The sequence below is a fragment of the Beta vulgaris genome, chromosome 1 (genome assembly GCF_026745355.1).
Source record: "Beta vulgaris subsp. vulgaris cultivar EL10 chromosome 1, EL10.2, whole genome shotgun sequence".
NCBI lineage: Eukaryota > Viridiplantae > Streptophyta > Magnoliopsida > Caryophyllales > Amaranthaceae > Beta > Beta vulgaris.
In genome coordinates this window covers 24,426,567-24,498,655 of record NC_079202.1, presented here as the reverse complement: position 1 = coordinate 24,498,655, position 72,089 = coordinate 24,426,567, and the positions used below count along the sequence as shown (strand labels likewise).

Here is a 72,089-nt window from a genome sequence, read left to right as displayed (position 1 = left end):
TGAGATTACAAAACATAAATGATATAAATTACATAAATGAAAAAAATAAAGTGATTAACCAAATTTAAAATTACAAAGCATAAACTAATTAACAGAAAAAAACAAGAAACAAAAAACGAGAATTAAAAGAAATTAAACCTAAGTCTAGAATAATATGAAATTACATGATAATAATCACCACAAAAATTAACAAAATCAACTAAAAAAAGAAAAAAAAAACCACTTATTGCATGTGTGGGTGGTGGTCAGCTTTTTGTCGGGGATGTCGCTTCGCGTTGGCGTTGGTGTTCGAGAACGACAAAGAGAGGAGGACGTGTGGTAGTGGTGTTTGAGCAACGAGTGAACAAGAGAACGAGGCGGTGGCGTTGGTGTTTGAAAACGACAGAGAGAGGAGGATGTCAAGTGGTTAGAGGTGGGCATGGGCCGAGCCAGGACTGTTCACGGGCTTGGGTAAATGGCGGGTCGGGCCGAGCCCAGGCCCATGAGTGGCGGGCGGGCTTGAAATTTCAAAATTTGTCCACGGCCCGGGCCGGGCTCATGCTTCCTGCAGGCCTGGCCCATGTTTTATGTTGTTTTTTTTGTATTCTTAACAATTTTAAGCTAAAAAACAAAGGAAAGGAGCATTTGGCCCGCAGGCCGGCCCACGCGTGCTCGTGCCGGTGCGGGCCTAAAATAAAATTTCTTGACCATGACAGGCCCGCGGCCCAAGTGGAGGACAACGGGCCGGGCGGAGCCTCAAGCGGGCTCGTGCTGGAACGGCCCGGCCCATGCCCACCTCAAGTGGTGGTGGTGTTTGAGTAATGAGAGAACAAGAGAGTAAGTGGAATGGGCGCCACGGTGGGAGGACGGAGGAGGGAGGAGGGAGGAGAGAGAAGGATCAGAGAGAGGGGGAGGGCGGCGCAAAATAAGAGAGAGAGAGAGAGGGATTATTAGGGTTGAGTGAAATGGACCACGAGTTGGCTGGGGTTTGTAAGGGAAATGGGCCACGCGGGTTTTTTTGGGGGTCTTACTAACTTGAAAATCTGATGCGGTCCAAAAACCGCATGAGATTAATAAAAAACCGCAGCGATTTATTAATCTGATGCGGTTTTTTGAGGACCGCATCAGATTTTGTTTGCCAAATTTCCCTCCCATTTTTTTGTTGATTTTCGGATGTGGTTTTACAAAAACCGCACCAGATAATAAGTGACATATAAGGTTTTTTCCACTAGTGATCATACCAAAATCTATGCATTATTGAATATCACGGAGTTTCAAGTTAAAGTCAAGATTAATGCAACAACTGAGGAACTAATCACACATGAAAAAAAATAACTGACACAGATACGTCAGTTTTATCAGGCACAAAAGCTCACTTAGGTTAGGTGTTTGTACAATAACGTTAAATCGAGCCAGAGATATATCAATCAATCTTACCACAAATAATCAGTTGCGAAACAATCATGCTATGAAGTATCGTGAACAAGATGAGTGACACTTAACAAATGTAGTAAAATATCAACAAAGTTTTCAAAGAGTGCTAGCTAGGGGCAATAATGAGCCTGACAAGCTAGCGAGCAGCTCGGGCTCGGCTCAGTCAAAGCTCAGCTCCTAAGCTCGTGAACAGCTCGATTATTATTTTATACTCAAAAAAATATTTTATATTAAAAAAAATATTAAAATAAAAAAATTATATTAAATTTTTTTATATATTAAAAAATTATTTACATATATTAAAAAATATATTAAGTATTTTAAGATATTAACTAAGGTATATAATAGAAGAAAGATAAAAAGAAAACGAGCTCACGAGCCGAGCCAAAATGAGCTCACGAGCCGAGCCTAAACTAGCTCATGAGCCGAGCTTGAGCCGCAAATTATAATCACGAGCTTGAGCCGAGCTCGGCTCCCCCAAACTCGACGAGCTCACGAACCGAGACAAGCCCATGAAAAGTTAAACGAGCTCGAGCCTAGCCTAGTGTTATTCGGGCTCGGCTCGCTCGATAAGCACACCTAGTGCCAGCAATAGTCCCATAGATGTAACTAAAATGAGATGAAGTTTAATATAGAATGAATTATGCTAATACAACTAAGAAAGAAGTACAATTTTTTTTTTGCTTACACGTAAACCCTCACTCCTAGTGAGCGGTACAAACCATGCAATATCCTATGAAAGCACTAAAATCTATACTAGAAAGCAAGAAAGGATAGAATGTTCCTCCCCTAAGGTAGAATTTGCAGTGTCCTCGTTGCAAGAAACCAAAATAGAGAGGGAACAAAGTCGAACCCCAACAATCATCCAACACCAAAGTCTCCCACCAAAAGCCAGAACACACCACGAAAACCATACACAAACTCCAACAATCTAAAAACTCAATAAATGTGTTCAAAAGATTCTCAACAAGATGGCATCAAAACAAAAATATAAGTAAAAACTTGAAAGTCATATCAAGAGTATGAACAATATAAAATAGAAAGGCTTACAACCCAAAGAAGAGTCGGATAAGCTCTACAATCACATAGCACCACTCTTTGAAGACCAACTTGAATTATTTTGTTGTCAACTTGCACAATCCTATAATAACGATCAATCAAAATGTAAAGAAGTGTTAAGAGAATGAGAAAATCAATAAGAAAAATAAAAAGAAAGAAAGAGAAAATTAGAAAAAAATAAATTTAAAAAGAAGAGAGAGTGAAGAAAGCAAAACAAAAAAGGAGGAGAGACTAGAGGAAATAGGGGGGTTTAGATTTCGCGTGCGGCGGCTGGACACCGCAGTAAGGTGGTGGTGCGTAGGTGAAAGTGGTCGGTGGCAGCAAGGTAGAAGAATACGGTGGCGCACAGGGGGTGAAAGAAGGAAAGGCACGAAAGGGAGAATGAGATGGGGCGACTGGTGGTTCAGGGACCAGGAAAGGTGGTTTGCGTATTTTAATGGTATCGGAGAAGGTGGTTCCGCGCAGGGGGGTCGTTGGCGCTGGTTTATGTGACGAGAGGGAGATGACAAAGAGGAGTGTGCGCTGGTTTAGAAGAATACGGTAGCATTTCGATTTTGTTGTTTTGATTTTGTTAGGGTTTTTTTTATCACAAAAGAATCTGATTTGTGTCTTTGATTTGCGAATTGCGACAGACAACAATAGCAACAGAGGGCGGCAGGGCGGCAGCAGGCGGCGGCACTGCGGCAGCAGGCGGCGGCACTGCGGCAGCAGGCGGCAAACACTTCAGGTATTCTTCATTTCTTCTTACGTTCTAATTCAACCTTCTTAATTGAATCATTCTTAAAAATTGTTGAATTATTCTTCATGAATCATTGTTGGGTTGTAAGTTGTTAGCCTGTTGCTGAAAATTGATGTTTATTTGTGAATTTTTGTCAATTTGATTTCATTCTTGATTGTGTTGTGATTTGGAAATTAGATTAGGATGCCATTACGATTGTGTTGTGATTTGGAAATTAGATTTGGAAATTGATGTGAATTTGTGATTTATGAAATATGTTACTAAGGTTAGGAATTAGAATGTTTTAGAAATCATTTTTGAATGATGTATTATGTATTATGTGCTTGATTGTATTATGTTGGCTTTTTCAATCGACTTATTTAATCTCATTCAAAACTCGTCGAGAATAATTGTAATATTTTCTAAGTGCTATTTGGTTGTAATAAGTACTATTTTTAGGTACTATTTTATTATAATATGAACTATTATTAGTCATAAATTGATTTTATTTGAAATAGTTTTCTTTAAATTCATGGATTATCCTATATGGATACGCGTATCCGAACCCGTACCCGTAGCCATTTTTGTGCAACCTAGTCGGTAGTGACCAACTATTCATAAATTCCTGGATCCGCCACTGCATGCAGCGTGTAAGACCCATTAAGCAATGGGTGGGTAGCGGGATCTCGACAAGTTTGTTATTACGTCTAATTTGTCCAAACGCGCAACTTCAACCCGTATATGCTTTCAAACCTTAACGACATAACTCGCAAATTTTGTTAGCTCGTTAGTAGACTAAAACAAATTTTTAAAAAAACGAATTTAAGTGAATCCAAAGACAAAGTATAAAGTATGAAAATAAACTAACTCAAATAAGAAAATGAGAATTCAAGTGAAATCACAAAAACAACAAATGAAAAAAATAACTAACGTAAAAATATTGAAGTCAAGTGAATTCAATTAATTAAAAAAAATATTAAGATTAGTAGATCAGTCATAATAATTCCATGCTCTAAAAATCTTATCATATGTTCTTGCAAATATCTCAGAACATATTATATAAGAATGGAAAGGAAAAATGAAAAAAATTTGTCCTAAAAATTATTAAAACTACAAAAAGAAAAATCAGACGAAAATTTATATTTACAAGAAAAAGAAAAATCGTTAGTCTTTTTACATGACTCAAAAGAAGGAAAATAAACTAATTTTACATTATTTACATTGTCATCTCATGAGAGTCAATCAAAAGGGAGAACAAAAGAAAAATGGAGGATATAATATAGGACATGAAGGAATAATGTCAAGTTTTTGAGAGAATGGAACATGAGACTCAAAAATAGTATCAGATGAAACCGATAAAGACTCATGCACTATTTCACTCTCAACTTTAGACTCATATGCAGATGAAAAGTTTATCGAAAAAGTGTCAGACACTTCACTCTCAACCATGAATTCGTCAACATAGAGACACAAACTACTAACTCAACTAGAAGGGTAGATGAGGGTGTGCAAGGAGCCCAACAGCACCCCCCAAAACTATAAAGGCTCTAAAATATACTACCTCCGTTCTTTTTTAGTTGCAACGTTTGACAAATTGCACTATTCATGTTCTCTTATTTGACCACATTTATTGATTTATATGTTAAACAAAATATAGTCATGTGGGGTCTTGTTTGATTCGTTTCGATGTAAGCTTTCATAATATCAAATTTTTATAATTTTTACTTACATACAATTAGAGATAAAACGATTTGACATTGTACATTGGCAAGCATGAAAGTCAAAACGTTGCAACTAAATAAAAACAGAGGTAGTATTATTTTGAAAATTTTACTTCATATTTGAAGAAATCACCCTTGTTTCCCACCCTTAATAAATTTTTCAATGATTTATTTTTAGATTTTCTACTCTCCATCTTTAGAACTCTAACCTTCCATCTTTATTTTCTATAAATTTAGGGGCCCAATTTTCATGTTAGAACCGGACCCCCAAAATCTTCAAGACGGCTCTGAACTCAACCAATTACACCCTTACCTTCTACCAAATTATCATGAGTCAAATCAACACCTTTCTCCTCATAATTCTCAACTCTAATATCAGTATCATCAAGTATCACCTGTTGATTTGTGGACTGCTGCACAAGAAGTAATTCAATAGATTTCACAATGTTGTGGTAATCATGCGCCAATACATTTAATTCTTCATGTTGTTTAACAATATACTCTTTCATGATGTTAAAAAGTTCATGACGCTCTGATGTTTTAGGTTGAAAATAATTATTGACTTCAGGTTGATAACATTGGGAATAATCAGACAGATAAGACTCATTAGGGTAATGGGAATACTCATAGGAATTCAAGCACATATTTTGTAAATTTTGACAATCATATGATGCATCATAAACATAATCATTCGCATTATAATACCAGAATAATCATAATGCCCTTGATAATTAGGAAAATCATCTCTCTGAACTATAATTATATGACTCCATTACTTCACACTATAGAGAGGGGAAAAAAACTATTCATAAAAGGAAGAAAAAAATTATACAGTTTAGTATCACCAACAATAAAAGCTAAATAAAACAATATCGTCTCCCCGACAACGGCGCCAAATTTTGATAGGTTCTCATACACTTGTCAAAAATAATTTATGCAAAACATTCTAACAATAAAGTAGGGTAAATAGGGTCGAATCCACAAGAGACGGTCGCCTTAATCTAATTTCTAAGGTATAGATAAACTAAACAAGATCAGGAATATGTGAATATTAAAGTTCTAAACTATGCAAAACATTCTAACAATAAAGTAGGGTAAATAGGGTCGAATCCACAAGAGACGGTCGCCTTAATCTAATTTCTAAGGTATAGATAAACTAAACAAGATCAGGAATATGTGAATATTAAAGTTCTAAACTAATCAAACTACAAAAATAAAACTAAAAAGGATCTAGGGCAATGGTTCACCATGTTCATATATATAATCTATCAAAATATCGTTAATAGTTCAACTAATTAGATATCTAGAGCATAGGTTAATCCTACGGTCGGGTCTTCATGCTCTCAAATCAACATATGCAGTACGGTCGCTAATATAATAAGATTTGCTAATTGTAGGTAAGCCTCTGAAGAGTACTATCTCTCGATCTATGACTCAATATTAGCAATATTTAATCATATAATTGATCATATTGAAAGATCAACAATGAAAACACTAATCAATTAGACATATAAGTAACTAATCAAACCATCAATAAATATCAATCAATAATCATATCATATAAACATGGATTCCTAGTCACTAGAAAATAAGACTGCTCAGTCATGAAACAAAGAATAAAAACTATATCTACCAAGGAAACATAATTACAGAAATTAATGAAAGAAAAGAGATGAAAATAATAAACTCATGAATTAATGATAAAGGATAACAACTAAGGTTTACTAAAAAAACTAGAGAGGAAAAGGAAGAAGAAAACTAAACTAAAATCTAGAATACAAAAATAACGTGCTAAGAAGGGAGAAGGAGGAGAGAGTAGAGATATCTATATTATTATCTAAAGCAAAATCCTGAATCCTACGTGGCAAGCTCATGTTCACCAAGCAATTCTAGAGCACAATCAATGTAAAACTATCATATAGGTTGTCCACGTAGGATTAGCCTTGGATGAGTCCGAAAATTTATAAGATTTCGGCAATTATATGGCTTAACTATGGGTGATTTGAGATAATTATGGGTGATTTGTGTAAATTGTGAAATAAATAAGGCAAGGTCATTTTATAATCTCCAATTCCATTTAATTTTGGTCGAAATATATTCACTCCCATATTATTATACTTCCGGTTTTCCTTTGTAATTTGTATATGGTCATGAAATTAAAATATCAATCATGCATGATTCATGTTAATTGGCAATCAACTATAATTTCCTAATAAACTAGACCATCCACATGAATATCCGAAAATAATTATATATTTTACAAAGCTCTTTTTAGTATAAATAGTAACGATTTGTCATGCATCATCACTACGTACTCATTTTCGTGTTTTCAATTTGCACTGTCATGCCAACTTCTTCCCCCACCTCAAAAGCAATACCATGCCCTCCACAAAACCTAATACAATCCCATAGTCCAAACAAAAAGTGAGCCCCTAAAATTGAATATTTGAATTTCTTTGATGTTGAATCTGTGATTTTAACACTATCTCGTGGAGGGCATCTTTATTTCCACCATGTGTCCAGTATGTCCACATTTCATATCAATAGAAGCAATGAGGTGTGCGCATATGTTGAAGACAATAAGTGTAACACCACGAAAATTCTCTTTTTCCGAAATCCTTTTCAATATAAAACATAGAGAATTACCAAAGCATTATCGCCCGTGTGATAACGTATCGACTTATTCAGAATTTTGCTGCGGAAAAGATATAACTAAACTTCATACTTTAATATAATAAATAAGTACTTAAAACCAAACACTCTATAAATGTCTACTTCAAAACCAAACTTAATATAATATGTTCCTACTAAAGTAATAGATACAACAATTTTTTACACAAGCTCTACATTTCCAGATCTCAATGATGCAACATCTGCAAACCTATAGACGTCAATGCTCTAAAGAATCTGCTCACCAAAATAGGTCATCACAGAATCAATAAGGCAAAGCCATGATCAACAATCACAAACAAAGCACGTAATCAGCAAATAACAATCATAAACATTCCTAACATAATACTAATAAATAACATGCAGAGATAAATAATAATATAACATTTGAACTAAACTTTAAACATCTTTTTATTGCTTTAATGGAATAGTTATTGGACCGAGTTGTCTTATCTAAACTTGCCTTCACCTAGGAAGACGAAATGGCGCAACTCTGGAATGACATGTGATATCGAGGAACCTTTGAAAAATAGATTTGGTGATCGATCCATTTTCCAGGAAAGTCATGGCACGCTCACCATGTACCCTAACTCCTGTTTTTCCAACTCTAGACGTGCACCAATTTAAAGTTTATTACTATCCAAGTTACACTTTACGTAATTTACAATTTATTACTCGTTATGACACGCACAAGTACCACAGAAATATCAAATCAAACATTCACAACCGAACTTCTTTTTATCTTAGGATTTAATAAGTGATCACACAACTTACGATCCAATATTACTTTTTTTAATTTCAATCTTTCTTATTTGTTGAACCTAGCCAACAATCAATCTTACCTTTCAAAGGCATAACTTATCAACTTACCAAATAAGGCCCACGGTTCTTATAAAGTAGTGAAAATAAATATTGTAAGGGAACACATAGTTCAACATGATTCAATCACAACAATATATTAATTCCCACATGTGAATTAATAGCTAAAGTTTTCATCCACACGCTTGCATCAATAATTCCATACAAACATGATAATCAACTCATAATCAATCTCAAAATCAACATATTTGCACACAGGCATAAAATATGTAAAATCCAATCATACTAGAAATCACATATGAACTTACAAAGTTCCTATACATGATACTACAACTTTTCCTTATGAAATCATGATACTATATCACATAGCACATAGGTATGTATGTATCTTGTGTAAAAAAAACTGATAGGCCACCTCTAATCGCTTAAAAGTCACCTACTGAATAATCTCCGTCTAGAACAATCAATATAAATCAAAGTCAATATTCTAAATAAAATCCAGCAACTTTAAAATTATAAAAGTCCCTTTAAACATACTTGAACATGCTTAAATTCATAATTTAAATCAATCTCATAGTTTATAACATGCTACTATGATTTTTCAATATTTAACACCCTAAAAATCCATGCTTTGATAATTAAAAACTCAATCTAAAAATAATAATTAAATATGAAATTTTATTCTTTTAATACATAATATATATAATAAAAAATTAATCATTAAAACAGTAAATTAAAGTTATTAATCATGATTAGTACCAAAATAAAACATAAAAACATGATCTTTAATTAAAACTTGAGGAGGAAGAAAAGAATTTAACCAACAAATAAATAAGAACTAGGAAGAACAAGGCACCGAAAATACAACAGCAGGCCTGGCTAGGGCTGTTCAGAGTGCGGTCTGGACCGCACCAAACCACAACCCAAACCGTTTTTTTGCGGTTTGGGTTGGTTTGCGGTTTTAAAATTGCGGTTTGGGTTATGATTTCAAGCAAACCGCGGTTTGCGGTTTGGGTTGGGTTTTAATTTTTGTAAACCAAAACCGCACCGCAAACCGCAATTTTAATTTTTTTTTTTAAAAAAATTTAAATACGCTTGACAAGGCGACATAGAAGTGTAAAACTGAAAAAAGAAGTTTGAGGTAAAGAACTTTAACACGTTTGATAAATTATTATTTATGATTAATTATGAAGTCAACTTCATATCTATTTGGACTCTTATTAACAATTTTTTTTAGTCTTAGATTACACAATTAATGTCGCGGAGGAGAAAATGGTTAAACCGCAAACCAAACCGCACCAAACCGTTTTGTGCGGTTCGGTTTGGGTTGGTTTGGGCAAAAGTGCGGTGCGGTTTGGTTGGAAAAATGTCAAACCGTATATTTGCGGTTTGGGTTGGGTTACATCCCAAACCGCACCAACCCAAACCGCGAACACCCCTAGGCCTGGCAGCAGCGGTGCACACGAAGGATGATGATTATGGAGGTGTGGTGACGTTTCTTAGCGAAGAAGAAAGAAAAATTGAGAGGAAAAGAAAAAACAAAAATCACGTGGAAGATAGAGAGAATGAGAGTCGGCTGCTTTGAGGAGGGAGAGTTAATAATTTTTTTGTGTGGTAAAACAATTGGGTCTAAGGTATTTATAAAGAGGCTTTTCCTTTTGGGCTTAGGAAAAGAAGATTGGGTTCAAATAAAGTTTGATGATGAATAGGATTAATGAATTAGAACTCCTAACATCAATAGAAATTATTTTCCTAATCCACTTAGAATTTTGGGTTCTTCAAGGCCATATAAACTTCTTTTCCAAATCAAATTAGTATTTCAAACATTTTTCAAAGCATGCTTAAACAAAATTTTTGAACTTTCTTAAATCCTTAAAAATAATTCTTTTGACTTTCAAAATAGTCAACCTTCTTTAAATAAATAAATCATTTCAAACTAAATTATGTTTATATATAAATATATAAATACTAAAATATATTTATAAAATTCATAAAATTACGGGGGATTACAATAAGACAACAATAGATGGTTATCGTCCATATTTTGATTTTTGGAATATGATATTATATGATCTATAATACATTCCTCTAAGAGCTTACAAAGTTGATGATGACTATTTTGAAGACATTGATTTAAACAATATGGAGTGTTGTCATATTTACAATAAAGTGTTGCCCGATTATCTTTTAGGTGATGCCAAAAATGTAGTTCAAACAAGTATTTTAAATGTTCTTTGTTATTGTTGTTTTTGTTAATTATTAAAATTTCTAATAATGTCCAATTAGGCAATGATATATATTGAACTATAATTTCTCTTTTCACTTTCAATTTTTTTTTAAGTATTCAATGTTGACCAATAATTTACTTCATTAGTTCCAAAGCATTTTATTTTCCATGTGTAGAAACATTGACTATTTTTGACTACTTTATTGTTTGGTCACCATCACATTAGCTTACAATTTACCTAACAAAGTTAATGACATTGTCCCACCAAATATCAATAAATTTGACCTAATGAAGACCGTGGATGTGGACTCTATACAAAGACCAACTTGGTCTATTTGTTCATTTTATCACCTCCAAAAAACGATTGTCTTTGTTACAAAAAATTCCCTTTTTTGAAGCTTCTTATTTTGGATGTTTAACACATCAAAAGTAATCAATTTTTGTAACAGATCTTGAAATTTCCAAGCATGTGAAAGAGGTTAACAAGGTAATGCTCGAATTCTTGGACAATTGGTCCATGGTTGATGAGAAACTTACTACATGTCTTCAAGGTTTAGATAAAATAGAAGAAGAAGAAGGTTTGGAAACTATAGGTTACATTGGTATGTTTATCTCTTTTCGTAATGCTATGGAACTTGCTACAAAAGAAGCAAAGTGTATCATTGATTATTTGGAAACTCTAATTGAGAAGTGAAGTATGAAGATGTATTTGTTAGCTATTACTATAATAGCTAGCAAAAATTAATAATCGTTGTTAGTATTAATTGAAGTTGTTTTAAATATAAGTTTCTTTTTTTTTCAATATACTAAACGATTATGTTGAAGGAGTTTTTTATGTTTTCATGTTAGATGTAGTATTCGGGAATGGTAACATATAATATATTTTGTTGTTGCTTTTAGTGTATGTGTTACAAATCGGTTTGGTATAAACTTTTTTATGATCTATTGGTCATATAATGTTTGAATGACATAATATTTAATTAGTGAATATCGTTTATAATATGCATATCATAAGCGGCTAAAAACGTTTCATATAGATATTCTAATTACTTATTCCCAATAAATGATCAAAATACATTTACTTTTACCTATAAAAGTCCTAATAAAACGCTATCATAATTATATGTTACATGAGTGAGTTTTGGCAAACATGTAATGGCAAAGTATCCCAATAAAGTCCGAATTTGATGTAATTAACAACCTTACTATTACCAAGAATAAAACCTACCGAAATGGTATCATAAATACACGTTAATTGAGTGATTGTTACCTAACATAAATAAATCTAAAATCATGGTCATTATTCGGTATACCTATATTCAATATTCTTGCCAAACTTAATTCATGTAATTGCGCAATATCATGGGTTATGCTTAGCTAATAGGAGTTAGAATCGAAAGATCATACTCATTAGAGGCTTGTTACAATTGGTAGATCTGATTATCTTGAGAGACCGTACTAGCATATGTTAACCAAAGAGTGTTAAGTCCTGACCGTAGGATTAACAAAATACTCTAATGATTCGAACCTCAATCCATGTATTGTTGAATTATATTGTAGTGATTAAATTGGTATAAGCATGGTGGATCGATCGATTGCCATAGGTTTTTAATTATTTGATAAACTTCCATCCATTTGTGTTTAAGTTTATTCTAGTTTAGTTATTAATCTTTCAATCAAATTTCACTCTTGAAGTAGTTAAATAATTGAGCACAAATTTATAGAACTCATTGCCCTGTGGATCGACCCGTATTTCCCAGTTTCTACTAACAACAGACACCGTGCACTTGCAGTATATATTTTAAAACTCATCAATGATAAGACTCTTGGGCATTTCCCTCGATTCTCCAAGTTGGAGTTTAGGGTCTCAGAGAAGGGATTAGAGCTGGTATTTCGCTAAACATTCAAAATATTATTATAGAAGGTGACAATCTTGTTGTTATTAATTCTATTAAGAAAATTTGGAGTATCCTCTAGGAAATTTGTAATAATATTGTTGATGCAGGTACTAACCTTTTGCACTTTTCAAGCTTTCAATTTGATAGGCTAAAGTGATCAGCCGATTTCTATGGACAAGCCGAGATCATCTCACTTAGAAGCTGCTTTTCGGATTCTGCGATCTATCAAAACCTCGTATTTTTACAGGAAAGCTTATAAAGCAACATATTTCATGGCTAAGAGAGGCCACTCTTGTTCCACTCTTAGGGACTCTTTCCCTCCTTATGTTAGATTTCTCTCGTATCATCCACAAGATTTTTTAGGCTACCTTTGGGATTAGTCTCGGTTTTCTTTCCTAAACAAAAAAAAAAAGTTGTAAATTTGATGGAACAATGTCCATACTCCAGCCAGCATGTGTTTCAGTGTGAAAATACATTGTGTAGATTCATAAGCTGCGATATTGAGGTCGAACATCAACTTGATAACTAGCAACGATCGTCAGAAGCAGAACACAACATAATCAGAAAGCATTTGTCAAGCGCTTCAGGATATGATCATCGAATTGTATTCAAGTAGAAATGCAAAACTAACTACAAGAAAACCTTATCCACAAAACGCACCCTCTCGTAAGAAATTAAGGAAAGGGAAAAAATGCTGCTTGAAGATTAAATGCATGAGTTAAAGCCAAGCTCTTGTTGGGTGTTACATTTGTGCCAATTAATCTAAGCTACTAATCATATAGTTATAGTTAATGAGAGAAGAAAGGATCAACAATAACAAAACTATGTAATAGTTAATTATATAATAATTAATATCAAGAGTTCATCAACACACAATAACAAAACTATGTAATAGTTAATTATATAACAATTAATATCAAGAGTATATCGATACACAATAACAAAACTATATAATAATTAATTTTATAATAATTAGATCATATCACTATAGAGACCACGAACAGTGGCGGATCTAGAATGTGACTCACAAGCGTTCGAAGTTATTAAAAAATTGAAATAATTTGATTAAAAATTTAAATACATCCACAATAATATAGTATTTGTTTAAGCATTCAAATATACAGATGTACAAAGAAAATTGAAAAAATTCTCAAAATTTTTGGAAGAAATAAAATCAAAGTAGATATGAATTATTTACAAGCTGAATTTTGGAATGCAAAAGGTTGAAAAGCAATGTGTAGAATGACTATAAGACATAGTTTGGGTTCTAAAAACAACTAATGAATAAAATAAAATTTGCTAGGAATAATTTCAAATTTGAATTATTCATATATGTTCAAGTGTTGGAATGTTTCTCTAAATCAACCAAACGCTTATGTTTTTGCCGTGAATGCATTTTCGGTATAACATAGGAAGATGAGTCTATATTATTTAAATAAAATAGCACTCAAACTAGATAGTTTTACAAAATTAAAAAACTAAAGCTAAAAGAAAGGAAAACAAATACAAAGGAAAGGGAAAGAAAGATCTGTGGAGAACTCGAGGATATTGCCAACAAAATAGAAATTTAAAAAAAAAAAAAAAGGGAAAACTGAAAAGGAAGAAAAATCCGCGTCAAACAAGGGCCAAAGACAGAGAACCCAACAACCACTGAACCAAACACTTGTAGCTGAATAGAATTGATGCAGCATGCTTATAACTTTTGTTTTTCAGTTTTCTGTCGATTATTTTCTTCTTTTTTCGCCATATTATTCGTCAGTTCAGTTGAACCCACGCCGGACCCGCCCCTGGCAACAAATGAGTCATATCCGCCAGCAAAAATGCAATCACATAGGCTGCAGCCGATTAATCAAAGTTATCAATCTTGATTGCATTAATTTCATCAGCAACTTTGAAGTTCCCAATCGTGCGTGCAAAGAAGACAATTTGTTGCTCAACAGTGAACCTGATGTTTTCAGCCTGTGCATAATTCAACAAAAAAAACAAAAATTGATAAATAATTCCCAAAAAGATAGTAGCAAAAAGAACCATTTATTTTGATCAGTTTAAATGTTAAAAAAAGAAAAAACGAGACTACCTTTCGAAATCCATGTTGTTCACCTTCGTACTCTACTAGAGCAACAGGCAAACCCTTCTCCTTCAATGCTTTGTAGATTGCTCGAGCTTGGTCAGGGGGTACAACCTGGAAAGTGAAGATGATATACTCGGTACTCTTCTTTTGTTCTATAAATTTGAAACTTTAGAGACATAAATGTTAACTTCATATTGCACCAGACAGATTTGCAAGCCATGAAATTTTTCATTCTTGACCAGTGTCACATGTAACGCAATTCGATTCAATACAGGATACTGGAACAAGTACAGGGAAGGCTACCCCTAGTGAATCGGGAACGAGAGGGTAAGGCAGAAACTGTGGTCAATTTGATTCCGACCCTCTAGAATATGGAGGGAGTGCCAACACAATGGAGGGATCACTCAAATGGATCATGGATCAGAATGGGCGCAAGAACCTCTGCAACCAGTTTTTGAACAATGAGTTGAGAATAATTTAACTTAATCTTAGTCATCTGATTATGACGTAAAGGCCTGCATTATAAAGTGTGCAGGGTTTCAAGCTTCATCCATTTGCCGTAATATATAGTAAATGGTGATTAGTTTGTAAATAGAGATTTGATTCAATGACAAGATTGTGCCTATGAGTTGACTTCCACTTCAAATTGGGTCTTTTGTAACCCTTCGTTGATAAATCTCAAACTTTGTGGATTCTGCTCATCAACTCTTCGAATTATAGATTTGTGTTCTGGTCTAATTCAATTAATGCACTATACTTTTACTCATCGTGTAAAACCCATCAAAGATATTGTTTTGAGAAAAGTTCTGACAATTTCATAAAATCCTCATTATGAATCACATACCTTATCTTCCAATCCCTGGAAGAGAATAATTGGACAAGAAAATTCATTAGCAAAGTTGATGGGTGACCTCTCAAAATAAGCTTTTTCATTCCCTACAACGGCAAAAAGGATATACTAGCTTTAGTCATTCAGATAGGATAACATGAGAGCATATACAATGGAATGGCAAGCAAGCGCGTCCTTGCAAAATTTTAAAATAAGATAAAGAAACTACTTACCAACCAGATTGTCAATATAATGCGATTCAAATTTGTGTGTTTCAGCTCTAAGTAAGTTTAAGTCTGCAACCTGTTCATCAACAGATGACATAAAACAGGTTAGGAAGCAGAAGCCAGAAGGCAAATCAAAATTTAGCAATATTCAGATGTACTAGGGATGAGTGCACTACTCCGTTTCCCTTATAGGTAAATTAGGCTTTTTTAAGGATTGAGTCACAAACACAATCGTTCACAAATTACGAGCAAATGTTAATTTGTTCTCATGATCAGGTTCTCTTATGAGGCCACCAACAAATATTTTTCCTCTATACTTTGTGAGCTTACGAGAACACTATTCTAAAACACTAAAATTCAGTTAAACACAGTTCCTATATTGTGTTCTTTCTGGGAATAGCTGAACATCGTATTCCTTGTTATTCTGCCATAAATACATACCATTGAAATACAATTCAACACCAAATCAGTGAGATGGTTACTCCAAAAGTAACAAAATCAACTCTACTTGAAAGGTATATTGAAGCTTTCCACAATTTGTCACCCATCAACACAGGCACGGGAAAAGATCTATAGGTGACTATCACCTCGATTAGTTTGTCACCCATCATTTATTTTGAATTATTCTATTTTCTTTTATTTTGTCTATTAATTATATTCCCATTATGAAAATATTTTTCTTTCGAGTCAATTACCCATATTTCGAGTATAGAGTTTCATTTCTATCTCCTTTCTTAGTTATATTTATATAGGTTCTCCATATAACATTAGTTAAACTTAAAAGAAACATAAATTTCATTTCGTTTTTATTATATCTGAAAGAAACTTAAAAAAATTGGACGGAGAAAGTAGTTTTAAATTAGTGTAATAAAATGGCATTTGAAATTATTTTTCAAGATTTATTATATCTAGAAATGAATTAAACTTTGCTAAACGGATGTACATAAAACTAAAAAGGAAACTGGAAAGTAGTTTTTAAGACGATATATAGGTTTACTGGAAAGGATTTCAATTATCGTTCTTATAATTGGGCGTAAACACCAATGTGAAAATCCTTGGTGTAAGGGGAAACAATTTCCAAAATCTCTAGCAATGAGATCAAAAATAGTTACCACCATTAAAGAAGAAACAGAGAGGAACTGGCCGGGGGAAGGGGGGGGGGAGAGAGAGAGAACCGACACACTTACACCATATAAAGAAGCCCCAGCTCTGAAAGTCTCCTTAAAAGCAAGAGCGGCTAAGGTCGTATATCCACCAGCAGAACCTCCAGTTATACAAAGTCGATCACCATCTACCTTTCCATTGTCCACCTGCCAATTTAAGAAATATAATTATCTCAACTCTTAAAACATGTCGCACAATAACAAGTTTAGCATGGCTGAAAGAATATATAAAGTTAACTTGCCAGAAATTTAGCACAACTGCAACAATCATTAACATCAATGATGCCCCAGTTTCCCAACAAACGCTCCCGGTATTCTCTTCCATAACCTAGAGAAAAGGAAAGTTACAATTATTGATCCCGCAAAATGATTACTTTCAGGTACAAAGCATGAGATTGAAACTGACCACTCCCAACAATTTTTTTTGTACAAGGCTAATAGATAGATTTTCATATCTCCATAGGTTTTTCAGGTTAGCATAACAATTAAATGGCCTTCATCAATCGGAAAGATGAAAAGTAAATATATGAAATTTGCAACTACTGGCTTTTCTTACAGATAAGAGTGAGGTGAGTGAGTAAAAAGCAGATTTAACCTGTACTTCCACCATAGTTTACATCTACAAATGCCCAACCACGACTGGTCCAGTACTGTATGCTAAGATTGAGGATCGCACGAGTCTCTGCAGTGGGTCCTCCTGATAAAATTTAGGTAAAATGGACCTTATTAAGAGTCTCAGACCAAATGCATAAGCTTCTAACATCAAAATGGAGGCAAAAGCTAGAATAATCAGAAGTAAGTTGACAAATTGTTTTCAAACAAGTGAGAAAGTAATTTGAAGTGTAACAAAGAGAAATTATCTCTTCTAGAAGAGTCTATGATCAATATGCAGATACTTCCTACCTCATAAAAGAAACAATACAAAGAAAATGGGAAGAACAGAACGATGTAGCATATCATACTCTACAAAAATTAAAGACTAATGTTCCCAGGAATGAAGCAAAGATACACCTATGTGTCATACTTCACCAAATCGGGAACACATTGGAAACTGAGATGCCTAAAGACACATACCAAATGCCTCAAAAAGAAAAAATCAAAACCTAAAAGCTACTAATTTTACGTCTAATGATACTTGAACTCTTCAAACTTTGGCCAAACATTAGTGAACGTCGAATGATACTTGAGCACTTCAACTTGCCCAGAATCTATTCAAAAGATAACACTTCTCTACCCCATTCGATAGTATTTAACACTTTGAATTTGGCCAAAAACTATAAAATAATAAAACTCCACTTATTTATACATAAGAAAGCAAATTTTCTGGTTCACATGATCATATTTAAAATATTAGAAAGAACGCTCACAGTGTCCCGAATCCTGTAACACAAGAACATCAATCATTTGGATCCAAATCTAGTCTGACACTCGTACTCAAGTGCGAGAATCGTAGATAAAAACATCAAAAATAAAATATAAAAAGAAGGAATGCATCAAGTCATACATCAAGTCATATTCTTAAGCGCATTCCATATACGGTCTATTTATCCGATACACACACACAAATGAAATTCATACCATGACTTTTCAGCAGCAGTGGAGGTTTTTCTCCAAGACCACCTTGATGGGCAGGGTTAGTGGGAGGATAGAAGTATGCATAAGCATTTTGTCCTGGTATCTCTGTAGGGAATTCAATGAACTCTGGTAAGCTAAAATATGGATCATACTTTGAACTTTCTGGCGAAGAAGACCACATAATGCTAAAATCCACAACTTTTCGTTTTTTATCATCCAAGGCCACCTGCTCACCAACAAATGTAGATTATTCAGTACCAATTTAGAAGAAATCGGGAAAAACGAAATAGAAGAAAGAGAGAGAGAGATTAGAAAACCAGACAAAGTAAATTAGGAGAGAGAACCAATCAGTAACCAAGCCCCCTGATATAGTAGCGTATCTTTAAATAAAGCCAATAAGAAAAAGAAAACGAATGATATACTCAATGGATGATTAAAGCACCTTTGCCACTGACAATGGATGAAATGCAGATCCTCCCTCAATATACAAGCAATTGTGACCTGATGTCTGCTTAGAAAAGAAGATATTATAAACTGCCACAAGACAGTTCAAAATAAAAATTACCAGTAACTTGAAAGGAGTAAGTGGGGGAATGGGATGGTTACAATGTTGCTTATATCTGTGAAAGGAATGTCAAGAGGAGTTAAAGAGCTCTGGGAATCATCAAGGACTCCAATATATGATCTTCCTTTCAACCTGCAACATAATCAGTCCTCATCATTAAAACAAGGTAGCAACACCCACAATTTATTATTGGAAACAAAAAGACAGTTGAAAAACCTAGGTTTCTTCATAAATGGCTCTTTAGTGTCCCACTATCAGATTAGGATAGATTACTAATAAGATTTCACTAGAAGTCTAGAAATAAATGCACAGGAAAATGAACAATGAAATAAAAACAGGGAAGAAAGAAGATATAGTTGTATTGATAGATGAATACCCACTTTTGACAGGTGGGATTTCTCTAAAGGTGCACTACTATTAAGACCAACTTATTTTTGCAAATTCCCAAAAAGAGCTCTCCTCATTATCTATAGTGAACTTCCTTGTATAATGCCCTCATTGCCCTTTTCCCGTCGTCTTTCATATGTCAGCAGCAGATATGCATCATCTTGATTGCTTGTGTTACCCCCCCCCCCCCCCAAATAGCCACCTTGTCCTCAAGGTAGAATTCAAGAAAGCATTGAGTGATGGCTAAGAAATCTTCACATGTAGCCTCAAATTCTGAAAAAACAACCACTAACACTTCTACAATTGTTTTGAGTCACCAGCCACAACACATTTTCCCACCTAGGTTTCACATTCCACGTCAAGTAGCATGTCCATAGTAAGTTGTGCTAAGCTTCACCAATAGCACCATTAATTTAAATGCTAATCTTCTTGTAAATGATAAGAACAATGCTTTAGAAGTTCAATTTTTGAGTATAATTAGTGCTAAGCTAGATGTTCCGGAATTTGATAGTAACCTTAATCCAGATTCATTTTAGAGTGGACAAGGAGTAATAGGATTTTTTAATTGAAAGGCTATGATGATGAAAAATCTTTTAAGGTGGTTGTAGTAAAACTAAGGGGTTTGCTCCTCTATGGTGGGAGAATGTAGTGCTCCATAGATACCGAAAAAGGAAATAGTAAATTGTGTAGTTAGGACAAAACTGTTAGCCTTTTAGTAGGCTTAGTGCATATGTTGAGCAAAGAATGTAGATATATCTACGTATATATATATGGAGATAGGAGAATATAACCGTCAGTTGATGTGTCAAAATTTGTTGATGTGTATTTATGTGCCATTATCACTTCTTATGGTTTTCAGTAAATAAACACTTTGATTCTTCCATTTGAGGAAAATAGAGAAGACTTGTGACTTTTTTTTCATAATCATTGATAAAATGAATAAAATACTTACTTCCATCCATTGAAAGTGTCTTCATAGGACCATATAAATATGTGTGTACAAGTTCCAATTTCCTAGTTCTCCGTGCTCCATCCTTAGAAAATGGAAACTTGCACAAGCTGGCACGTCCACAAATATGTTTATAGTAATGTAATTCTGGAATATCTTTGACAAACTGGTTTTTTTATAAAATATGGAGGGATTCAGTATTGCTATAACCCAACCTTCAATGCCATAACCAATATATCTCATTGCTTTCAGTTTTGTAAGTATAATATGTTAAATATGACTATTTCACGGGGAAACTCTTGTTTGTCATTGGCACTTTTGTAATCTCCGTAAAGGATCAAGAATCTTGCAAATGTTACCTACAAAGTGAATTGAATATCCATTTTTCATCATCTGAGGCATGCTTAGTAAGTTTTTCTCTGGAACATATAAAACATTATTGATTAGTCTTCTTCCTTTGTTCCTATAGCAATAGTACCTTTACCGCCTGATTGGACAATTGCTCAATTACCCATCCTTATGGGGATTCTTACGGATTTATCCAAAGTGATGAAACAAGATGAATTCTTGGTCATATGATTACTACATCCACTATCGACCAACCATACATCATCTTTGGATATTTGTGAAGCCCGGCATGCATGGAACAAATGATCTTCATCATGACATTCAGAATTTTAGGCTTGAGCTTGTTTTGGCTTCTTTCTTCAATCCTTCTCGATATGCCCAAACATCTTGCAAAAGTTACATTGAGGTTTTCCTTTCCATCTACAGTCTTTCTCTAGATGGTTAGTTCTCTTACAAATCTTACATGGAGGGTATTTTACTTTATTCCCTCCAGAATTGCTAGAACTATATTTTCCCTCAATTTTTTTGCTATTACTTTTTTGGTTTGAAAAGCTTTTTCGGATGAACTATGATCCGTTCTGCTTTTATCCCTTTGTTCTTGTGCTTTAAATAAACCAATCATTTCCAATTCACACAACATTGATAATTTTTTTGTACTTTGGATAATACACAGGAGTGTCATACTTCTTCGTTACGCTAGTGAACATATTGGAAATAATTCTCCTCTTTTATTATCTTCTCCATATATTCTTATTTGATTGACAATGTCTGTGAGACTCGTGAGAAATATTGATTAATATTCTCATCATTAGACATGGTCAGGTTTTCGAATTCTGCTATCAAGGTTTGAAGTTTAATGCCTCTAACTTGGGCATTTCCTTGAAATTCGGTGTTAAGTGTATCACAAGCCTTCTTTGCCGTCTTAGCGGTGACTATTTTTAGAAATATAGCATCTGTCATTGCATTTTGTAGAATATGCAATGCATTTTGGTCCTTGATTATTTCCTCCTTAGAAGGTTCAACAAATCAACACCACTAACGGGAGTTTCTGAGGTTGTGGGAGCACTTTTTGTGGGCCATTTTCTACAATGTCCTAAAGATCTCTTGACTTACGTATTGTTTTTATTTTTACAACCCAAAAGTCATAGTTTTCCCCATTGAAAATACGGACCATTTGATGATTAATACTTTGAGTTGTCATGCGAAAGATAATAGAGAATGTTGCTCAAAAATAAATTAAATTATTTTAGGACACTAGCTCTTGATACCAATTGTTAGCCTTATAGTAGGCTTAGTGCATATGTCATGCAAAGAATGTAGATATATATACGTAAATATATGGAGATAGCTTAATATACTATTGAAGCAACTGCATAAACGGGCCTATAGTTTTAATCCTCAAAAAGCTAAAGAGTTACAAAAGCGAGTGAACTTCTAGCTAACGGGTTTGTGAGAGAATGTTTAAGCCCATGCGTTGTACTAGTTCTTTTAGTGCCAAAAGAAAATGGAACTATGAGGATGTGCGTGGATTGTAGAGCCATTAACAACATCATAGTTAAGTATAGGTATGCTCTTCCTATACTTGACGATTGGTTACACGAGCTACATGGTTCGAAGATATTTTCAAAAATTGATTTAAGAAGTGGTTATCACTAAATCAGAATCAAAGAAAGTGATGAGTAAAAACCATCATTTAAAACCAAAGGGTGGCGTGTTTGAGTGGCGTGTGATGCCCTTTGGTTTCACTAATGCTCCTAGACATTCATGAGGCTCATGCACGAAGTATTGAGACCAATCATTGCACTATTTGTTATAGTGTATTCTTATGATATTCTTGTGCATAGTAAACATGAACAAGAACATTTGCAAATATTGCCAAATGGTTTACCACCTCTGAGGGGGATTGAACACCAAATTAATCTCATTCTAGGAGCTCTAATACCAAACAAACCAGCCTATAAATTTAATCCTCAAGAAGCTAACGAGTTACAAAAGCAAGTGAGTGAACTTTTAGCTAAAGGGTTTGTGAGATAATGTCTAAGCTCATGCGTTGTACTTGTACCGGTTCTTTTGGTGCCAAACGGAGATGGAACTATGAGGATGTGCGTGGATTGTAGAGCCACTAACAACATCACAGTTAAGTATAGGTATGTTATTCCTAAACTTGACGATTGGTTAGATGAGCTACATGGTTCGAAGATATTTCTAGAATTGATTTAAGAAGTGGTTATCACCAAATCAGAATCAAAGAAGGCAATGAGTAAAAAACATCATTTAAAACCAAGGGTGGCTTGTTTGAGTGCATGTGATACCCTTTGGTTTGAATAATGCTCCTAGCACATTCATGAGACTCATGCACGAAGTATTGAGATTCGAGACCATTCATTGCGCTATTTGTTGTAGTGTAATTCTAATGATATTTGCAACATCTGAGGAAGGTTTTTCTCAAATTGAGAGAAAATAAGCTATATGCCAAGATGGAGAAGTGTGAGTTCTTTACTTCGAATGTTTCGTTTTTAGGGTTCATTATCTCCAAAAATGGAATAGCTATCGATGAAGCCAAGGTGGAAGCAATTAAATCATGGCCAACTCCTAACAATGTCACGGAGGTGAGGAGTTTTCATGGTTTAGCTCCATTTTACACGAGATTTATCAAAGATTTTAGCACTTTTTTAGCTCCATTGACCAAGTGCATCAAGAAGGGGTCCTTTACTTGGACACCAGCGGTCCAAGGAGCTTTTGAAGCTCTCAAAAGCAAGCTATGGAAAGCACTATTCTAGCCATACTAGATTTCAGTCAAGTGTTTGAAGTTGAATGTGATGCAAGTTAATTTGGAATTGGAGTTGTTCTTACTCAAGGTTGGCTTCCCATTGCCTACTTTAGCGAGAAATTAAACAACAACCCAAGAAACAACTATAGCACTTATGATAAGGAGTTTTATATCATTGTTTGAGCATTCGAGCATTGGACTCATTATTTAAGGCGAGCGCAACACATGCTAAATGGGTTGAATTTCTCTAATCTTTTAAATTTTTTTCTAAATATAAAATTGGAGTGTCTAACAATGTTGCAATGCATTATCAAGAAGGCATTCCATGCTTTCAATGGAGGCACGAGTTCTTGGATTCTCAAATCTTAAGGAGTTATATTTAGATGATCTAGATTTTTCTCTTATCATTAAAGAGGGTGCATTTTGCGCCTATTCTATCCAAGATGGTTTCTTTTCAAAAACAAGAAGCTAGGCATTCCAAAGTGTTACTTCCTCCGTCCCGGAACTCTTTTCTTTGAGCTATAGCAAAGAAGGAAACTTCATATTAATAGAAGTCAAAATATGCCTAGATACTTTTTCTATGTCTATGGATAAAAAAAGATCTAATTGATAGAGAGGAAGCACCGTAAAGATCAATTAATGAGGTTTTGGGTCAATACATTAAGAAAAGAATAAGAACCGCTTATGTGTCCCGAAATACTATTTACATTTCTATTTTGGGATATGACCCACTATTATTTTAATCATTCTACCTTATAACTATTCGCCCACTCTCTCTCTCCTTCAAATAACATAATATCACTCTTATTACCTACCAACTCTAACCATAGCCCACATTCTCTCTTTTTGAAATAAAATAATACTACTCTTACTAACTACTAACTCCTATCACATCTACTTTTCAATAGAATAATAATTGATAACCAAACAACAACTTATCATCTAAAACTACATGCCTTGATAAGTGTCAAGAGTATTCTGGGACGCAGGGAGTATTTAAGGAGCTCTTGATACGTGAAGTTCATGGAGGAGGCCTAGCCGGTGACTATCAACAAAACAGTATATGTACTCCAAGAGTACTTTTATTGGCCAAAGCTAGCTAGAGATTTTCATGGAGTTCTTACTCCTTATTCTACATGTCAAAAGGCTAATAGCACTTTTCCCCAAGGTCACTATACACCTCTACCAGTCTTAATCAACCACGGGAAGATGTGAGCATGGATTTCATTGTAGCTTTGCCTAGACCTCAAAGAGGCAAGGATGCAATCATGGTGGTGGCAGATAGATTCTCTAGAATAGGTCATTTTATTCCTTATAACAAAACTGATGATGCTATTCATGTTGTTGATTTATTCTTTAAAGATATTATTTGTCTTCATGGTGTTTCTAGGTTCATTGTTTCACACAAGGATGTGAAGTTCTTAAGCTACTTTTGGAAGACTTTGTGGAAGATGCTAGGTACTAAACTCCTTTTTCGTTCAAAAACCTTGTTGAGGACGTTGGTGAACTAGTTCCAAAGGGATTGGGACCGAAAGCTAGCTCATGTTGATAGCTGAGTTTGCTTACAACCCGTCACCAACTTATGCTACAAAGCCTTTTTCTTTTGACGTAAACTATGGGATTAATCCCTTAAGTCGTGTTGATTTACTTCCTTGAGGTACATAGTAGCAAAGAAGCTGAACTGAAGGCCAAAGAAATGAAGAAGCTACATGAACGAATCAAAGCCAAAGTAAGAATTGAGAAGGTGAATGAAGCATACAAGGTTAGAGCCAACAAGAATAAAAAATAAGTCATTTACAAACGACGAGATTTGGTTTCGATAAAAACCTAAGGAAGGAGCATTTCCCATCAAGGAGGAAGAACAAGCTCATACCTAGAAGTGATGGACCTTTCAAGGTGTGGGAGAAGATCAACAACAATCATACAAGATTGAATTACCTAGTGAAATGGGTAATAATTCAGCAACATTCAATGTTGGTGACCTAGATATGTGGATGAAGATTTTGATTCAAAAAAAGATTTATTTCAACCGGGGGAGAATGATGCTGGAGCATCTAGCTCCATTAATTTAAATGCTAATCTTCTTGTAAAAGATAAGAAAAATGCTTTAGAAGTTCAATTTTTGAGTTTAATTAGTGCTAAGTATCATAGGGTGCTAGTTACACAAGCTTAGCTATACTTCGCCAATTTTAGTGTAATGTATGTAAAGTTTTTTGTTGAGCTTTCTTCTGATTTTTTTGTTAAGGTACTTAATCGCCTAGGGAGCTTAAGCAAATAGCTTACAAAGCATGAGCAGTAGATAATCTTTGTCACTACTTGAAGTCTATATCATGTCATCCAGAAACTTAGAGGTGAGTTCCGAAAACTCCTCTCACATGCTCTTCTTCATCTACTCACCAACTTCCTTTGTTGTTTTATCGATTGAGTCAAATCGTTGTACCACTACTAAAGGCGCCATGGATTCTCCAAGGAGATGCTCTAGTACCAAGTTTGCTAAGAAATCAGTAGAAATTTACAAGTAAATGCAAAGGAAAGTATAAAATAAAAAATAAAATAAAAAAACTAGGGAAGAACAAAAGATATGGTTCGATAGATAGATGTTGATTTGCTCAATACAAACTACACACTTTAGAGAGGAGAAAGAAATCTTCTCTAAGGCTCCGTTTGGTAGGGCGTAAAATATTTTCAGTGTAAAATGATTTTCATGGAAAACAATTTACAATGGAAAACACAATTCCAAAATTAGTTTTCCGTTGTTTGGTTGGATGTAAGAAAAATGATGAAATGAAATAAAAATGATGAAATGAAAGAAAAATGAAAGGGAAAGTAAGGAGGTAGTGAGAGGAGTGTACAAGAGAGATAAGGAAAATAGTTTTCCCTTCATTTTGAAAGGAAAATGGTTTTCCATCATTGGAAGAGTAATTTTACCCCAAGGGAAAATGGTTTTACACTCCTTTGCCAACCAAACAATGTAAAACTGAAAATAGAGGAAAACAGTTTTCCAGGAAAACGTTTTACGCCCTACCAAACGGAGCCTAAGTGCGTTTATCACCCAAATTATTTGAATGACCTCCTTTACAAGCTTTCCTTTAACAGCCCAAGCTGCATTAAAATCTACTACACTCCTAACTAATTTATTTTGCAAATCCCATAAGGGCCCTCTCCTCTATGTCTGTAGCCAACTTCCTTGTATAATGGCCTCATATATCTTTTTCCTTCATTTTGCATACGTCAACATGCGAAATGCCTTATGTTAATTCTTGGCAATGTGCTAGAGAGTTGCTCTTTCAAAAAAAAAATTAAGTTTTAGCAATTCAAGTGCTATAATAGACAATAGATACATGAAACATGGAAAGAAGAGATTAGGTTTCATATCCACAAATTTACAGACAAACCTGTAGCTACAAGCAATCAAGTTGTTTTGATCGCGACTGTCTATGATTTCATAAGAACTCATACCAAAAACCCACAAAGGCCTTGCAAACTCTGCTTCCATGGAATACAGAGCTTTAACCTCGTTTGTAGACTCTATCTGTCATCAACAAGTATACACAAAATAGTGAATTCTAGCTGCTATGAACCCTTCAAAATAATGTAGCCCCACATTAATCAAATATTTACCAAAGATACAATCTGCATGCATATTTCAAACTCATTAAAATTAATACAATATTGATTTCTATATAACAAATAAAAGCAAGACAATCGTATTGAGAGAGGAAAAAGGTAAACTTTCTAGCTTTATTATGTTGTCAGATACTAACACAACCTTTTAAAGGTAATTCCTTCGTCCAAGTAAGAGGCCAATTCTAGCTTCAAGGTTTTTTAAGAACCAACCTGACATAAGGCAATGCAATTGCTCGCCCACTTAGAGCCGATGGAGATTCTCGAACACGAAAAGTTGGCACTCGACATCTATTAAACGACACCAAGAACAAAGTCATACTATGTCCTTGAAAGAAACTAGTTATGACTGTGCTAAGTCCCAGGCCCAAGAACGTCCACCACTGCTGCTGACTTACAAAAGAAGGAAGAAAGGAATAATTACATTGCAACAGAAGTGTGGAGGCCTACCTAAGATGTTTAATTCAAGAAAAACCCAAGACATGGGCAACTTGGTAACCTTGGGCAAGGTATAATACTTCCTTCCATGCTTCAACCAGTTGCACTCCTTTTCGAGATGTTTATGGTACAAACTCCCCTTCCATCCTCAAAATTGAAAAATGGGAGCACAACTATGAGTTCCTTGAAAGACCAGCTCCTAGACAGGGACTTCATCCTAGATGAACTGGAATTTTGCCTACTACAAGCACAGTATGAGATTGCAAGAAAATAGGCATAGGAGGATTGTGCAGCTCTCCAAGAGACTTGGTGTAGTTGAAACTACAGCCCTATAGGCAGCAATCCTTAGCCAAAAGGCCATATGAGAAGTTATCACCTAGATTCTATGGCCCTTACAAGTACCTGGCCAATATAGGCTCTGTGGCTTACAAGTTGGAGCTTCCCTCACATGCTAAGATTCAGCGCGTGTTCCATGTATCCCAGTTAAAGCAAGCCATAGGCAACCACCCTGTTTCTCCCACCACAACAACAACAACAACAACTAAGCCTTACCCTGTTTCTCCCACCATTACGCCTAATTTTCTGGATGTCAATCTCGGGGTCTACACATCTGTGATGCTTACCTTGATAAACCTTGAGTTCCACATTGGGGATGCTCCCTATACCCCCTTTAGGGTGACTAGGTACTGATTCAGTGGACAAATCTACCCTTCTGTGATGCTACTTTGAAATGCATTCTGGAGATAAAGAATTTCGGAGGATGCTATCTTGATAAACCTTAGTTCCACATCGGGGACAAGGTAGAATGTTTGGCTTCGGGGGTAATGCTAACTCTTAGGCCAAGACTGTCCACCACTGCTGCTGACTTACAAGAGAAGGAAGAAGGAAGAAGGAAGGAAGAAGGAAGAAAGAAGAAAGAAGAAAGAAGAAAGAAGAAGGAAGAATATCTTGTATATATATCCATGAGATATGAGGTATGAGGGAAAATGTATCCATACAAGTGACTATCTTTCCCTAATTGTTATAATTTCTTCATTTCTCTTTGTTAAATTACTGTCTGGAATTCACAAATGGTGACCTAAAATACTTAATGGATTGAGAGCTTGGAACAAGGCTTAGGGCATGTTCTCTTCGCCATAAAACAACTGAACTGATTGCAACTGAATCGAACTGATTGCAACTGAAATGAACTGAATTGAGCTGAATTGAATTAAATTATAACTAATAGTAGTGATAATAATATAATATAATATTATTATTTAATTAATAATAAAATCATAATAATGACTTATTATTAATAATAAGTTATTAAATAAAATAATAATTAACCGATTATGAAAACTAATTAAAGTTCGATAGTACTATTATTTTGCCTAGTAATTCAACTATCAAAATGTGTATTTTTTTTTCATCTCCACAATGACAAGTATTATTGTTGTTATTATTAATAATATTATTGTTGTCATCTATTAAAAAGTTCGTACTTTGAACAATGACAAATATTATTGCAATGTGTACTTCTTAAGCTTAAATTATCATTTCAATATAATTAGCAAATCATATAGAAAAAAAACTATTAGCAAAATAATAATTAGCAATATTAAAATAATAATAATATATTTTTTTTTAATAATAATAATATTAAAAGCAATAGTAATAGGAGTAATAATAACAATAATAATAATTGTAATCATGATATTAATATTTATTATAGTATTAGTAATAGTATTAGTAATAATACTAATAATAATAATGATAATAATAAAAATTATCATTGTTTGATTATCAGAGAATTAAATGACTGCACTGAAATGAGAACTGAACTGATTGCAACTGAAGTGAATTGAACAGATTGCAACTGAATTGAACTGAACTACTTGCAACTGAATTGAACTGAAAATAAGCTGGGAGAACAGGCCCTTAGTTGGGTCAGTACAAACTCTTGTTGCCCAGATCTCGGAAAGTCTAGACAAGGAGGGGGAGAAGCTTAGTGGAGAGTTTAACACCCTCTCTGAGTGATTAGAAGGGAGGATCTCGAGAGCTTGAACTGACCATGAAACCTTGATAAAAGACCAACCGCATAGACAAGAGAGGTTTCAGAGTAGCACTCGAATCTTTGAAGATGGGGGGCGAGAGAAGTATCGGGCAGTGGGAAGAGGAGAATGAACCTGGACGAAGGGAGAACCCAAAAGGAGGAATGGGGACGATCATGACGAAGGAACGGGGTACGGTGGTGGTTATCATGGTGGAGGGAGGTGGAAAGCTAAGAAGTTGGATCATCCAATTTACGGTGGATCTAACCGAGATGGGTGGACTATAAGGGCGAAGAAATTGATCGAGGAGGAGCACGTGGAGGCGAAGGTAGTGTCCTTAGATGGGGATGCTCTCCTTTGGTACCAGTGGGAGCTAGGCGGCGACCAATTCGGCATTTGGGAGAAGAAAAAGGGCTTTCTCCTGCGAGAATTGTGGTTGAGTGTTGACGGTTCCCTCCATTACCAACGTCCCGACGAGGGGTCATAGAGCTCATCGCTCCTTTGGAGGGGATCTCTAAAGAGTTAGTTAAGAGCCAATTTATTGTTGCGCAAAAAGGAGAGTATCTAGACTAAAATCATGGTAATTAGGCCTCAGGATCTGAACCATGCCATGGAATTGGCCCTAAAAATTCAACAAAGACATGTGGGAAGACACTTTTATCGAAGAGCTTCTGGGCTCTACAACTCCTAAGACCCAACACCATCCAAACACTCTTAAACATCCCTCTTCATAGCCTCAAACATATACTCCACAAATAGCCAAACACAACCAAAATACCCAAGAACCCTTTGCTTAGCTCGACACATAGGAGAACGCCAAACGCAGGAGATTAAGTGAGAAGAAATAACAATCTCAGTTTTAAAAGGCGCAAGGCGCACCGAGGCGCAAAGCGTAAGGCAGAGGGAGGGGCAAGGCGAAGGCGCACGCATCTCGTAAGCAAGGCGCACCTTCGGTGCCAAACTAGGTAGCACTAATACAGATACGAGGACGGATACAGGGACGGGGACGCACATACGGGTACGGCTCGGACTCGAAAAAAAAAAATTAATGAATAATATTACCTAAATTTTTTGATAGATATAATCTCCATTTAATTTCTGAAGAAAAATATCAAATGACATACATGCAAAGATATATAATTTTGAAAAAGTCTTGTAAAAGAAGTCATTAAAAAAGTCTTCTAATATATCCAAGTATCCAACAGCCAAACAAAAGAGTCCTCTTTCTAAATAGAAAATAAGAAAAAATAAACCCAGCTGTCCCCAGCACACCGTCCCGTACTCTCTTTTTGATAAAGGTAAAACATTTGACCAGTGGTACTGTACCCACCCTCCATTTCTCTCTCCTCTTTATAACATTGAGTTATTAACCCCTCTTCTCTCTTTTTTACTTTACATCTGCTTTTTAATTGTGGAGCGCTTCGATAAGTGTCCTGTCAAAATTCACCGGCCACCGCACAGCCACCACATCAGAAACTTCTCGCGAATTCATAGAATAGGTCGCATTTTAACGCTGACACCAAACCCTAACCATTCATCCTACTTCATCTATGTTCAGTGCTTGAATTTTAGATTTAGTATTGCAAACCCTAGATCTGAGAAAAAGAGACAAAAAATAGAGGAAAGGGTACGTTGTAAAGCTTTGAAATCCGTCCCCATCAACCTCCATAGCCGTCCCTTACTGAACCTGACGTCCCAACCATTCAAGAGACGTCCAAGGGACGTTTTTCCGACGTATCTGTCCCGTACCCGTACCGTCCCCGTCCCTGGTACAGGAAACGAACGGCACTCCGAGGAAGTACCCGTGCTTCATAGGTGCCAAAATCCTTAATAATCAATTGAGAATATATAATCATAAAATACATATGCTATCGTAATTTTAAAAAATATAAGGTGTTGTAAATACTATAGATTCGCTAATTTAAATTTTATGATTGTCTATTGATGGTATAAATAATAAAAATAGAATCAAGATACTTGTTAAAAGAAAACACTGGTCATAAGTAGCAGCGATTTCAAAATGAAGAAAGGAGAACTTCCTTTCAAAAAATAAATACTAAAATAAAGCAAAGAAGGAAAGGAAAGGATTAGGAAAAATGAAAAGAAAAAATAAAAAATGAAGTCACATGACTTGACAACCTCAGTCATAAACGGCAAAACAAGAAAAAAAAAAAAAGGTTTAGAGAATGGTTGAAAGCCTCGACAGTTTCACCACCATCAAGAATGAGAAAAGCTTTTAGAGAAGAAGAAAAGAAGAAAGATTGAAGAGCACAAGAACAGAAGAAAAAGAAGATCGAGAAGAGAGAGAGAAGATAGAAGAAGAGAAGAGAAGATTGAAGAACATGAGCTAATGACCAGGACGCTTAGAGGCAATGAACAGTGGGTAGACCAGCCATGACCACTGTCCCACAGCTTTGCAGGTTGTCCTTTCAGAGCATGAAAAAGTATTTCACGTCTAGTGGCTTACCTCCCCTTAGAAACCATGAGCATGCCATTACCTTTAAGAATGGTACCGACCAGTAAATGTCAAGCCTTATAAATATCCACAAACTAAAAAACATGAAACTGACAGTTTAATTTGAGATATATTGTTGGCTGGCATTATTCAACCATCTCAAAGTGCTTACTCTAGCCTTGTGCTATTAGTGAAAAAGAAAGATGGCTGATGGCGCTTTTGTGTAGACTATAGAGCCCTTAATAAGGTCACAGTCCCACATAAATATCCTATTCCTATCATAGATGGACTCCTTGATGAGCTACATGGAGGCATGGAGCTACGGTTCTAAGCTAGATATTAAATCTGGTTACCACCAGATTAGAATATAACTTGAAGACATCCTAAAAACAACATTTTGCACCCATGAAGGATATTCTGAGTTTTTGGTGATGCCCTTTGGTTTGACAGATGCACCTGCAACCTTTCAGACTCTCATGAATGAGGTCTTTATTTGATGATATTTTGATTTACAGTGCTACTATGGAGTTACATGTGAAACATTTAAGGGAGGTGTTTGCTCATCAACTCTATGCTAATAAGAAAAAGTGTGAATTTGACAAGGCTTATTTAGGCCATATCATTTGATCTCGAGGGGTTTCCATGGACTAAACCAAAATCCAAGCAGCCTTGGGCTGGCAAGGGAGAGCTAAGGGAATTCTTGGGTTTGACCAAATACTACAAAAAAAGTATGAAAGGGTATGCCCACATACCCCACCCCTTAACCCAACAACTCAAAGAAGATAACATTGGATGGACCCCCTGCAGCCACTAGGCCCACTACACCCTTTCAACACCTCAAAACAGCCTTCACCACTGCTCCTATTTTAGCCATGCCTAACTTTAACCTTCCATTTATGATTGAAATTGATGCTTGTGGGTATGGCTTGGGGGAAGTTCTATTGCAAAATGGTCATCCCATTGCTTATTTTAGCAAGACTCTAGGCCCAAGGGCCTTGAGCAGATCCATTTATGAGAAGGAGATAACATTGGATGGACCCCCTGCAGCCACTAGGCCCACTACACCCTTTCAACACCTCAAAACAGCCTTCACCACTGCTCCTATTTTAGCCATGCCTAACTTTAACCTTCCATTTATGATTGAAACTGATGCTTGTGGGTATGGCTTGGGGGCAGTTCTATTGCAAAATGGTCATCCCATTGCTTATTTTAGCAAGACTCTAGGCCCAAGGGCCTTGAGCAGATCCATTTATGAGAAGGAGTTGATAGCAGCGGTGCTAGTTGTGCAGAAATGCACGCACTACCTTTTGGGTTTGCATTTCACCATTCACTCAGTTTGAAGCATCTCCTAGAGGGAGATTGGGCCACAGTCTAAAAAATAGTAGGAAAAATTGGTTATGATTTTGCTATACAATACAAACCTCAGAGCACTTTACTCACCTTCCATGGCCCTAACTGGACTGACTTCAAGGCTCAAATTCAGCAAGATCCTTGGATCAAGCAACTCATCCAAGAGGTTCTCACTGGCACAACCACCTTGCCAGGTTTTACTGTGGACCAAGACATGCTCACTGGGGACATTCAAGGGTCTCTATTGTTCCCACTATTCTACATGAATATTATAACTCACTGGGAGTATTCAAGGGTCTACAAGACTCACCAAAGACTCACTTCTAGCTTAAGCCCTCTATACCTGCTCAAATGTGAGAGGATGTCTCAACAGACTTTGTGAAGGGCCTTCCAAAATCTTTGGGAATGGACTCCATCTTGATGGTGGTGGGCAGGTTAACTAAATATGGTCATTTGCTTTGAAACAGCCTTCCCGGATTGTATTTTGGCAACAGCTTTTTTTTAGGCTGCACGACACTAAGCTGTACACGAGCACTTCTTATCATCCACAGAGGTTGTCAACAAAAGCATGGAGGCCTATCTAAGGTAATAAATGGGAATCTGTAATAAATAGGGCAGAAAGTAGAGAGAAGATTTCATTAAGAGCTTTGTAGTAAGAAGTAGCCATTAGGAGAGAACCTCAGAGCTCTTAAAAGATCAAGGATTGTATGTGGTAAAATTACACTGATTTTGTATATATAATACAGCCACTAACATTAGCCCTAATTTCCATGTTTGCTTGAACTACTATTAATTGTTGCTACAGATCCTTCCTAGCATATTCACTATTCCCTAATCATATTGACTGAACTTGAATCTCCCGAACTGAAATGTTTGACATAGTGCTATTGCTAGATATCCAATATGAATTTAGTTTATAGTATCTAGAATTTATCTTTTGGTTCCTCTTGTCTCCCACCTATTCATTTTGTACATCATATTCACTCAAAACCCCACCATGCCTCAACATCATGAGTGTGACAGCCTCAAGACGTGAGCTTGTACATCATGTCACCCAACACCTACTCTGCCTGGTTGTGTTAAAAGCATTAGTTAGTTGTTACCAGACATGCTCTCATTATTTCCCTCAGTTGCATTTTATATCTCCCCACTTAAATGCTTAAGGTACTTTTAACCTCATTCATTTTGGAGGTACTTTTGTTATACCCGAATTTCAGATATCATGTCACTTTGTTCTCCAAGGGTCAATCATTTTATATATTCACATGTACACCGGAAATATCTCACCCTACATCCAGAAAAGCAAAAAAAAATTGGATAGTTCTTTAAGCATAACTTTCGTATAGCAGACTTTTGATACTGACAGAATATAGATACATCTGTACTCACTTTTCTACTCTTTTATCTTCACTACAATTATCCTAGTATCTAGTAAGCACATGGAAGGAGATTATAACAAGCTTCTCAACTTATAATTGCGAGACATCTCTATTACAAACTAATAATCCTTACCCATTTATAGAGATTCCAGAACCCGTTGTTCCTGTCAGTAACGAAAAGTAGATCACCTGTGAGTATCAATAAACAGGATTAACATTTAGGACAAAAAATTACAAGTTTCCAGATAGTTAAATACTTACTCCGATGGCAGCAAGTGAAAAGTAACATGATTATGGCTATAACTGACACAAGCGCAAGCCTTGCCAGGCCTAAGCTTAATAAGTCTCAGCTTGGCTTTTTTCATATTAACATTTCAAGTACTTTCAGTTTATTAGGTAATGATTATTTTAGAAAGAAAATTAATTGGTCTTATCATTATTTAACACAACCAGATCAGAAAAGTAGAAACGGGAAATTTTCCAAGGTAACATAATCATATGATTTGCTGTTATTGTAATTTTATTGTGCCAATCCCGTACATTAACAGCAAGCAAGAATGCGATTTGTTGCAAAACGAAGACGTTATGGAAGGTCTCATTTGGCCTACTATATAGAATATATTATATAGGAGGACCTAGAAATCCAGAGATTAGGGTACATAATTATCACACCTGCTCCCATAGAAAAATATATTTCACCCCCAAAATAATAATGCAAGAACTTGTCCCTTTTTCTCTAAAATCTGAACTCAAAATTTTAATAAACAACTCAGACTATGTGGTGATACATATTATAGCTCAATCCTGCAAAAGTACGAAAAATCGAAATTCATATAAATAGCGCAAGATCGCATACAATGCAACTCAAAAAGGTATGGTAATAATAAGAAAACTGTAATAAATCCAGACCCTCCACCTATGCTCACGTACATACGCCACAAGAAGGGCAAATCAGTCCAGAACCAAGGATGACAGGGGTAATTCAGTAAATCAATCTTGCTTAACAGAAATTCAGTGAATCTAATAATTACTAATAGGCTGTGTAGAGCCAGGATTTTCAATCAGGGGTAGCATAATATAACTAACCAAATAACGGTTTATAATAGTAGAATATAATTCACGTTAACCTATACTTATAACCCTTTTGTACGACACTATATTATTATATTGTTCATAATACTATATTCTTTAGACGTACATTATGAGAGAGTTCTTCCCATAAAAAACTCTACGTACCCTATTACTTTATCGTATCCAACCCTTTTAAAGCCGAAGAATTTTCTCTCCAGTATAATGTAAGTCTGAAGAACTAAAAATAAGAAACTAATCAAAAACTTAAAGTTGATTTAAAAGAGGGGTACAATATAGAATAAAAAAACTCAAAGCTACAATTTGAAATGAAAAAAAAATTCAGAATATAACGTAGGAAATGGAAAAATACATGGGTACTTTATCAAAAAAGATTCTCTTTATAATATGTGATTTATAAAAGGTTGAACATTTTTATTCGAAATTAGAGGAGTGTAATTTGTTTATAATATAATGAAAAGCAACTATAATTATAATAAAGTTTGTTGTTATATGAAGTATTATATTATTTAAAATTACAAGTATAATTGTAGAAGATGGAAAAGATTTGGAGCATAGAAGAAATTAAAGAAAAGGAAAAAAGAAAAAAGAAAGTGGAAAAAAGAAAAAGGAAAAAAGAAAATAAACAAAAGAGAAAACTAAAAACGAAAAAATGTTACACATGTAGTCGAACCTAAGACCTCCTTGTCTTCAGGATAGTACACTTACCACTGCGTCAAGCGCAAAACATCACTATCATCTTGCTAGATTTTGTATATATTCTGTTTCTATTTTTTTTTTCCCAGCCTATTTTTTTTTCAATTTTTTTTGAGGGGTAGCATATGCTACCCCCTGTTACTTAGTAGATCCTCCCCTGGCTGTGTCATAAGTTGTTAGCGAAAAGGGAATATTGGGCAATGGGATAAAAACAGCAGTTCATTTAGTTATTTGTTCTTGGGAGAGTCAGCGCCTCTCAAAAGCTCAGTGGTGACTATAAACCTGGCTTGCTTGTATTTGCTGCGGTGGTTGGTTGCTTGAGCAGGATCATCACACTTGGTATCACAGCAGCACATTCTGGCATGAGTAATGGCACCCCTAACATCAACACAAAGGCTCGGAAACTTAGAAGGGCAGGTGAGTTTGCTGCAAAACTCCATCACTGAGCAGATAACATCATCAATGAGCTCAGCTACGGAAGCTGTCATGCTTCGGGAGGATTGATCGAACCGAGAAATTATTGACCGGACGATCTCGATGATCTGGCTAGATCAGGTTAGATACCAAGAAGAGATGCATGCGACCCTAGAATTTAACCTCATCTCCAATCTCCAATCTCCAATCTCCAACCTCAACGCAACCCCAGCGTTGAACAATTGGAGATTGGTGTTAATCATAGTGTAGGAAACAAGTGGGTGAAAACTTAGGAGGAAGATAAGGAGTTAGATCGGATCATGTATCGAGGAATCATAACTTCATTTATATTGTCGTCTGGTGGTGGGCCTGGCAGAGGTTCGGTGGAGGAAGGTACAATGGAAGTTAGGGAAATTGGTGGTATAGAAAACAAGAGATGCTGATTTCCAAAGCGAATAACCCTGATGGATGTATCTTCGGGCGGAGCGCTATTTAACTTTTTATGGGTTGAGTGAGAATGAGAAATTGGAGAAGGTGGTGGTGTCCATCGATGGTGACAATGGGAGCACAAACAATATCCTATTTGTTTGTGGGTTGACTTGAAGCTTTTTCCGCCAATTCCGGCCCACCAACACCAGACCACTCTACGGACAGTGGTTAGCAATAACAACCGACCACACAGCGTCCGTGGCGAAGTATTGCCGGAAATTTATCAAGCTGGAAGCTCCTCCTGATGAGATCCCTGAAAAGATACACATGGGGAAATTTGTTAATGGGTTGAATGAGGATCTATAGGCAAAATTAAGGATAATCAACAAACAGGCCATCGAGAGATGGTGGGTTGGTTGGAGGAATGTAGAAGAGTTTGTGGATCCAAAAGACCTAATGCAACTTATACGTATAATAAAGGCTTAAATATGACTACTAACAGCTATGGGGTCCATCACAAACCGGAATTCCACTCCCAGCGAGTCACGGGGATCGGTTTCTTCACCCAGATTCGTCGGTGGCACCACCAAAAATTTCGGGGAGGTTCACTGGTTATCGGAGAGAGAATTGCAGTAGCCACGAGCAAAAGGTTTATGTTTCAAACGAGACCAAAAGTGGGCGGCGGTGCACCATTGCTAGAGAAAAGAGTTAAGCGTTCTTTTAATGGATAGAGAAGAAGAATAGAGTTTTATGGCAGCGAGCCTACGATCTCACCCACCAAAGAGACTTGTATTACCTTATCCCTAGATTCTATTACCGGTTTATCTAGCCCTCAAGCTATGAAACTTGCGGGTCAAATTGGAGAACGTAAAGTGGTGGTGATGATTGACATAGCGCCCACTCATAATTTTGTGTCTGTAGAAGCGTTACGGGAATTAGTGATACAGGACTGGGTCAAGTGTATTCGAGGTTTCCTTGGGTAATGGTGAAGCTGTGAAGGGTACGAGTGTTTGTGAGCAGGTCGTGCGTGCTTGAAGTGGAAGGAGTAGTCACAGTTGGAAGATTTTCTTCCTTTGGGGAAGGAAGACTTTGGACATTATTTTGGGGGTATAGTGGCTCGAAAAATTAGGGTTAGTTATAACGAATTGGAAGACCCAAGAAATGAAATTTGAAGTGAATGGAAGGGTATTGGTGGGAGATTCAAGTATTCAACAGTAGCTCGGTCTCAAATTTCATTAGAGACCATGTTTCGCACAATTAGGAAGGAAGTGGAGCCAGGAGGTTTACGGTCAGAGTTGAACCAAATGGAAGAGAACGAGGCACTTGCACCCTTTTTCGGGAGTTTACGAAGCTCCGGTAGGATTACCTCCCCACGGTGGCCACGAGCACTCTACCACACTAAGGAGGGCAACAACCCTGTGAGTATACGTCCCCACCGCTACCCTCAACTTCAAAAGACAAGATTGACCGTCCTATCAAAGAGATTGGCGACAAGATTATTATGCCTACTACTAGCCTATTTACATGTCCGGTCTTGTTAGTGAAGAAAAAAGAAGGGACATGGCGATTGTGTGTGGAAAACCAGGCTCTCAATAAAGGATCGTCCCCGATAAGTACTCGAATCCGGTGATAGACGAGCTATGAGATGAACTTCTGGAGCATGTACTTCTCCAAACTTGATCTTAAGGCGGGATGCCATCAAATTCTTGTTCGCCCTGAAAATACTCATAAAATGGCATTATGAACTCATGAAGGGCACTATGAAGTTTCGGTTCTCGGGCAAGGTCTAAATCTTTGATAGATGAGGTTTTCAGCTCGTACTTCAAGAAGTGTCTTTTTGGATGATATACTCATTTACAGTAAGATAGAGGAGGAGCATGTTCAATATTTGGAGGTGGTTTATAGATCACCGGCTTGTTTGCAAACCATGAAGAAATGGGAGTTTAGACTATGGAGGGTTGCATACTTGGAGCATGTAATATCTAGTGAAGGGGTGCCAATGGACCATGACAAAGTCTATGCTATGCTTGAATGGCCTATTCCAAAAAATCTCAAAGAGTTAAGTGGGGTTCTGAGATTAAGTGGGTATTATCGCAAATTCATTAAGCATTACGTCCAAATTACTCAGCCATTGACACATCAACCCAAAAAGGACTTGTTTGGGTGGCCATGCATGGTGTTAGGAACAATTTTGTGGTGGAGAGTGGAGACCGATGCTTCGGGCTACGAGAGAAAGGAGGCTAGGCCCATTGCGTTTTATAGCAAATTATTTGGTCCCCAAGCACAATTAAAATGGGTTTATGAAAAAGAATTTATGAAGCACTACGATCACCATTTCATGATACACACGGATGAACAAAGCCTACACTATACCACACAACAACGTGAAATTGGCGCGGGATTCCAAATTGGAAAAGCCAATTGATCGGTTTTGACTTTGACATTCAATTTAAACCCGGAGCTTCAAATTGTGTAGTTGATCCTCTCTCTAGAAAAACTATGGGTGTCGTCGAATTAGGGATGCTTGTAACACAAAGCGTGGATTAAGAGGTTTTGGTGGACGAGATTGCAAGATATTCTCTCTTGAATCAAATCACGAGATTGAAGGAAAGGTGGTTCTCCATTGTTGCCACTACGCTATTGTACATGGGGTAAGTTGTCGTACCTAACAAATCATGAAGCATACGGCGGATGCTAAGAGGAGAAAGAGAATTTTTAGCTAGGAGATAAAGTTTACTTGAAATTGCAACCATACCGTCAAAATTCAGTGGCAAACATAAAACACGCTTTTGCTGACCTTTCTCACAAGGTGGCTTATACTCTAGAGTTACCCCCATCTAGTCGAATAGTATGTTACTCCAACACGGATATGTGTGTCGTATCCAAATAGGGATTGGAGGATCCCACGCTCTACTCCAAAAATTTAGTCGATACTCCGACATAGTCATAGAGTACATACTCTGTGACGAATATTCTCAACACGTCTATCAATTGAAGTGTCGAGAAAAACTTTCTCAACACGAAAAATCGCCTTGGAAATCCTAAGCGAGGCAACCAACGATCGGTGCAGGCAGGCGCGCGCCACAAGCTGCTTTTAGGAGAGGCGGTCGCTTTCTGGCTAGATGCAAAAGAAAGAAGAAGATCTGAGCTAAAAACCTTTGAAAAAGCGAACTTTCTTAAAATTAAAAGCTACCCGAGATTTTAAACACAAATTCGAACAAAAGCCCCGAATAAATTGCATGAAATTGCTTAAATTTCATCCCAAAATCAAAACCTTAATCTTAAAATCTCATGAATAACTGTACTTTTGTGGGCAAAAGCTTGCCAACTGCGGCAAAGATTGCCGGTGAGCAATCTCTGGTGGTCTTCGCCGTTCATGCATCTCCGGTAAGTTTCAGTCCTCGATTTTTCTTTTATCTCTCTATGCGGTCTTCTCTTACTAGACCTCTCAAAAGTAAACTCTCTATCTTTGGCTATTTTTTCCTTCTTTCCTTTCTTTGTTTTTTAATTAATTTATTCTACAAGCTTCTGCTTTTTGCTTTATTTCACGTTCACAACTGTAGTCACGTGTTCTTAAAAAAGAAAGAAAGAACAAGTTGTAGTCACATGTTCAGATGTTCTTTTTCTTTCTTTGTTTAATTTATTTTGTCTCCGTTTTCCTTCTCTCTTTTTCTACTTCTGTTCCTTTTAGCTATGTGGTCAGAATTTTTTTCAAAAATATAGAGTTTAATTTTTTGATTACAGTTTTTTTATAAGAATTTTTTAATTACAGTTGCTGGTAACATATAAATTAATTTCATGGGTAGATCTAAAAAAAACAAGAAATCATTAAAACCACATTCGCTAATTTTACCATAAGTAGGCGGCAACTTATAGTTTAAGTTACAACGTACAACAACTTATATAATATATTTTATTATTTTGAATTGTTTTGAGTTTAAATTATGTTCTATAATTGACACTTAAGGATTTAGGCACCAAAGGTGCGCCTCGCATACGAGATGCTTGTGCCTTCGCCTTGCGCCTTGGTGAGCCTTGGTGCACCTTGCGCCTTTTAAAACTAAGGACCCACTATTATTTTAATCCTTCTAGCTTTTAACCATTGGCCCACACTCTCTGCCCTCCAAATAAAATAATATCACTCCTACTACATACCATCTCTAACCATTGGCCCACATTCTCTCTCCAGCAAATAAAATAATGCTACTTTGTCTACCTACTAACTCATATTACATCTACCTTTTCAATAAAATAATAATTGATGATCAAACAACATATTATCTAAAACTACGTGCCCTCATAAGTTTCAAGAGTATTTTGGGACGGATGGAGTATTATTTTTTTATAGGTATCAAGTTTTTTAAAAAAAAAATTGAATATAAGAATCAATTTCTTTCTAAAAAATGTTGAAAATTTTCTATTTTCCTTTCTTTGTGACTTTCTTGTTTTTTTAACCTTGGCACCTACATTTTTACTTTCTTGAAAATCAGCATATATAGCATATATAACTTACTGCCAAAAGTTAAGGACACTAAGTCAAAAAAGCAATAAAGAGAAAGTTGAAGGGAGCAAATTTATTTTATTAGAAACTCACCAACTAACTATTTTTAAAAAAAATCACCCACCGACTCATTACTCAAAGCACTCCAGAAACAGATTATATGGAGTAGTGAAGATGCATGACCTTGTGGCACCGTGCCACCGCCTACTCTTGTCGGCTAAGAGTTACGGCAAACCGAAATTTAGAAATCAAACCAACCGTCTCGCCTCATCCTCCTCAATAAAAGCCCCAACAATTGAGCTCCTGATTTGGTGAATTATATCTCCAATTTCCAAATCTAGGGTTTACCTTTTGAACCATAGATCTGAAATTTTCACTCCTTTGTCAGCCTGGACCCTTTATTGCCGACATTTGGATACGCTTATCAACACCCATTCCCAGGCGTGTCACGCGTCGTGTCGAGTAGACATGCGACACTCGAGATGAAAGAGAGTGTCGCAGTAACTTCGGTTGAATTCACCGAACTTTTCATGTCTCGAAATTAAAATGAGCAGTGGGTGACAATCCTTTGTCACCTACCATCCCAGCAGAATTGGCCCCTGGCTTGGAAGAGTTGGACTTGGAAGCATTGTTGGATGTGAACCACGTGCAGATGGGTGATGAAAGAAGGAAGAAGTACTGCTACAGTGGAAGAATGGACGACATTCATGCTAGGTTTCCCATCCTTCCACCTTGAGGACAAGGTAGGTCTTTTTTTTGGTGGGGGGGGGGATAATGTAATGAATCCAGACCCTCCACCTATGCTCACGTACACACGCCACAAGAAGGGCAAATCAGTCTAGAATCCAGAACCAAGGATGACAGAAGCATATCTATAAATCAATCTTTCTTAATAGAAATGTAGTGTCATAAGTTGTTAGAGAAAAGGGAATATTGGATAGTGAAGATAAAGAGTAGTTTTATCTAGAGGGAAGGGGTGAGTAGAAGAAGGGTCTCGAGAAATATAATTGTCATTTAGCTATTTTGTTCATGGGAGAGTATGAGCCTCTCGAAAGCTGAGTGGTGACTTGTCCTTCTAGCTAAATTTGGCTTGCTTGTATTCGCTCCTATATTTGATTGCTTGAGCGTGATCATCAGAAAATCAAAGGACGAGCAATGAAAATTAATGGGGGGGGGGGGGGTTTGAGAATATTTTACTTTTGTCATAAATAATTTGCACCCATGTTAGATTGGTCAAATTAGACTTCTAAACTTTGTGGGAAGTTAAATTCAACCTTCTAACAAAAAAAATAGGATGTGGAGAAACAATCGAGATTAAGTATCCTAATCATATTGCATGCGAGGGAAAGCCTCTACGAAATTTGGCGGTGGAGAATGTGGCCAGTAATTATGTATTTATAGTAGAATTTGAAAATAAGGTATGGTGAAATTAAGATGATGATGAAGGCTTTTGTGGTTGAGAAAATAAGAGTCACATCCACAACAGAAGAAAGGGAGCACACATAATGAATATTTCATAATGGTAATTCGTAAGTAGAGTTTAATGAAGTTTATAAAGTAGATTTAAAGTGCATGGGGATTTATGATTTACACTTAAGAAATTTGTATACCAAAAATCATAATATAATGAGATCGGATGAAGTGAGGTATGGTGTGATTAAGATGATGATAAAGGCTTTTGTGGTTGAGAAAAAAAGAGAATGGATGAAGTCAGCATACATTCGCAACACAAGAAAGGGAGCATACACAATGGATATTTCACAAATGATAATTGGTAAGTAGAGTATAATGAAGTTTTGTAAAGTAGATTTGAAGTGCATGGCGGATTTAAGATTTACACTTCAAAAAATTTGTATACTAAAAAACCATAATATAATCACTATACTTATTTTTGTATATGTTGTTTTATTTATTCAGTATAAGTATATCTTATTTCCAACAATCTCATAAGTAAATTTATCAACCAAGAACCCTTGGGTCCAAATGGTATCCCTTCCTATCTCCCACATAGGAGACCATGGTTCAAATCTTGATGGAAGCGAATTTCAATGTTGTGGTTGTGGGGGGTTGGGGCTTGTTCGGCCTCTGGGGATCCAAAAATAAATAAGTAAATTTATCATTAACAGCAAAATAACCCAACCTCAGATTGCATGTATGTACTTATTGGTCGTGTTACACAATCAGATAGCTATTAGCTTTTTATCAAACAGTTTACGCAACTAATACCTTAATTAGTCAATCTAGCTGATATTATCAGAATCTAATTGGCAAACAACACCAATTGCAAATATTAGAGGTGAAATATCAATCAGCAATTTCATTGTAGGTACCTTCTGGTGTCCACTTGGGCTCAGTTGGAGACTCAATAAGGGCGGGATTCCCACCAGCAACACAGATGCGTTTGTAGACATCTCTACACCAGAGTTTAGCCAAAGTCATACACAAATTATAATTACCAATGAAGACACTGTAACCATAAAGGTGGTCTTAAGAAGAACAAGGGAGGATGAGGGGAAAATGAAGAAAACACAAAATTTATATATTCCCCAAACATGATATAATGCAAGGAATTACAATTTCTAAATTTCTTGCGCATGATACATGAAGAAAAGAAAGAAAGTAAGTAGAGTTGTCAGATATGCTAATTATTAACCTTAAAAAGACACCAGATCATCAAAAAGAATATGAAAGATTAATTATGTCACGACATCAAATCATCAAAATAATAATAGTCATATAAGAAATAATTGATGTCACATTAATCAGCCTACCATAACACTTGAACTCACTATAAAAAAGTGGCCTCTATCATAACAGTCACTGTGTGGTCAGATCTAAACAGGAAAGATCATGTGAAATGAGCACAAGTCCACCATGCAAAACAAATGTTCATGCAACAGCAGTGAAAGTTCCCACAAATGTGTTACTTATGCCAGAGCATTCAGTTGCTGATTCAAATTTTTGACTTTATCACACAGAGACAACTTAATTCCTTCAACGGCAAGGCTAGATCAGCTAAAAGTTATTTAGCTGGAATCCAGCTTTTGTCATCCATTGCATATTTAATTGGAAATGGACGTCATATTAATATCAAAGCTTTAATGTCAGAGGTAGTCTTGCGTGGACGTGGTCCACACTAATATTATTGTGGACCACAGCCACTCCTATGACACAGTGACCCTTTTTTTACATATAGTGACCTTTTAAAATCTTAAGTTACACTAATCCAGTATTATCAAACATAGTGACAATTTTATTTTGTATACAATCTCCCTTTCTCTTGGATGCTCGGACTCGGGTACGGATGTCGGACTCGGGTACGGGTCCAAGTGTCGGACCCTTCAAATTCTAATTTTAAGGACTCGTGGACTCGTTTTTGAAGAGTCCAAATTGTGGATATGGACTCGGGGACACGGCAGTTAAGTATTAGGAAATCTTATTTTCGAGATTTAACTTCAAAAGCTCTAGTATAATTGTAAAAAAAAAAAAAAAAAGAGAAAAAGAAGCTAAAGGTTTACTATATTTTTTGAGAGAGAGAAGAGAAAGAGGTGTAAATCAGTAAATGTAATGTTTCCTAAAAAAAACAAAAAGGTGTAAATGTAATGTAGTACAGTTGTCTGCTGCTGTACTACTTCTTGAATTTAATAGGCCAGTTTTATTGCTCTACCTTTTCACTTTTTGGTTCACGTGATTTTTTCAACTCCCCCCTTATGGTTTCCCACCTCACATTAAATTATTAGATAAAAAAAAAAAGAGATCTTCACCATCTGGGTTAGCAGCACCCGGTAACCTCCATCTCTCTCTCCTCTACCGTCGCCGGAGAAGTGGCCGGTAAGATGACGAAAGGTAGACCATTGTGAACGACTCACCCTCCCGAGTAAAAGCCACAATATCTCAAGAAATAAAATCGTGTATTTCTAGGTCAATTTTCAGATCTAAGGTTTACAGGTAATCGATGCCGCGTCCACTTTCTCCTCCCCGCGTCCAGTCCGGATTCCGTGTCGGCACCGGTGTCGTGTTGTGTCGACACCGGTACGACAGGGTGGCTGGCCGAGTCCGAGCTTCACAGCCCTTTCTTACAGTAGTTTCTCATAACGAAATTTTCACTTTATGACATAGTAGCCTTTTTTCTCATATAGTCACCATTTACAATTTACATCTACTCCTCTTTTATATCAATTTTTTTATATAGTGACCCTTTTTTCATGAATCACACGCTTTAACATTAGGTCCATACTCCATACTAAAAGTGTGAACCAGGTCCATATAGTTTTTTACTTAACGTTATGGCTTACACATACGATATACACACCACCCCAGAATCCCATATGTCGAGTGAAATATATCACTACACCAGGATCAAGATAGATATCATGCTAATTAACTAAAAAATCGTGAAAACCATTAATTCACATGTCAGCTCTTGCATCCAAAAATAATATTACATCATGGATCTATTGATTTGTTAATGTGAATATTAAAAGAATCCTGGAACATCACATTTTCCATGACAAACTCCAATATTAATGTTCCATTACATTTTCATCCTACATGCTGTTTTCCCCTTCATTGTTAAATAACAAAGGAAGTAAAATTGTTCTGGAAAAATGACCACCAATTTTGGGCTTCTCTTACTTCAGAAGTTCTGATGCACTTTACCACCAGATTTATGCCCAAATTACAGTTAAACAATTAAGTAGAGTGCATCCAGTAAAATTACCAAGCTCATTACTTAAATGTTTTAGAACTTAGTGAATACATGATCCTTTTAAAATAATGGACAACTGTTCACAAATAAGAAAGGACGCCAAGCACAAATATCCTAGAACTACTAAACCACAATTTTCAAACATAGGTTGTAAAAGAAAACTTCCGTACTGTCGTGTATTCCTCCGTTTCTTAAAAGTTAATATGTATTCCATTTGAGATGTTTTATCATAGTTTAACCATTTTATTTGGCAAATTTCACTCAAATGATTTCTTATACAAATAATAAATGATTTATACTCATGCTTTCAAATTTGCTTCTCCTCTCCTTGATTTGTGTCAAAAAGAATCGGGTCAACTAGAAAAGAATCAGAGGAAGTATTGCTATTTAAGTAAACTTCATCCGTTCATAAGATCATCCAAGCACATTCCAAACCTCTCCTTTCAAACTCCAAAGTAAACCCCATCCCTACCCAGATTCAAGAAAGTTTAACATGTAGATACTCTATCCGAAAAAATATATTTCATATACATAATGAGGTAGGTCCTATAGTTGTAATTAGTAAGATAGGCATCTTGCTCACCCATCTTCAGACATGTAGCCAACCCAAAGCTCGGATCTGTCCCAGGGCATGTTGGGGTGTCCCCACTCAATCCAAGCCATCCGCTCCCCTTCAGAATCCATGCGTGGAAAAGCATAGAAATCATTCCCACCAACTAAAATTTTAGGTTCTGAAAAAGATAAATCGATGAGAAAGGATGATAGTCAATATCCAACATTGTTCTTGTTTCCCTTTATAATAAGAACATCAGAAACAGGAGAAGCAACAAAAGCATGTATGTGTCAGCACACCCACGCTGGTATACACACACTATCTATGATCATTCCATCAAAACTTCCAAGAATCATGTTCCCTCGTTTTGTTACCTTGTATATCACCACCTCCAAGGCTGATCGACGCAATTGTGGCAATTGGATTTAAGTTACTTTGACGTTGATCTGGCAAATATGGAAAGCAATATATTACTGGGTATGTGATCAGAAAACAGCACAAGAAACCTATCCCCTGTCCCACTCCAAAAAAGGCAAAAATAAGTAGAGAAAGAAATATGAATATAGATCGTGTACCTTCCATTACAGTGATAAAACGAGGAAAGCGAGGATCAAAAACTCCATCTGCATAGCAAACTGTCGGTCCACCATAATCTGGAGTGATTGGAGAGGGAGAAGCATCTACAGAGGGGACAATTACAAATCACTATCGTAAAAAAAAATCAAAATTAAAGTTATGAAAGCATCCAACGACAATTCATATTGCATAGGGCAAGGAATTTCTCCCAAGCCAGTTGTTGATAAATAAAAAAACAATGTAGTCGACAGAAAACTAAAGAGCTTATCACCAGTAGGCTGTAGCACAATGGTTAAAGTTATCAACTGGAAGCATTTAAAAGAAAACATCACCATAAGGGGCCCATGACCTATGCTAATTTAGTAGTATAGGAGGTGCGCAACAGAACCTTATTCCCCTTGTATAACTACAACACATTAAGCTCATGGCCTCATTACAGATAAGACAAGTATGACTATAGAGTTTGCTCACATTGAGCAAAGTAGGTTACCTCCCGAAGCAAGCGACTGCAGGTAGAGTCTCTGATCCTTGTAATTTGAGAATACTACAGTATCTCCAGAAACTGCAAAGGCACCACCTCCATACTCTTGAGCACGTGTGCGAACAGAAAAATTTTTAGAATTTATGTCCACTGGTGCCATTCCTAGATTCTCAGCTTCTTTAACAAGGACGCACTGTCTAACACCAAATGCAAATTAAAATCACTAAAGTAAAAAAAATGACGACATACATCCCACGAGAAGAAAGCATAACCCATGATCTAACAGAAACAAAAAAAGGGTAGCCACTTTTCACCAATAAAGGAATGTTGACTCACACAAATTGAAGCTAATCTTAGCAGATAGAAGGCCTCTACTTAACATTGATACAACCAAATAATTGATTTGTTAGGAATCATACAGCCTCAAAAACTAAGGATCTAGCGCAGGCCATTATACAATCATCACTCTTCAAGAACTTGCAATTACATTTGGAAAAGCAATGCAATAACGTCTAGCAGCTAAAGGGTTAGTTCAAGCATCTTGAAAGGTGTTGAAAGTCAGAAGCAGTTAAAGAGAAGATGCAGTTTAATATCACATGATCTTCCTATCATTTTCCCTTTTTAATGTATTTAGAAGATACATTGTTGAGGGATTATCTACAACTACAGGAGCTCAATTTCTAATTAATGTGAATGGAACAAGTGAGCAGCTAATGAACATGTCACTGAATGAAGTGGTTCAAGACGCATTCATAATTTTAACATTAAGATTACCAAAAGAGATGCGTACTTTGAAATGGATGCATGGGAACACAAGGGTTAGGATTCAAATTAAGATATGCAGAAGGTGAGAATCGGGGATATTAAGGATAAGATAACAGAAAACCGGCTAGTTGATTTGAGCATGTGAGATGTCCACTAGTTGATGCACCAGTAAGGGTAGTTGAGAGTTCAGATCACAAAGATTTTAGAATATGTCCAAGAACACATAGATGACTTAGATAGGGTGTTAATAATGATATGTCAGAAATTAGGCTTGTGGGAGCATTTAGCACCTAATATAATACTCCCTCCGTTTTCATTTAATTGTTACACTTTCCTCTTTAGTCCGATTATTTAAAATTTTTACATTTCTATTATCTACATCCTAAACCCCACCTCCCACTTTATTAATCAACCAACATTCTCTTTTTGTACTTCCTCCTTGTTTTTTGCACGATTTCCTTGGTTCTCCCCCCAGAAAGAAGTGTAACAATTAAAAGAAAAAGGAAGGAGTAATATGTAAGGTTTTGGCGTAAACGGCGTTGTAGATGATGTAGTATTAAGGTTACATAAAAGGGGGTAAGCATTGATGTGACATTCAACCCCAACAAACCAGGTTAAGCATCTCCGCGAACAAGCAATACAACCAAGCTGCAACAGAGGTGAAAAAGCTACAAACGCCCTTAAAATAATTGGACCATGTCGAGCAATGAGCTTTTAGATTCTTTTTTTTTTTCTGTTCTTTTGTTAGATTATTATCTATATAATAAAAGACCGATAAAAATTGAATTTTCAATCTTCAATAACAATGACATCAAGAAAATTGTTGAAATCTTTTATTTTCACTCCCTACTTACCTCCCAACTTAAAATGACAAAAAATCACGACTTAATTCTCCGACTTCATATCAGTAGCATTTTATTTAGAAAAATATTACTTGATATACAAAGTTGGTACATCTCCGAGATGACTTCTCTAAAATTCAGGCTCTTCTAGAAGTCAGCTTTTAAAAATTGAGCTAATCCAACTGAGCAGTTAAAATGGTAAAGTGTAAGAAAAGTTACCCTCCTTCAGTAGGACGAGATTCTAGCCAAATAAGGCGGCCGTGACCATCGACAGCGATTCCTCCGAGCCGTTTCTCTCCGCCGGAGATAACATCGGCGGTGATCGGAGATTTCCAAGAACCGTAGGGTGCGGTACTTATTGCTTCAGGCATCGAAGCCATGGTTTTCAAGCTTCGGCGCCGGTAATGGGAGCTGACACGAGTGAGTGAGAGGGGAGAAAAGGCGAAATTGAGGAGAGAGAGTGTATGATGTGTATGCCTGAGGAATGATGACCTGAGACTGAGAGGGGAGCGAGTTAGGCTAGTGGCTACTGTTGATAAAGCCATAAGGTTAACACTTGCCCATTGCCACTTACTCAGTAGCAGGAGTATCCTCTGCAATATTAAGGTTTTTTTTTTTTTTTTGGTACATAAAAGAAAGCTAGGACACCCTTCTCTCAAGGGAGATTCCTAACGAATCCAGAAGAACTAATTTATTTAACAAAGGTTCCGTAGAAATATCAACGTCTAGCGAAGTAGCAGAAATATTGTGACCTTTTTTTGATAGAAGATCTGCTACCCGATTAGCTTCTCGGAAAATATGCTTGATGGTGTAGAATCTAAACTGTCGAAGCAAATGCCGAATGTCATCAATTAGACAATTAGGTTTTGGATAGTCCAGGGGCAATTGTAATGCCCTTGCAACACTCTTATAACTACTTGATTATCTCCTTCAATATATAGATCTTGTATATGCTGCTGAATGGCAAGTATCAATCCATTTCTTAATCCCCAGGCTTCAGCAACGAGAGCTGAGGTTTGGCCAAATCGATAAACTTGAGCGGCCACAAGAAGACCAGCTGAGTTGTGAATGGCAACACCGGCAGCGGCTGAAGAGTCAATGACTGAGCCATCAAAGTTTAGCTTGAAGTGATCGGGAGGCGGAGGCTGCCAACTTACTGCGATGGAGGTAGGGGACCTGCAAGGAGGAAGTGAAGAGATAGTGAAGGAAAAATCCATCGTATTTCGCGTAGTCCAATCCAAATACAAATGCTAGGCTCTGTAATAAATTCAATTTAAATTAAGCACATTTTCCTCAAAGATAATTGAGTTGCGTTCCTTCCAAATACTCCACAAATTGTAGCAGAACAATTGTAAGGCCTTAGGATAGGATCGGAGACTCGTTAGGCATTGTTCCAGCTCTTGAGGCATTATATAACGGATTTTTGGTCGTAGATAATTTGATTTCCAATATTGACTTATTAGAGGGCATGTGAAAAATAAATGGTCAAGTGTCTCATTATTAGCTTTACAAAGAGGGCAAAGAGCGTCATTAGTGATTTGACGGTCAGCTAAATTGAATTTTAACGGCAAACCATTTTGTAAACATTGCCATAGAAAAATTTGTATTTTTGGGGCTATATTAATTTTCCGTATCCAGTTAAAAGACCAAGGAATATTCTGAGGAGTTATTCCATGAGCGAGCCAGGTGGCTGTTTTAACAGGAAATTCTCCAGAGGTTGTAAGCCCCCAACAAGGCACATCGGCGGCGGGATAGGTAGGGATAGGAATCCCAAAATTAGGTGGATAATATTCGGTGGAACTAATTCATTAAGGAGAGAAACATTCCATTGCCTAGATGGAAGAATAACATTACTGACAGTAAGTTCCAGATTAGCAATAGACATGACTTGAAGATTAAGCATTTCAATAATGCTTTGATTAGCACACCAGTTATCACTCCAAAAATAAACATTTGTTCCAGTTCCAATTTTCCAACGTATTCCTTTCCTTAATAGCTCTCGAGATCGGAGAATTGATTTCCAAATATGAGAGTCTTTTGACTTAGCTTTATATTCAAAGAAAGTAGTATTCCTAAGATATTTTTGACGCATAAGATTTGGCCAGAGAGATTGCTGGTCAGAAAGGATTCGCCATCCCATTTTAGCTAAGTATGCTTCATTTACATGGGCTGTTTTCCGAAAATTTAAGCCACCATATTTTTTTGGACCACAAATTTTTGACCATGCAATAAGGGATAGTCCTGAAGCGTTCGTTGATGAGCGCCAGAAAAACTTTCGGTTAATATCATCTATTGTAGAGCATATTTTCTTGGGTAGCTGAGTCGTTGCCATAAGATAGGCTGGGGAAGATGACTCTGGATAAGTACTGATTTTCCAGCTTTCGAGAGAAAATGATTGTGCCAAGAATTAATTTTGTTGTCTACTTTTTGGATTAAGTGGTGGAAATCGCTAGGCATTGGCTTATAATTGGAGAATATAACGCCCAAATATCTTCCCAAAAAATCCTTTGGGGTCATATTGAAAATTGCAGCAATCGATCTTCGTCTAGAATTCGAGACTTGTTTAGAAAACATGATCAATGATTTATGAAAATTCACTAACTGCCCTGAATTGAGGCAAAAAAAGTCGAGAATATTTTTGAGGCGATGAGCAGAATCTAGGTTAGCTTTACAAAATATAAGCCGTCGTCGCAAAGAATAGCCTGGAATTATCTGAGATGTGGAGCAAGTTTGATTCCAATTCCTGATTTTGAGTTTTGTGCGCAAATCCAGTTGTCGACAAGGCATCCATACATAAAATGAAAAGATAAGGTGATAAAGGGTCACCCTGGCGAAGTCCTCGAGAGGGTGGAAGACAGAGTTGTGTCTTGATTGATGAGAGTGAGTAGGAAACAGTCGAGATGCATTGCATGATCCATTTGATCCATTGTTGGTGAAAACCATAACTTTTAAGAGCATGGGCTAGAAAATCCCATTCGATACGGTCATATGCTTTTTCCATATCTAATTTCAGGGCAAACCATCCCATTTTACTTTTTGATTTGTTAAAGATATTCAGGATTTGTTGAACAATAAGTACATTATCATGTATAAGCCTTCCAGGAGTAAAGGCATTTTGAAATGGGCTGATAATTTTAACAAGAATTGGCCGAAGACGTTCTACCAAAATTTTTGAGATAATTTTATATAATGTGGTACATAAGCTGATAGGTCTGAATTGATTTGGCTTTTCAGGATTAGCTGTTTTCGGTATCAAAGTGATTAATGTATGATTAACTACGCAAAAAGTGACCATGATTGAAAAAATCATGTATGGCTTTGCAATGTCAGGACCTACAATATCCCAATATTGTTGGAAGAATTTAGACCCATAACCATCTGATCCTGGGGATTTTGAGGGATCAATGCTAAAGATAGCGTCTCTAATTTCTTTGTCCGAAATAGAAGCATAAAATGTGAATTATCTGTATCGGAGACTACAGGGGAGATGCAAGGTGCGTTTATTTGCCGCTGACACCGGTGGGCAGATTTAAATCGTTCTTGAAATTCTGATAAAAAAGCATATTGTATTTCAGTCGGGGAATCAACCCATTGATTCAAATGATTTTTAATACACAAAATGCGTTGACGTTTGATTTTAGCAGTAATCTTAGAATGAAAAAATGCAGAGTTGCGATCTCCTTTTGTCAACCATTGTCTTCGAGAATACTTCCCCCAAAATTTTTGGGTGAAAGTTAAAAGTCGTTCTCGTTGACGAACTAATCGTTCCAAGTGCTGCTCAATATGAGGATTGCTAGGAAACTGGAGTAATTGTTGTTGGACATTTACTAATCTAGTGTGATTCTGATCTAGTTTCTGTTGGACATGTCCAAAGTTTTTCCTTGCCCATAATTTCAATTCTTGTTTAATAAACTGAAGTTTTCGGGTTATATTATAAAAATGTGAACGTGAATGTTGTTGGTACCAATATTTGCAAACAATTTTTCTTGTATTAGGATCATTAGTCCATGCATTCTGAAATCGAAATCGAGCTGGTTTATAATATCTTACTTGATTTGTAGTTAATATTATAGGTGCATGATCAGAACAAGTGTAAGCATCATAATGGAGAAATGAATTTCGATACTTTGATGCCCATTGGTGTGAGACTAAACAACGATCAAGTTTTTCATATATATATTGGTCGTTATGTTTTTTTCTCCAAGAGAAGACGTTTGACGGGCTGCAAACATCTTGGGCTTGACAAGAGAAAATGAAGTCTGAAAGAATTTGACAACGTGAATGAGTAGCCCTAATCCCCCCTCTTTTGTCACTGAGTTGCAAAAGTTCATTAAAATCTCCAATAAGGCACCATGGAAGGTGAATTGTAGAGAAAAATTAAGTTACATCTGTCCAAAATGGAGCTTTATCCATGTTTTGGGCAGGAGCATAGATACCAGTAAGCCAAAAAGCAAAAGACGAGCATTTTTCTTGAACTATAAAGTGAGACAAACGGGACGATGATGTTTGCGGTGTAATAGAATAAGTGTCATTTTTCCATAGTACCCATATTCCACCACTCTGTCCACTCGGGTCTATGATGAGTATATCATCAAAACCCAGGGTAGTAAGTACTTTCTGACGATTTATTTTTGAGCTCATGGTTTCAAGTATGATTACAATATCAGGTTTGTATTTTCGAGTGAGAAAAAGTATCTCACTAAATGCATTTTGTTTTTTTGCACCTTGAATATTCCAACTAATAATTTTCATGGATGTCATATAGTTAGCTTATTTTCGATTGCAGATAGAGGACGTACGCCTAGGGTAGGCATCATAGAAATTTGGGTAAGTTCAAATACCAATCGTGTAAATTTTTTGCAATGATAATAGAGAGTTCCAAACCAAAAACATGAGAGGTTGACAATAATATTATGGTGCATTGGAAGTCATAGATCAGTCGTATAGTGTGATAATGTATGAGCCTTCCAAATACTTTGCATTGCCTCCAACCGTAGTTGTCATTGTGATTGAGCATATAATGTTTCTGAGACACCAAGTGTCTAGGCAGGCATCGAATGATGCTGGGCAAGGCTATGCGCCAGTCCCAAAAGTTGGGCACAATAGTAGCAAAGTGGCATTTATTTACAGATTTATGGCAATTAATATAATTACAAACATGCTTATATATTCGCAAAGAGGGAGCAATTTTTATACAATGGCATGGCATGAAAAGAAGTATACATCTCAGTAATTGCAAGACAATTATGTCAGTTATCCAATCACTAGTCACATACTCATAGAGCGATAATCTAATAGCATATATCATTGCAATAAGTGTTTTATTGCTTAACCATGGCAGTATATTTATCCAAGAGTACACCCAACTTGGAGTGTCTTGGCAAGCGATGGTATGTCCCATAGAAATATAAACCAAGCTCATGTACCATGTAAACATAGCCTTCAGTAATTTCTCCGACCAAGCGGTATACATAGAAATGATGGTGTTGCATCGAAGGGGTATATAAACACTAGGGTAAAAGATCACAGGGCTTAATTGTGTCAATGTTTCCTGATAGAAGAAACTGATATGTTTTTTCATTACAATAACCCACTCTAAGAATATACATTCCGACCAATGTAAAACATATTTATCGTGGGGTACATGACATACGATTATAACAACATGTTTATAAGCCACTGATTCTTGTGAGGTAAACCGATAACTGCAATTGTAAAGAATGCAACGGGGATTAGTATAGTTGTACTGACATACTACTATTACACCACTTTCAAACTGAATTCCATAATAATATAAGGCCAATGGATAAATTTGACAAAACCACCATAGGTGGCTGTTATACTGAGGTGAAGTCCATGATCCTCGATCGTATATTCTGACATATATGTTGATAACAGACGATCCCCAAAAAGATTTGATCATGAGGCCAATTGGAATTTAGGCATGATTTCTTTGTAATTCAAAGAAATTGTTCCAAAATTATACTTAATCAAGATCTGAAATTCAACTATTACACCACTGTCACATTGAGTTCCATAAAAATACATGGCTACTGAATAAATTTGACAAAACCACCATAGGTGGCTGCTAGAATGAGGCGAATTCCATGAATCACGAGCATAAACAGTGATAGACATATCACAAACAGCTGACCCCCAATAGGTATTGATCATAATAGAGGGCAATTGGAATTTAGGCATGATTTCTTTGTAATTCAAAGAAATTGTTCCAAAATTATACATAATCAAGATATGAAATTCAACAATTACACCACTGTCACCTTGAGTTCCATAAAAATACATGGCAACTGAATAAATTTGAGAAAACCACCATAGGAGGCTGTTAGAATGAGGCAAATTCCATGAATCACGAGCATAAACACTCATAGACATATTACAAACAGTTGACCCCCAACAGGTATTGATCCTAACAGAGAGCAATTGGAATTTAGGTCTGCTTTCTTTGTAGTTCAGCAAACTTGTTGCAATTTTATACTTAATCAACATTAATGAATTTAGTAAAGGAGATAGAATACTTACCTGGATTGAAAACCAATCACGGCGTCGGTGGTGGTTACTTCTAAGGCGTCGGCTATGGCGTCTTTGCTGGTTAGGTGGTTGGAGAAGGAGAATCTTCATCTTCTCCACTTGAGTTTTGCAAAAATCAGCTACGTAGATGGAGGTCGGAAGATTGGGAGGCATGGGTGATTGAGGACTTGAGCACAGCGGAGGAGAGGGGGGGACGTTTTTGGGTGGATCCGGTGGTCGGGGGTTTGTAAACCCCATCTTGAGAGCTTCTCTCTCTTCCTATTCTCTCTCTAGTGCAATATTAAGATGGTGCACGACCTTGGCTGCCGTCCAACTAAAAGCACTCTCTTATGAATAAGGATTTTTTTTTATTTTTACTCCCTTTTAAAATCACAACTAGTTTTTTTTTGTCCGGACAATGCTTCGAGTAAGTTAAAATAAACTAATATATTATTATTTTTAAATTTTATAATTTATTTTACTATTTTTCGTAATTTTGATATATATAAGAAATTGAAAAATTCACGTCACAACGTGATAAGTAAAACAAAAATGAAAGGTTTGAGTTTGAAAACAATACCTTAAAAGGAATTGTGGTAAGAGAATATTTTTTTTTTTTGGAGGGGAAAAGCAGGCGATCTTTTACTCCATTGATAAGGAATCCATCAAAACATAAGGAGCCACTTCCAAGGGAAAATGATTCTGCCATATTTGTTCAGTCCCAAACGGGATGAGTTTAGCTAAATTATGGGCTACACAATTACCGTCTCGTTTAACATGAGACCAGACAATTGAGTTAAAAACAACACCTAGAAGAGAGAATACTATGGAGAACAATATCTGAATCCGAGAGGAAGATTACATGTTTAGCTAGATGGGAGATCACTGTTTACAATCCGATTCTACAATGATTTTTTGCAAACCAAACCTTTTGCCCAACCGTACAGCCATTTCAATTGTCTTCGCCTCCACCACTTCCACTGACCAATGAGCTCTCATTCTTCGAGTCGCTGCAAAGAGAACCTTACCACTTGAGTCACGAGCTACATTACCAAGACCAATCCAGCCTTCGATGGCCAAAGAGGCGTCGACATTAGGCTTTATCGTGTCCGTGGGGGGAGCAGTCCAAACACGAGGACTTCTAGCTACCGAGTGAGGGGAAGAGCGGTAGATTTGTTGTACATAGGAGCCATGCTCATCCACCCACCGAGTAACTCGAACAACACACTATGGGGAGTGGATTTGTTGTTGAACACCAAGTTGTTGCGGTCTCCTCAGATGCACCAGGCCATAAAAGCTCCTTTTATGCGGATCTTGTTATCTACTTCACGCAACGCAGCAATGCATCATACATCGAACCATCAACCGACCGGTGTCGCAGCACTTCACACTCGCAATCTTGCCATAAATACAAAAGGTGAGGGCAAGAAAAAATAGCATGTACCTGTGATTCAACTTCTCCACAACCCCAAGGGCATAAGTTATCTTCAATCATGCATATGGCGATTCTTGAGAAGATCTCGAACTGGGAGGGTGTTGGTGCACATCCTCCACAAAAATTGTCGTACCTTTGGGCTCACTTCCATACTCCAAATATCAACCCATGCTTGGTGGAAATTGTTAAGGTTCCCACCTTTGCCAATCATATATGCAGTTTTAACCTAAGTATCATGCTGCAAGCATCTTTGGTGAAGGCCCAATCATAGTGAGTGAACTCAAGGGGGTGCTAAGGATACACTTCACGTCTCTTTCATTGAAAGAGGCTTCAATGGCTTCATCCTTCCACTCTTTACTCTCAAAATCAATCAAATCACACACCATGTTTACACCATCAATTTGATCACTAGTAAGAAACCTCCCATTATCATCAACTACCCAAGGGTCATCCCACAAGTTTATATGTGTACCAATGCCCACTCTCCAAACAATACCTTCTTTTAAAAGGGCTTTTGAGCTCCAGATACTACTCCATGAATAGCTACATGAATACCCAAGTGAGGCATCCAAGAAATCACAGTTTGGATAGTACTTTGCTTTCATGACTCGGCCAAAAAGAGATTTGGGAGCACGAACTAACCTCCAAGCTTGACGACCCAGAAGAGCATCATTGAAAACCTTCAAATCTTTGAAACCCATGCCGCCCAAGCATTTCAAAGTGCACATAGATTCCCAACTTTTCCAGTGGATCTTCCTTTGGGAATCCAAGCTCCCCCCACCAAAATCGCGCCATGGCCGAGTGAATTTTCTGAATAATTGAACAAGGAAGCTTATAAACGCCCATCAAATAGGTTGGGATAGCCTGAATCACAGATTTCAATAGAATTTCTTTTCCCGCTCTCGATAGTAGTTTCTCCTTCCATCCTTGGAGTTTCTTCCAAATTCTATCTAAAAGAAAGTCGAAAATAAGTTTTTTCGATCATCCTGAGATAAAGGGGATACCAAGATATTTTTCATGCTTTTCCACCTGTCTCATGCTCAGAACATTTGTCAATTCTTCTCTCTGCGTGATGCTGACTCCTCTGCTAAAAGACATCTCCGATTTTTCATAGTTAATTTTCTGCCCGGATGGTAACTCATATTTGTTGAGAATATCAACTATAACATTGCATTCCTGAATAGAGGCTCTAGTGAAGAGTAAACTGTCATCTGCAAAGCAAAGGTGAGAAATTTCTGGACCACTCCGACTAGCTTTAGCTCCATGAATCTGTCTCTCCTGAACTTTTCTCTAAATCATATTAGAGAAAGCATCAGCAATCAGAATAAAAAGATAGGGAGACAAAGGGTCCTTGGTAGAGACCTCGATTTGGAGTCACAGGACCACAAACCCCTCCATTAATAATGAAGGAATATGAAACAAATGAGACACAGTTCATGATTAGATTCACCCATCTACCATCAAAACCCATAGTGAGGAGAAGTTTGCGCAAGAAGCCCCATTCCACTCTGTCTTAGGCCTTGCTCATATCGAGTTTCATGGCTATCACTCCCTTGCGGCTCCGGCATCTGTATTTCATTGAGTGAAAAACCTCCAAGGCAATAAGACCATTGCCTGTTATAAGACGCCCCAGAACAAAAGCACTATGATTCTCAGAAACTATGCTAGGCAAGATTTCTTTCAATCTGATTACAATAGACTTGGACACCAACTTATAAATAACATTACAAAGAGAAATAGGCCGAAATTCAGCAGCTTTAGTCGGAGTTTTGACTTTAGGAATCAAAGCAATATTAGTATTATTAACACAACTAGGAGATAGGGAGCCATGTAAAATATTACTAACAAATAAAAATACATCATCACCAACTATATGCCAGAAACATTGGTAGAAGATAACATGCATACCGTGAGGGCCAGGAGCCTTGCAAGGCTGCATCTGTTGAAGAGCAGCATAAATTTCCTCCTTCGAATAGGGCTTAGTGAGCAAGACATTATAGGCTTCAGTAATCACCGGATGAATAAATTGCAGAACTTCATCCAAATGTGTATCCGAAGGAGCAGAAGAAGTGAAAATTGAAGAAAAATAATTTGTGAAGATACCTTCGACATCTTGGCAATCTTCAAACAAACACCCATGATTGTCAAAGAGGCCCTTGACATAATTTCTCTTCTTTCTTTGCGAAGCTTTGTGATGAAAAGATGTTGTGTTTTTGTCACCATCTTGGACCTCTGCAACTCTTGATCTCAAATGCCAATAGGCTTCTTGTTTTGCATGAAGATCATCGTGTTTTTTCTCCAATTCCAAGCACTTGTCACAAGAAGTAGTTGAAATATCTTGTTGTTGGGCCAAAGAGAGCTCCTTTTCGGTTTTTTCAATCTGCTTTGAGAGTTGTCCAAATTTCGAACCACTTCATTGGACTAAGTTGTGGGCCATGCCAGCAAGTTGGCCCATCAAATTATCTCCCACTGAACTACCCCAAGCGGCCTTGTCTGCTTCTTCGCAACTTGCATCAAGGAGCCAAGAGGTTTCAAAATGAAACCTGCGCTTTTTGCCACTGGGCCTGCCACCGGCATTGGGTCGGAGGATGATGGTCGAGTGATCTGATTTATATCGGATAGAATTCTCTGCAGTAACATTCGGGTATAAATTATGCCATGAAGTTGAACTAATGAACCTGTCAAGTCTCTCACGTATACATGTTGAAGGTGAATTGCCTCTCTCCCAAGTGTGCCAAGGTCCAACATAGCCAAGATCTCTAAGTGATAAATCATTCATCATATCTCTAAAGTTAGTTATCTCCCTTCTGACTCTATTAGCTCGTCCCTCCTTTTCCTCATAACTTAAAATTTCATTGAATTCACCTCGAAAAGAATAGGCAAAGTAGTATCTTCACACAAATGACGAATGAGAGTCAAAGTGTGATGTTTCTCCTCTTTCTTTGCCCATCCATACACCCCTACAAACCTAACACCATCCTCCACATCACCATAAATATGATGTTGTGAAAAAGAAACAAGAGAAAAACAAACTTCCTCTTTCCAGTACAAACACAAACCACCAGCTCTACCTCTACTAGCAACACCAAAGCATTAGAAAAATCCAAACGGTTTTTCAAATTTTCAGCATCCATTTTATTGATCATAGTCTCAGAAAGAAAAATAATATCCGGGGCATAGAGAATACTCCATCTACAGAGCTGACGTACTGACCAAGGGTTGCCCATCCCTCGGCAGTTCCAACATATGAGATTCATAATGACGGGCGGGATTGGTCAAAACCAACCTCCGCCGAAGAAATGATAGATGAATCATGTGAAGTGCTTAGCTTACGACGCTTCACTGCACCATCAGATGTGTCACATATCATGGGTTCACACTCCAATTGTCTCTTTGCAACATTCATAATTGGATCCATATCCATAAGCTGGGCACAACCTTTTTCATCCATGGGATTGCGGGCCATTCATTTCCAAGAGTGGATCATACCTTTCTTCGGTGCCTTTGTGCTTGTGATAGTAAAGTCCAAAGCAGGAGTTGCATTTGTTACACCTTCACACGGAAATGGGCTAGAGGGCCCAGTTGATTGAGGCATACAAACCACTTCATTAAAGGAGTCCAAAGTAGGTGGGGACGACCCCTTTAAAGTCTTCACTGCGTTATTCAGTTCACCAACATCATCAAAGCAATTAATGCTAGAAACTGGGAGCACTACATTACTTACCTTGGGATCCGTTTCATCATTACCAAAAGGAAAGTTGCTGGTGCAGACTCCAAAGCAGGGGGTACAAGTGGGGCATTAATGATTACCAAATCATTGGGGGGAGGAGTGAAAATTTTCTCACCCTTATCCCACGAAATTGCATGGGTTTTTAAGGCCCTGCATTCCACGTCCAAAGCAGCAGCATTTAAAGGAGATTTTTGCCCAGTTGCTGCTACTTTCTCACTCCTTGATATTTTACCCGCTTCAAAGAGTACCTTTTTACAATGCCTGAATTGTTTCTCTTCCTCGAGTTCCTTTGTACGACCTTTGCGAGGGGTGGCTTTAAGCCCCAAATGCCACCCCAACCTCTCACATTTATCCTCCTCCAACACAACTTGGCAATCTTTTTCTGAGTGACCCATAACACCACAAGCTAAGAAGAAAAAAGGAAGTCGTTCGTATGCGAAATCAATTTGAATTTCGTTACCTTTCTTGTCTTTCAGTTTTCTATATCTTCTCAGGGGTTTAGTGATGTCTAAAAGAACTTTTATACGACGATACCGACCAAAACCTAACACATCTTCCTCAATTACAATGATAGGACCCATGTCTCCAATCAAAGCTTTCACCACATCATCCGATCGCATATTAAAAGGTAAGTTCTTTAACCTAATCCAAGAGGGGGATTGATTCAAGATTACCTGATCAGGAGGTTCATCAACATCCGCTTCCTTAAGTAACACAAGCATATTATCGAAGCACCATGGACGACCCTCGAGGACTCGCATCATATCTCGCTAGTGAAAGAACTGGAAAGCAAAGAGGTTTGGTCGAAGCACACGAATGACGGGACCATGTGTCGGGGCCCATACGGTGGTGATCGTTCTCTTTAACGCCTCAACATTGAAAGATCACTCAGTGAGAAGGCGCCCTAGGAGGAGTAAAGAGACTCTGTTTTCTGGATTAGAGTTTATGGAATCAAGATCAAGAACCTTGTCTTCCTCATCATCTATGCGAAGGTTGGACACAAAATTTGAAATCTCCTCAGCCATGGGCAGAGGATGGTGGCTGCCGCGGCAGAGGTTGACCAAGTGGCAGGACGCTCTTTTGGGGGAGAAGAGAGTGGGGTTTCCTTTCTTTCAAGGGAGTTATTATAATGCTGATATCAATATTCTCTTGTAAGATACGTAATAAGAGTGTTAGAGATGTACATATACTTGTTTAAGTCTTTTTAGTTAATTATAACTATTACAAGACTTCATCATATATTATTTGAAAAATTAGACAACAAATTTGTTTTCAAGTGAGGAGTACACATAGATATAAAACATTAGACAACAAATTTGTTTTAAAGTGAGGAGTACATCATATTTTATCAAGATCAAGAACCTTGTCTTCCTCATCATAGTGTATTGATGGTTAAGCTCTTACTTTTCATTACATAGGTCACGTGTTCGATACCTTGCACTTACACATTTTTTTTAAAGTGAGGAGTACACATAGATATAAAACATTTGCATTAGAAATGTGAGGAGAGTGTCACGTGGCACATAGGCTTTCTTTTGCACGCCTTTTAATGTATTTGTATAGATTAGTATTTACGCTTGGGGGATGTCCGGGATTTCTCTGGCTATAATTCAGCAATAGTTAAATAAGCCATCTAATACTCATTTCAAAAAGTCATTAAAAGAAGTTCATCCGTGATTGATTCATTGAATTTCCAAATAGTATATACAACAAGGGCAAGCTATACAAGGAAAGCTAAATATATTATTGCCTAAGTATAAAGATATTTACAACATATAAAATATTAACATATCTTCTATTACACCCCCACAGACGAAACGGGAGGAGCATGGACGCTAAGACTGTCCCAAAAGTATTCAAAGAGGATCAAGGGAAGACCTTTAGTAAAGATATCGGCAATCTAATGACGTGATAAGACATGAAGAACACGAACTTGGCCACGAGCCACCTTTTGCACTAATAAAATGAATGTCCATATCAATATGCTTAATGCGTTGATGTTGAACAAGATTGCTAGAAAGATAGACAACACTAACATTATCACAATAAACTAAGGTGGCCTTCTGAATAGGACAATGAAGCTCAAGAAGGAGGTTGCATAGCCAACAAGATTCAAAAAAAATTGGAAACACCGCGGTATTTAGCTTCGGCACTAGAGCGAGAGGGGTGGCTTGGCGTTTGGATGACCATGTGAGCAAGTTGTCACTAAAAAAACGCAGTAGCCAGAAGTAGAGCGTCGAGTATCCGGACACCCACCCCCAATCAGCATCAGTATAAGATATAAGAGTGATCATGGAGGATGGATACAAATGAAGCCCGTGTGTCAAAGTACCCCGAATATAGCGCATAATGCGCTTCAGAGCATGCATGTGAACATCCATGGGGTTGTGCATGAAGAGAAAATTTACTGAACTGCATAAGAAATGTTTGGTCTTGTAAATGTGAGATATTGTAGAGCACCTACCAAAATGCGATAGTGAGAAAGGTCAACACAGGGAGTATCGGACGAGGAGCTCAGCTTCGCTTTGGTGTCAATCTGAGTAAAAGAAGGTTTATAGGAGGACATGCCAGCATGTTCAATGATTTCTTCAGCATATTTGTGTTGTGAAAGAAAGAGACCATTTTTATGACGAGTGACAGCAATATCCAAGAAATTAGACAAGGGGCCCAAGTCTTTCATAGCAAATTCAGCATTGAGAAGAGCTGTTATACATTGCTGAAGTGTCTCAGAAGAAGCGGTTAAAATAATATCATCCACATACAAAAGAATGTAAGCCATGCATATCCGAACCTTTGTTGTAGATGAATAGAGAATTATCTGAAATGATGTGATGAAAGCCAATAGAGGAAACATAATATGTAAATCGCCTATACCAGGCCTGTAACACCCTGATAATTCTCTCTTTCTAGAAAATACCTTTATAAATACACAAGTAGAGAATTACCCAAGTATTATCGCCCGTGTGATAACGTATCGGCTTATTTAGAATTTTGCAGCGGAAAAACATTAACTAACCTTAACTTCATTAAAACTCAATATGAAAAAAACAATTGTTTAGGTCTTAACAAACGAACTTAATAACTCACAACTAACTCAAATAAAATATGTTTTAAGTAAAACAAGAATTAAACTAAGCTAGTTACACAACTCTCCACTCCAGATTCCCAATCATGCACATCTGCGAACCTGTAATGTCAATGCTATATCGACTCTGCTCACCAGAAGGATCATCACAGGATCAATAGGCAAAGCCATGATCACACACACAAATAAAGCACGTAATCAGCAAAGCTGAGTACTACATATCAAACATAAACATTCCTAAACATGATACTAAATAATTAACATGCAGGGATAAATAATAATATAAACATATAATATTCTGCAAACAACTTTTATTGAACTAGACTCTAAACATCATTTCTTCCTTTAAATGGAATAGTTATTGGAACGAGTTGTCTTGCCTACTAATGTCTTCACCTACGAAGAGGAAATACGGTCATGACTCCGTATTCCAGAATGACCTGCAATATCGAGGAACCTTTGAACTGAAAGAGGGATGGTGATCAATCCATTCCTAGAAAAGTTATGGCACGCTCACCATAACCCCAACCCTTAATGTCCAACTCTAGACGTGCACCAGTCTAAAGTCTATAACTATTATCGTTACACTTTACGTTATTTACATATTACTACTTGTGTTGACACACACATACCAATAACACATAAATAATAATCAGACGGTCACAACTGAACTTCTTTTATCTTTGGATTTAACAAGTGATCACAACTTACAATCCAAGACTATTTTAATTCCTTTTTAAAAACTTAACCTCCTTTACTTGTTGAACCTAGCCAACAATAATCTTACCTTTATATAGGTATAACTTGTAAACTTACCCAATAAGGTCCACGGTCCTCATAAGATAATAAAAATAATACTTCTCAAAGAATACATGCAAAAGATGATTCAACTTTATAGCATATACTAATTCTTATGCGAATTAATAAATAAACTTTCTTAACATGCTTGCATCAATTATTTCATACAAACATATAATTCGATATTCATAATAAATTCCAAGTTACATGTTGCACACAGGCATAAAACATGTAAAATAATTTCCAGAAATCACATATATGAACAAAATAGGTTCCTATACATGATACTAAAATTCAAATCTTCCTTATAACATGATACTAAGCCACATAGCACGTAATTATGTACGTACCTCATGAAAACTAGCCTGTAGGCCACTTTTAAATCTCTAAAAGTTCCCTACGAAATATTCTCCGCCTAGAAAACAATGTAACCGAAATTAACAACTTTAAATAAAAATTACAACAGCCTTAAAGTACTTAACCCCCTTTAAAAACGTTTAAAAGTCGAGTTTAATATCAAACTTGAACTATTTTAATTCCTAGCATAGGACTACCATACTAGTAATTAAAAACTCTTAAAAACTCTATAAATAAACCTTTTCTGAAATTACAGCAACTTTAAAAATTAATAAACCTCCTTAAAAAATGTATAACAGATTCAAAATCATATTCTAAGTTAATCTCATAGTACATAATATGCTACTATGGTTTTCTAGTAATTTAAAACCCTAAAAACTCATGTTTTCATGATTAAAACTAAGAATCTAATCATAATAATAAATCTGAAATTTTCTTATATTATAAACTATAGGTATCAGAAATTACTTATTAAAAACATTAATTTAAAAATAATAAACATGATTAATAATAATAGAAAACATAAAAATATTGTCTTTAATGGAAACTTGAGGAAGAAGAAAAGAAAAAGGGAGAAAAGAGTGAAATACCGAAATCGCGAGTGAAATATGACAGCAGAATTGCGAAACTTGCACAGGCCATAACTAATAGAATAAGAATCGGAATTGAGTGATTCTTGAGCCTAAATTCAATAACTTTTCGAGATATACAACTTTCAAGAAGGAAGTTTTTGCCAAAAATAAACGGAACTATGAGAAATCTGGCCAACCAGATTCGGGTGAGAGAAAAAAAACGAGTAAAGAGAAGGAAAAGAAACCGTGAGGATTGAAAGTGAGGAGAGAGAAATAATTCTTTTATGGGGTAAAATAATTGGGTATTAGGATATTTATAAAGAGCTTCCCTTTTGGGCTTAGGAAAAAGAGATAAGGCTTAATGAAAATTGATGATGAATAGGATAAACAAATTAGAACTTTCATCATCAATATGACTCCTTTTCCTTATTGGGTTCCTCAAGTCCATTAGACTTCTTTTCCAATATAAATTAGTATTTTAAACTTTTATCAAAGCATGCTTAGTTAAAATATTTTCAATTTTATTAAGTCATGAAAAATAATTTCATTTGACTTTTAAAATAGTCAACCTTTTAAAATAGTCAAATCATTTCCAAACTAATTTGGGTTTAAATATAACTATATAAATACTTAAATATATTTATAAAATCCTTTAAAATTATGGGGGATTACAAGGCCCGCAGAGCTTGCTTGAGGCCATCTAAAGATTTCTTGAGTAGGCAAACATGATCAGGACGAGTGGGATCCCGAAAACCAAGAGGCTAATGCATGTATATAGTTTATTGTAGGTCGCCATGTAGAAAAGCATTTTTGACGTCAAGCTGATGGATAGGCCATGTTTTTGGAGAGAGAAAGACTAAGAACAATGCGAATAGTGGCCAATTTGACAACCGGACTGTAAGTTTCTCCGCAGTCAATGCCAACCTGTTGACCTGCACCATTACGGGGTAAAAGTCGAGCCTTGTGGCGCTCAAAAGAACCATAAGAATTTTCTTTATGTCTAAAAATCCACATAGAATGAATAATATTAACACCAGGTGGGCGAGGAACCAAATCCCACGTCCTATTTTCAATAAGAGCGCGATATTCGTCATCCATAGTCATTTTCCAATTCTGGTCTTTAGGAGCAGACATTGGGTTACTTGGAAGGGGGATTTTTTGAATGTGAGTAACAAGGCTGTGTCGGTATTTAGGATTCGATTTAGTGATATCATGTAGGCTACGCGTTACTGGGAGTTGGACCGAAGGAGTCGGGCTAGGAATATTAGGAGTAGTAGGTGCGGGATTAGTGGAGCGCTGATTTGGAGTAAAAGAGATAGTATGAATGTTTGAGCCTAATGAAGGAATGGCAGGAGAGAGGCACGAAGAAGAATGAGAGGGGGAGTAGTGATTTGGGCCAGAAGGATGGGGAGGCGCGCTTGGGCTTGGAGAAGATGCTAGAGGAGGCGCGCGTGAGCCATCATGGGAGGAAGGAGTAGAAATCTCGATTGGGTCTGGTGGAGAGCCCATTTGGTGTATTTGCACGCTGGAAGATTGGGATGCAGAGGAGGTTTGTGTTTGGGATGAGTTTAAAATATGGTGAAGTGAGTAGGGTGAAATAATATGATCTAGAAAATCATAAGAAGTGGGTGTTGGGTTGTGGAGCTTGGCGAATGGAGATTGTGTTTCATCGAACAGGACATGGCGATTGATGATGATTTTATTTGTGGAGAGATAGCATTTGTAAACACGATGGTGAGAAGGATATCCCAAGAAAACACAAGGAGTAGTGCGAGGTTGGAGTTTGTTGATTTTTATGGAAGGATGAAGAGGGTAATAGAAACACCCAAAAATCAGAGTTGAGTATAGGACGGCGTATTTTGATAATAAAGTAGATGGAGAGGAGTGAGGTAGTTAAGTAATTTGCTTGGAAGAATGTTAAGTAAATAGGTGACCATTTGTAGAGCGTGGTGCCAAAAATAGGGAGGAAGAGAGGCATGGGCAAAAAGAGTACGAATGATGTTATTAATAGTGTGAATTTTTCGTTCAGCTTTGCCATTTTAAGAAGAGGTATATGGACAAGAAAAACAAAAAGAAATGCCATTATTTGTGACATTGTCTTATTGGATGGTTTTGACATCTCGTTCAAATTGAGTTTTGATGTAAGCATGAAGAGATAGAAACAGGGAAGGGACTTCAGATTTGTGGGAGATTGGAAATGTCCATAGAAAATTAGAAAAATCATCTAAGAACAACATAGAATATCGATGACCAACAAAACTCAAAATCGGAGAATTCCATACATCACTATGAAGAATATCAAATGGCATCACAGAATTATTAGAAGATGCAACAAATGGTAACTTAACATGTTTTCCAAGCGGACATGAGTGACAAAAAGAAGTGATGTTTTTATTAAACTCAATGAGTTTATTATGACAAAGAGAGTCTAAGATATTAGCACTAAGGTGTCCCAATGAATCGTGCCGTAATGAGAAGGCTAAAGTAGCAAAGTGAGGAGAATTTGTAGCATGAAAAGATAAAGTGGAGAAAGGGTAAAGATCTCCTGTATTGTCACATCTCATGAGAGCTACCCCCATCTGAAGTTCCTTCATAGAAAATCTAAAAGGGTCAAACTCCACAAATATGTAACACCCCGATAATTCTCTCTTTTCAGAAATACCTTTTCTATATAAAACACAGAGAATTACCAAAGCATTATCGCCTGTGTGATAACGTATCGGCTTATTCAGAATTTTACAGCGGAAAACATATAACTAGAACTCATACTTTATTATAATAAATAAATAAGTACTTAAAATCAAACACTCTCTAAATGTCTACTCAAAACAACTTAATATAATAGGTTCCCATATTCCCAATGATATACTTTATTAACTAATGCAGAAAACATAATATACTAGATTACGCAATCCCTCCATTCCCATATTCCCAATGATGCACATCTGCGAACCTGTACATGTCAATGCTATAAAGAATCTGCTCACCAAAATGGGTCATCACGGGATCAATAAGGCAAAGTCATGATCAACAATCACAAACAAAGCACGTAATCAGCAAAGCCGAGTACTACATAGTAATACATAAGCATTCCTAAAATGATACTAATAAATAACATGCAAGGATAAATAATAATACAATCATATGACATTCCGCAGATAACTTTTACTGAACTAAACTTTAAACCTATTTTTATTACTTTAATGGAATAATTATTGGACTTGAGTTGTGTTATCTACTAATGCTTTCACCTAGGAATTAAGACGAAATACGGGCGCAACTCCGTATTTCAGAATGACCTGCGATATCGAGGAACCTTTTGAAAAATAGGAATGGTGATCAATCCATTACCCAGAAAAGCCATGGCACGCTCACCATGTACCCCAACTCCTAATGTCCAACTCTAGACGTGCACCAGTCCAAAGTCTATAACTATCCTCGTTACACTTTACGTGATTTACATTTTATACTTGTTATGACACACACACACAATTAAGTAACACAACAATATCAAATCAAGCATTCACATCTGAACTTCTCTTTTATCTTAGAATTTAGTAAGTGATCGCAACTTACAATCCAAGATTACTTTCTTTAATCTCAATCTTTCTTATTTTGTCGAACCTAGCCAACAATCAATCTTACCTTCCAAAGGCATAACTTGTCAACTTACCAGATAAGACCCACAGTCCTTATAAAGTAGTGGAAATAATACTTGTATGGGAACACATGATAAAACATGATTCAATCTCAATAATATATTAATTAATTCCCCCATGTGAACTAATAAATAAAGTTCCCATCAACATACTTGCATCAATAATTTTCATACAAACATGACAATCTTTAACTCATAATAAATCTCATAATTAACATGCTTGCACACAGGCATAAAACATGTAAAATCCAATCATACTAGAAATCACATATGAACTTATAAAGTTCCTATACATGATACTACAACTTTTCCTTCTTAAATCATGGTACTATATCACATAGCACACAGGTATGTACGTACCTTGTGTAAATGAGTTGATATGCCACCTTTAATTCCTTAAAAGTCACCTCCTGAGTATTCTTCGCCTAAAATAATCAATATATACTAAAATCAATACTCTAAATAAAATACAACAACTTTAAAATATTTAAAATCCCCTTTAAACATATTCAAAAGTTGTTTTTACTACCAAAACTTCAATTGTTTTTAATTCCTAGCATAGTACTACCATACTAGTAATTAAAATCCTTAAAACTCCATTATTAAAGTCTTTTCTAAAATTCTAGCAACTTATAAAATCATAAAATCCTCTTTAAACATATGTAAACATGCTTAAATCCATAATTTAAACAATCTCATAGTGTACAACATAACACTATGGTTTTCTAATAATTAACACCCTAAAAATCCATGCTTTGATGATTAAAACTTCAATCTAAAAATAATAACAAATCTGAAATTTTATTCTTTCAATATATAAAATATATGAATCAAGATCATTTATTAAAATAGTAAATTAAAGTCAATAATCATGATTAGTATTAAAATAAAGCATAAAAATATAGTCTTTAATGGAAACTTGAGGAAGAAGAAGAGAACTTAACCAACAAATCAAAGAACCAAGAAGAAGAGTGCAAGGCACCGAAAAACAGGACACACAACAGCAATAACGATGCAACAGATTAATGGGTGTGAAGGTTTTGTGACGTTTCTTGTTGAAGAAGAAACGTTACTTGAAGAAGAAGAAACGTTACTTGAAGAAGAAGAAAACTTGAGAGAAGGAGAAAGAAAGAAAACCGTGAGGAGAAAGAAGGAATAGTGCTGGCCGAAAACTTGAGTGTGAGGAGGGAGACAAATAAATCTTTGTGTAGGGTAAAATAATTGGGTATTAAGATATTTATAAGGAGGCTTCCTTTTGGGATTAGGAAAAGGAGATTGGGCTCATTTAAAGTTTGATGATGAATAAGATAAATAAATTAGAACTCCTAACATTAATATAACTCTTTTTCCTCATCTATTTAGGATTTTGGGTTCCTCAAGCCCAGTTAGACTTCTTTTCCAAATCAAATTGGTATTTCAAACATTTATCAAAGCATGCCTAAATAAAATATTTTAACTTCCTTAAATCCTTAAAATAATTACTTTTGACTTTTAAAATAGTCAACCTTTTCTAAATGAATAATTCATTTAAAACTCAATTATGTTTAAATATAAATATGTAAATACTAAAATATATTTATAAAATCCTTTAAAATTATGGGGGATTACAAAATACATTGTTATCCACAGTAAATTTGCGAACAAAAACCAAATTTTAACAATTTGAGGAACATGTAAGACATTGTTGAGGGATAAAGGAGGATGGGGGGATAAGTGAGAGCTACCAAGACCATGAATTGGAATAGAATGACCATTGCCGACAACTATACCACGAGAATGACTAAAATGAAAATAGGACGAAAGATTACCTGAAGTAGAAGTCATGTGAGATGTGGCGCCAGTGTCCATGTATCACTTTGGATCTGGTGGTGTGAGAGTCATCGTGTGAAAGCATCAAGATCAGCAGGAACATGGGCCTCATTGTAATAAGTCTTTTGTGGTCGAGCTCTAAGAATGCTAGGCAAAGGGTGAGGAGTGTCATTGGGCCTAGCCTAAGTCTGACTTGGGTATGAACAAGGTGGGGAGGCCCACACATGATGAGGAGAAGGCCATGCATACGCCTGCCATGGATAGAACTTGGTTGAGGGCCATTGTTGCTGCTGCTGACCACTGCCTCGGTTGCTACTACCGCCGGCAGTGTACCCACCGCCAGAACCGCCACGGCCGCCGCTACCCTTGCCGGAG

General features: G+C 36.5%; 2 protein-coding genes across 4 annotated transcripts; both read right to left on the bottom strand.

Moving 5' to 3' along the window:
* Positions 1-13,929: 13,929 nt before the first annotated feature.
* Positions 13,930-50,319, bottom strand: LOC104899002 (hypothetical protein). Of its 3 annotated transcripts, none has more exons than XM_010686143.4 (18): positions 49,962-50,317; positions 48,145-48,332; positions 47,654-47,758; positions 47,453-47,524; positions 47,109-47,256; positions 44,148-44,230; positions 34,822-34,877; positions 26,805-26,941; positions 18,997-19,087; positions 18,833-18,898; positions 18,394-18,616; positions 17,411-17,512; positions 17,058-17,143; positions 16,840-16,962; positions 15,659-15,728; positions 15,441-15,532; positions 14,603-14,707; positions 13,930-14,484 (listed from the first exon to the last, which is right to left on the bottom strand). In XM_010686143.4, the coding sequence occupies exons 1-18, from the start codon at positions 50,285-50,287 to the stop codon at positions 14,371-14,373; spliced, it is 2,187 nt and encodes a 728-aa protein (XP_010684445.2). In that variant the 5' UTR covers positions 50,288-50,317; the 3' UTR covers positions 13,930-14,370. The 3 variants fall into 3 exon arrangements, with proteins under 3 accessions (XP_010684445.2, XP_010684446.2, XP_019105164.2); XM_010686144.4 differs by having other exon boundaries at positions 48,145-48,328; XM_019249619.3 differs by lacking the exons at positions 13,930-14,484; positions 14,603-14,707 and adding an exon at positions 14,726-15,037 and having other exon boundaries at positions 49,962-50,319.
* Positions 50,320-63,839: 13,520 nt separating this feature from the next.
* LOC125493316 (uncharacterized mitochondrial protein AtMg00810-like) lies at positions 63,840-64,214 on the bottom strand. The gene has a single exon (XM_048636544.1). It carries the CDS (start codon positions 64,212-64,214, stop codon positions 63,840-63,842), a length of 375 nt encoding a protein of 124 aa, XP_048492501.1.
* Between the last annotated feature and the right edge of the window lie 7,875 nt (positions 64,215-72,089).

Excerpts from the sequence above, each read along its gene's own strand:
- LOC125493316 (XM_048636544.1), bottom strand. The coding sequence starts at position 64,214 with ATGGCTTACATTCTTTTGTATGTGGATGATATTATTTTAACCGCTTCT.
- LOC104899002 (XM_010686143.4), bottom strand. The coding sequence starts at position 50,287 with ATGGCTTTATCAACAGTAGCCACTAGCCTAACTCGCTCCCCTCTCAGT. Across the intron at positions 48,333-49,961 it reads TCTCGTCCTACTGAAGGAGG|ACAGTGCGTCCTTGTTAAAG; the intron begins GTAACTTTTCTT and ends ATTTGGTGTTAG. Across the intron at positions 15,729-16,839 it reads CTGGGGCTTCTTTATATGGT|GTTGCAGACTTAAACTTACT; the intron begins GTAAGTGTGTCG and ends GTTGATGAACAG.